Source organism: Theropithecus gelada, chromosome X, assembly GCF_003255815.1.
Source record: "Theropithecus gelada isolate Dixy chromosome X, Tgel_1.0, whole genome shotgun sequence".
Taxonomy (NCBI): domain Eukaryota; kingdom Metazoa; phylum Chordata; class Mammalia; order Primates; family Cercopithecidae; genus Theropithecus; species Theropithecus gelada.
Window position 1 is genome coordinate 12,337,286 of NC_037689.1, and position 72,089 is coordinate 12,409,374.

Below are 72,089 nucleotides of genomic sequence, written 5' to 3' on the forward strand. Positions count from 1 at the left end.
GGCACCAGGCTGTACCACAGTCACAGAAAGAGGAACTTTCAGAAGACTAAAGAGGTAAGTGGTTGTCTCCATCTTCTGCCTGGAAGTGCCCTGTTGCTCATTTTCCCTTTCTCTCCCTTTGCAGCAGCCAGGCGTAGAGGTAGAGGCTCCCAAGCATCAATACAACCATCTTTCTTTCAATTTTCTCCTCCTCTAGCACTCATAGGCAGGGCCTTGTCCCATCAGTGGAGGAAGAGCAGAGCCTAGAATGTGTGCTTTGCAGGCTGCAGGCCGCAGGCCAATCTAGCACAGGAAAACTATTATGGGCCAGCGCGAGTCCTTTCTGTTCTACACTGGCGGTTAGGGCCAAAGCCCCAACTAATAATAAATAATCTTTGTTTTGTTTTCTACTCTGGACATAGATTTCCCGGAGATCGCCTGGAAACAGGTAGTTGGGGCAAGATTCAGGTTCTATTCGGGTTCTACTCTATTTTGGCCAAATACATCCTTAACCATATTGATCTCATCCTTTAATAGGTCCCCTCTTCCCAATTTTCAAACATGTGACCCTGAACAAATGAGGTACTTGACGTAAGTGTCAATTTCTTCATCTGGCAAAATGGGACCAGTAATGCAGTCTTCATACACTTGATGTGAAGGTTAAATGACTTAATATATGCAAAATAGTGAGCACAGTGCCTGGCTATTAAAGCAGGTGCTCAGTAAATGTTTGCTATTATTTTTATTGCTAAGCAGTATAGTGTAGTGGTTAAGAGCATGGCTTTCGGAGTTAAACTGCTCTCTCTGGCCTTGGATCCAGACTCTGAGCTTAGCACCTGTTTGACCAAGGGAAATTAGCTCTCTAAGCTTCAATTTCCTCAATAATAATAATAATAAAGGAATAGTAATAGTACCTCTCTTAGGGTTGCTGAGAAGATTAAATGAGATTCTATATGTAAAGTACTTAATACAGAAACACAGAGCCTGATATATAAGTAGCTGCTATATCTTAATAGCATTTAAAAACTCACACCCAACTATACTTAAATGATTTATGTCCCTTCAGATACAGTGAGAGGAACCTCTTTACATATACTTGAGCTGGGGAAGAAAGTATCATTTATCCATATAAATGCACTCATAGTCTATATTTGTATACTTAAATTTTTGTTATGACATAGACTTCATCTCTACAAAAAAATTTAATAAATTAGCAAGGCATGGTGGCATGCACCTATAGTCCCAGCTACTTAAGGGGCTGAGGTGGGAGGATCCCTTGAGCCCGGGAGGTCACAGCTGCAGTGAGCCATGATTGCGCCACTGCACTCCAGACTGGGTGACAGAGCAAGACCCTCTCTCAAAAATTTTTTTTGTTTGTTAAGGGAGTAGATCTTGTGTTACCTTTTATTCAATTTTTTTTTTTTTTAAAGCACTCATACAAACAAGTTTTAAGACCAGGCATAGTGGCTCACATCTATAATCCCAGCACTTTGGGAGGCTGAGGCAGGAGGATTACTTGAGCCTAGGAGTTCAAGAACAGCCTGGGCAACATAGCAAGACCCCATCTCTATGAACAATTTAAAAATTAGTTGGGCATTGTGACATGTGCCTGTAGTCCCAGCTACTTGGGGGACTCAGGTAGGAAGCTCACTTGAGCCCAGGAGTTCGAGGTTGCAGTGAGCTGTGATCACACCATTGCACTCCAGCCTGGGTGACAGAGCAAGATCCTGTTTCTAAAAAACAAAGAAAAAAAATTAAGCAAGTTTTATAAGGGTGAAGGGAGGACACTGTGAGATTCTGAACATTTACTGTGTGTCCTATGGTTTACATCTTTCCTTATACTTGTGCTAATATAAAAATATAAAATATAGATTATATATATAGCATAAAATAATATAAAAATAATTGGAACATTTTTGGAGTGTTATTTTGTAGTGCTGTTAGATTCAGTATGAACAGCACCATAAAGGTCTCAAATGCTGCCCTATCTATTGCTCTAACCTTTGATTATTTCCTTGACAAATACTAACACAAAAGGATTTGTAATATTATACACCTGATCAAAGTTGTGTAAAGAACGTCTGCATTTGTTTTTATTTCAAGCCGCTGAGCCCTGGCTCGTCAGAAACGTCTGACTCTTCAAATCTAAGCACCACATTTATGCACTTGTTTTCCTTTTTTTGTGTGTTATGCTACCTTTAAAACAGTAATTAGAAGGGGATAATCATCTGCCACCTGAATCCTGGTCTACTGCAACCATTGAATAAATGCAAAAACAACCCAAAACCTTTCTTTTCAAAAACATTCACTAGAGATGGTATCTCGCTATGTCGCCCAGGCTGGTCTCAAATTCCTGGCTTCAAGCTATCTTGCCGCCTTGGCCTCCCAAAGTGCTGGGATTATAGGCATGAGCCCTGTGCCTGGCCACAAAAATAAAATAAAATAAAAAACTTTCTAAATAAGAAATTACAATTAAGACTCATATGAAGGCATCAATGTATTTATGCTAAAGAAACAAAAAATAATCAAAGTAAATAAAGGTAGAGTATGCATTTAGAATTTTACTTTTCTTCCAAATTTTAGATTTACAACTAAGCCTTTAATTCCAGGAAAGAAAGAAGAGCCACTGTTAACTACCATATTCTCCCCCAAAAGTTACAGCAACACTGAACACTTTCCTGGACAGTCCTGTGTATGTTTTATTGATGATGCCCAGGCTTATCCCTGAACACTAGAAAAAGTGGGAAGACGTCAAGAGATAGAGGATGACAGATCTGAGAGGGATTGAGTGACTAACTTTCCTCCGCAAGCTCAAAGCAAGAAGTTGACTGCTTTTTCATTTTAACTCTGCCCCAGCATCAACAAATCACCACTCTGGGTTTATGCAACTTGTTTCCTAACTGAATAAAATAAGCCTGAATATGAAAACATATCAGAAGAAAATTTAAGTCAGAAACTGCTGTGCTCTTACCTGTTTCCAATGAATACTACTGATGTTCTTAAAGCTTCCTAGGAGCCTCAATGGGCAGAAACCATAGTTACTATTTCAGTACAAAACAGAAAAAATAGATATTGTAGAAGGATTGTTACTCCAAAGTCAATCAAGGAGAGTACCTGGAAGGAGGAATTACAGAAGAGACTAAAGTCTGATAGAGTAGAATGAAATACTGGATTGTGAATATTTAATTAAAAAATATTAAACATAGATCACATTACTGGACTCTAAGCTACTCTCTAGGAATAGAACGATTTCTAAGCCTTGATTCTAGAGCCAATAGTCTAGGTCAAGGCTTCTTAAACTTTAATGTGCATATGAATTCCCTGAAAATCTTGTTAAAAAGTAGAGGCTTGGCTGGTCGTGGTAGCTCACGCCTGTAATCCCAGAACTTTGGGAGGCTGAGGTGGGCAGATCACTGGAGGGCAAGAGTTCGAGACCAGCCTGGCCAACATAGCGAAACAACTCTCTACTGAAAATTAAAAAAAAAAATTAGCTGGGTGTGGTGGCACACACCTGTAATCCCAGCTACTCTGGAGGCCGAGGCACAAGAATTGCTTGAACCCAGGAGGTGGAGGTTGCGGTGAGCTGAGATTGTACCACTGCACTCCAGCCTGGGTAACAGAGCATCTCAAAAAAAAAAAAAAAAAAAAAAAGTCGAGGCTTATTCAAGAGATCTGGAGTGGAGTCTTAAATTCTAACAAATTCCTAGGTGATACTGATGCCGCTGGCCCACGGACTACTCTTTGAGTAGCAGGAAACGCATGGATAAAGAAATAGAGTGAAATGTTGCAGGTACTTGGAAATCTATACAGAGTACTATGTGAGCACCATGGAGGGCCTTTCTACCGCAGAGTATTAGAAAAGGCTTCATACAGAAGGGGATGGATGGGCTGAGTCTTCTCCTGGTAATCACAGGGAGAAAGTCAAGAGGTCAACATTAAAGTTCAGTGACTATGGTATGAGTTGGACAGGCCGTCTAAACTTTCTGGCCCTCAATTTTCTTTTTTTTTTTTTTTTTTTTGAAATGGAGTCTCACTCTATCACCCAGGCTGGAGTGCAGTGGCGCAATCTCAGCTCAGTGCAACCTCCACCTCCCGTCAAGCCATTCTCCTAGCTCAGCCTCCCAAGTAGCTGGGATTAGAGGGGCGTGTGACCACACCCAGCTAATTTTTGTATTTTTAGTAGAAACGGGGTTTTACCACGTTGGCCAGGCTGGTCTTGAACTCCTCACCTCAGGTGATCCACCTGCGTTGGCCTCCCAAAGTGCTGGGATTACAGGCATGAGCCACTGTGCCCAGCCTCAATTTTCTTCCTCATCAGAAAAATGAGGGATTAAAAATGTCCAAACCCTACATGATCCTAAAACCAGATTACTGTGAGACAAATTTTAAAATATTTAACATAAGATCTGTTTAGAAGTTAGGGTGAAATAGTATAAAAGGTTCTAAGCTGGGTGCGGTGGCTCATGCCTGTAATCCTAGCACTTTGGGAGGCCAAGCCGGGTGGATCACCTGAGGTCAAGAATTCGAGGCCAGGCTGGCCAACATGGTGAAACCTCATCTCTACTAAAAGCACAAAAATTAGCTGGGTTTGGTGTTGAGTGCCTGTAATCCCAGCTACTTGGGAGGCTGAAGCAGGAGAATTCCTTGAACTGAGGCGGAGGTTGCAGTGAGCCAAGATCGTACCATTGTACTCCAGCCTGGGCAACGAGCAAAAACTCCATCTCAAAAAATAAATAAATAAATAAAAAGTATAAAAGGTCCTGTCAGTTCACCTAATAAACCAACATACATCTGACAAATGAAAGTACATCAATCAATAGGAAAACCACAGTAAGTCTTGTATTTTTAGTAGAGATAAGGTTTCACCTTGTTGTCCAGGCCGGTCTTGAACTCCTGACCTCAAGTGATCCTCCAACCTCGGCCTCCGAAAGTGCTGGGATTACAAGCGTGAGCCTCTGTGCCTGGCCCAAACTGCAGGAAGTCTTAGCAGCATCTTGCACTTGTTTTTTCCTATTCAGTTGCCTATTTGTGGCCGGGTGTATGGCTTCACAGCTGAACTACTTTAAAAGAATACCATATAGAAGTCTCTCTTTATTGGCAGCAATACATTCCAAGACCCCTAGTGGATGCCGGAAACCATGGATAGTACCAGACCCTATATAAACTATGATTTTTCCTTATATACCTACATAAATACATACATATAACATTTATAAATTAAGTACAGTAAGAGATTAATAAAACAGAACAATTATAACAATATACTGTAATAAAAGTTATGTGAAGGTGGTATCTTTTAAAATATCTTCTTATACTGTACTCACAGTATTTTGAGACTGTTGGTTGACCACAGGTAACTGAAACCACAGAAAGTGAAACAGCAGATAAGCGGGGAGTCCTACTCTACTCATTTTGCTCAGCACAATAATGCTTAATATTTATAAAGTACCTTTCATTTTCAAGGCACTTTACAAACATCAGTTAATTACTTGTCACACAATTTGCAATTTAATTTTCATTAGTCCAATTAGGAGTGGACCAGATAAAACTGAAAGAGTAAAGGCAGGCCCCAGAGGGAGGATCCAAGCCAAGGTGAGAATGGTGGGGCTGTGTATGACTTATGCTCACAGTTTTTATAGGTGAGAAACAGCCCTCACCAGGAAAGCACTAAAACACTAGAAAAGGAAGAAATGGCCATTTCTGAACATCTTGCTGGAGCTTGCCACTAAGAACCAAAATATATAAGGAAAGTAGTGAAGTATTTTAAAGGCTTATTACCCTACCCCATCTACCAAAAAAGAAGTCAACAGTGAATGACTCCATTTTCACAAAAAAGATTTCTATTATGAAAATTCAAATGAAGTTTAGCTTTCTTCGTGTTGTAGTTTTGAAGGATAAAATATTTTCTAGAATGAGTTTTGAAGGAGTGATCATACCCTAATTATAATACTTTCTCTTCCTATAGAGAATGGTTAAGTATGGCTAGGTGTGGTGGCTCACTCCTGTAATCCCAGCACTTTGGGAGGCCAAGGCAGGCAGATCAGTTGAGGTGAGGAGTTTGAGACCAGCCTGGCCAATATGGTAAAACCCTATCTCTACTAAAAATACAAAAAATAGCTGGATTAGCCGGGCATGGTGGTGGGCACCTGTAATCCTGGCTACTCAGGAGGCTGAGCCAGGACAGTTGCTTGAACTGAGGAGGCAGAGGTTGCAGTGAGCTGAGACTGCATCATTGCACTCCATAGTGAAACTCCATCTCCAAAACAACAGCAATAACAACAACAAACAGCTAAGTATGTCCCTTTTAAATGAGAAAAACAAATTTTAAACATCAAGAATTATCCAATAATCTGGCTGGGGGCAGTGGCTCATGCCTGTAATCCCAGCACTTTGGGAGGCCAAGTTGGGCAGATCACCTCAGGTCAGGAGTTTGAGACCAGCCTGGCCAACATGGTGAAACCCTGTCTCTACTAAAAACACAAAAATTAGCTGGGCATGGTGGCACACGCCTATAATCGCAGCTACTCAGGAGGCTGAGGCAAGAGAATCACTTGAACCCAAGAGGCGGAGGTTGCAGTGAGCGAAGATCATGCCATTGCACTCCAGCGTGGGCAACAAGGGTGAAACTCCATCTCAGAAAAAAAAAAAAAATTATCCAATAATCCAGGCTGTCACTACTTAAAGAGTTATCCAATAAAAAAATTTTTTTGTTATTGTTTTATGCATGTTTTTTCTTAGTGCTCCAAATGCTGCAAGTGTACATACAGAACCTTTATAAAAATGATAAATGTTATTTTAAAAACTAATCAATCTGCAGTTGTTTCAGTCCTTCTGATTTATGGGCTAGGAGAGGGAGAAGTTGGGTACAAAAGACTGGAAAATTTGTAATTTTAAAATAAGGTCCATTTGTATAAACCTGAAAGTGTATCCCTATTTTTGTTAAATATGGAAGAGAAAGATACCTAATCTTACTATCCATTCATAATAAAATTCAAAGTAAAATTCCTTTAAACAAAAGAAGCATTATATTGGAAATTCCTCAGATTAAAATAGGTTTTCTACTTCCTTCACATTGCTCCAGCGTCTTACACACACACACACACACACACACACACACACACACAGAGCTCACAGCTCATATCTCATTAACATAAAATGTAGATTAGAGCATTTTACATTTAATATTTAAAAAATTACGTCAAGTTTTGGCACATGTATGAGTAAATGCATGTTATAGAGTGCTCTTAGTGGTAAGTCATTTTATCAGTCCATTTCAGGTTGCTATAAAAGAATGTCTGAGACTGGGTAATTTATAAAGAAAAGAGGTTCTGGGCCGGGCAAGGTGGCTCATGCCTGTAATCCCAGCACTTTGGGAGGCCAAGGCGGGTGGATCACTGGAGGTCAGGAGTTCGGGACCAGCCTGGCCAACATGGCGAAACCCCGTCTCTACTAAAAATTCAAAAATTAGTCGGGCATGGTGGCATGTGCCTGTGGAGGCATGTGCCTGTGGAGGCTGAGGAAGAAGAATCGTTTGAACCTGGGAGGCGGAGGTTGCAGTGAGCCGAGATCACGCCACTGCACTCCAGCCTAGGTGACAGAGGGAGACTCGGTCTCAAAAAAATAAATAAAAGAAAAAAAGAGGTTCTGTAGGCTCTCTTAAAGAAAAGAGGTTCTTTGTAAAGAAAAGGGGTTCTGTAGGCTGAGAGGTTCAAGGGCATGGCTCTGGCTTCTGGTGAAGGCTTTTGTGCTACATCACAACATTGTGGAGAAGGTTAATGGGGAAGTGGACATTAGCAAACAGAAGGAAACCCTGAGGGCTTTATAACCCTGCTTTATAACAACTCACTCTCATGGGAGCTAATCCAGTCTCTCTAGAGACAGGACCAAGCCATTCAGGAGGGATTGGGCTGCATAATTCAAACACCTCCCACTAGGCCCCATCTCCCAACACTGCCACACTGGGGATCAAATTTCAACATGAGCTTTGGTGGGGACAAACAGACCATATCCAAACCATTGCAGTCATTTTCATTTTAACATTTATTACAAATCACATTTTATAAACTAGATAAATTACATATAAAAGCTAGACATAAATATAAAGAAGCAAAACAAAAACAGCAGTACTATTAATGCAAGAGAAATAAGCTAATATAATATTTAAACATAAAATTACCAATTTTTCATTGTTAATAATTTTTAATAAATTCAAAAGCTATTCAGAAATGAAATGTAATACATTCTGATTACTATCGAAGGTTAGAATTATAACCACCATAGCACTACTTATTTTTTAAAATTGTTTCAAACATTCAGAAGCCAAATGACTGTCCTTAAAGACAAATTAAATGGGTAAAAGGTCTTATCTAACTGAAGAATACAAAATTTTAAGCTTTGGTTAATAGATAGTAAGTTTAGTGGAAAATTTTAAATTAACATCTCCCTTATATGTTATATTCCTGAGTTGTTGTTGCTCAAATATCATAAAGAACTCAGTTTATAGCTTTATATAACATTGCATTTTATTTTTGAAAAACAAAAAGTATTGTTATTATTTTAAATGTGAATAATGGTGTTTAATAAATATCATCATGGCCAGGCGCAGCAGCTCACACCTGTAATCCCAGCACTTTGTGAGGCTGAGGTGGGCGGATCACCTGAGGTCAGGAGTTCGAGACCAGCCTGACCAACATGGAGAAACCCCATCTCAACTAAAAATACAAAAATTAGCCAGGCATAGTGGCACATGCCTGTATTCCCAGCTACTCAGGAGGCTGAGGCAGGAGAATAGCTTGAACCCAGGAGGCAGATGTTGTGGTGAACCGAGATCACGCCATTGCACTCCAGCCTGGGCAACAAGAGTGAAACTCCATCTCAAAATAATAATAATAATAATCATAACAGGATGGAGTCCCTTTAATTTAGCTTAACTAAGGGAAAAACTAATGCCCTCTGACCACTATTTGCAAAGATCATTTGTAAATTGTGATCAAAATTATATTAAATCTGTCACCAACTTTTATTTGCACCTTATGAAATCATATTGATTTTGTAGTATTGAATGCCCTTATAAAAGAATTGAAATGATGCAGTGCTAATGGTTAGCACAAGGCCACGCACAGGGTGAGCGCTCAATATTACTAATTAATTTAAAGTGAAAATCTTTTAATGTATTATTTTTGCACCTTAACATGCAATTCAATGTAGTAGTTATTAACCCAAAAATATCCAAAAACATTTTAAACATGAAAATACATTTTAGTAACAATCATAGGAATGTTTATAAGTGGTTATTTGCAGTCTTTGTTTTATCAAAATAGAATTAAATTTCAGATTCCTTTTAAAAATAGGCCTATGAAAGCTGATTTCATAATAGCTGCTATATGTGATGCGGATGGCAGATTCAGCGCCTTCTCACAAGTTCAACCTATTGACACCTCCTGAACCAATTACTTTAGATTACAACATACCGCTTAAAACAGTTTCCCCTGAAGACTGAATCCGTGCATCTGAGGACTGGGTCCAGGAATGTGGATTTTTAAACAAGTAGCTCTCCTCTGCTTCCTAGTAAATTATTATGATCAGGTAGATTTGGGAAACAGTGCTTTAAAGCAACCAAAATAATTTTATCATACTTGAACATTACCTGATATGAATGGCATATCTAATGAAAAACTAAATGTATCAAGCTTTTTAATAATCTGCATAGCTTATCATCATGCCTATTTCTTACCTAAAAGTCACAAGGTTTTGTTCTAATTCTCTTGATAGCCCGCAAGAGCTAATACAAGTTATCACCTTTTTAAAAACTGCTGGTGATTGGGCTTCTATAGTTTTAGTATTGCATATACCTTTTCTTACCAGGAAGCAGAAGAGTCATATAGCAGTTGCGTTAAAAAACTAAACAATGTGGAATTTATTCAAATAATCATACTACGTACAAAGTAGTCTTTAAATAGCTATACCAACATCTGTTAGTAGAGTTACTTGCCAAGCTGGTTATCAAATGCCTATTTCTTTAAAAAATTCAATTTACAAAGTCTCATGTCAACTCTATGTACAAAATCTCATTTGCCATATAATGCAACTAGGAAGCAATTATATAACTGGATATGTGTACATAAAAATGTGCATAGGTTCATTCTAATTCATCAACTAGTAACAAATCCCTCTAAATTGAAAAAGGTAAAATAAGCAATGAAATGTAGTCTTAAAAAAAAAGTATCATGGAGCACTGAGGAAAGTTTACATTATTAGAGATTTGAAAGAACATTTAAATAGGATTAAAATAATAAACTGTTAGCTACTTCTATTTTCTAATAAGAATATCATATGTGGAGAAGCAAAACTGCAAGCTTATTAAAGTGGGTTAAATAGCTTTTAAGCTGATTAAAACTACTTAATTTAAAATGAATTATTTTTGAATCTCAAGTAAATGATGTAATAGTCAACAATTTATTAAAAAATAAACTTTAACAGTTTTAGCATTAGTAAAAACCATTGCTAATACACAAAAGTATATTATCAAATTCTATATTCACAAGTTGGGAAAGGCTTAATACCAAGTCCTGGTTCCACATTGCACTTCATATTCCGATCTGTATATCAGCAAAGTTGTAGAAGCTGTCTACATCTCCAGATGCCGTCTCCTTGCTTTCTGATACAAACATCTATTTTAAATAGAAAATTAAAAAAAAAAAATAAGTACCAAGTACTTCAGAATGCCAAAGCCCATGTTCTCCACGGAACAAAGTCCCAAGCTAATTATTCAAAAGAAGTTCAAGTACATCATTTATAATGACAATATTTAATCTGTAGATTTTCTTTAGAATTCATGTAATACGGTTTGAATAGCTATAATGTAAATTAAGCTCTTTTGGAAGCACTTATATAATTAAGGTCTCTGCTTTCATAATACTTGAGTTGTATTTTATTACATCTGGACTTTTACAACACTCAATATTATGAAAGCTACTGAATAAGAGTCACTTAAAAAAATCCTTGTTTCTTCTGTTTTCTAATAATAATCTCAGTAGTCTGAGCAGCAAAACTTGAGATTATCCCTTTCAAAGCTGCTAAAGATATATTACTATTTTTTATTTTATTTTAATTTAATTTAATTTTATTTTTGAGACAGAGTTTTGCTCTGTTGCCCAGGCTGGAGTGCAGTGGCTCACTGCAGCTAGACTTCTGGACTCAAGTGATTCTCCTGCCTCAGCCTCCCAAGTAACTGGGACTACAGGTGTGCACCACCACACCTAGTTAGTTGTTTTGTTTGTTTGTTTGTTTGTTTGTTTTACTTTTTGTAGAGTCTCACTATGTTGCCCAGACTGGTCTTGAACTCCTGGGCTCAAGCAGTCTTCCTGCTTCAGCCTCCCAAAGTGCTGGGATTACAGGTGTGAGCCACCACACCCAGCCTACTATTTTGAAATAAGCTATTTGCTAAACATCAATGAAGCAATACTCAATAAAACCCTTCTAAAGTAGCTTTTACAAATGTCAGCAAGGAATTAGAGCAGATGGGGGTTCTATTCTAGCTTTATCATAAACTAGCGTATGATGCTGACAATTTAATAAACCTCTGTGGGCTCAGTAACTACACCTGTAAAATGAGAAAGCTGGATTAGATAATCTCTAAATCATTCAGCTCTAAAAGTCCAAATTATAACCATTTTATCTCTCAGTTTCCTTTTCTATTCAATCTGGTATTTTCCCTCTCCCTTAGTACTACTGTGAGGATAAAATGAGATCAAAGACAAAGTACTTTAATTTTTGTAAATGCAAGGAATCATAAGCCAAATCAGATGGCAAAACCAAAATGTCCTCCAAGGTATTTATCAAAAAGTAGTCAATTATGGATTTGCTAATGTAATCTATGTTTGGTTTTAAATTTATTTATGTCTGAAATTCTTAGATACAGCAACTTCATCAATATATTTAGAAAATGCCTACATGTGATGATTTCTATATATACCTGAAGTTCAATTTTTGGTGAAGCATTACTGAATCAAGTAAAAATGAACCCTGGGCAACAGGATCATCCATCTAAAGACTATAATCTTAGAAATAAAATATTTTCAACGAATCAGTATTTTTAAAAATGCAAAGACTTGAAAAGACATTTGATGAGACTTTTTACTTTAGAAACTTATATACTATAGAAGGTTTTTAATAAATAGATTCTTATTTTTAAATTATTTTAGACAATTAAAGTTTTAGTTTGGCAAGAAAAAAAATCACAGCTTAGTTCCCAATTATTTATGAAAGGTTCTAAAAATCATGATCTGTTTTTTAAAAAAATACACACACAAAACAAAAATTCCAAGCAACATTAGGGACAAAAGTATTAAAGTATTATTTGACTGTAAGGAACAGGAGATGAAATGAAAGGTTAGATTGAAATACAGTCAATAAAATCTTGTACCTTGGTCCCATTGAATATCTCGTTTACAATAAGTTGACATCCTTCTACAGCACCATCTCCATTAAACTCCAAGGCAATAACAGGACCTATAAGCAAACCCAAGAAACATTTTCTTAACATAAATACAAATAAATTCTAAATTTAACCTTTTTATCCTTCCCTGAAGAATCTCCAGCATCTTCTTTGAGGGTGAAAGGGAAGGAAGATGAAAGCAGACAGATGGGACATATCACCTCAGCTGCTTCTTCCTACGCTAATCATAAAACAAATTAACACAGTCTCATAACAAGTAGCTTCAGTACTATTATAGGACTAGTGTCACATTTTTAAAGTGTTGTAAATAGTCTGGCTTTTCTGGTTCTCATTCTTCTATAAAAACCACAGAAATTCTACTCATTTAGGAGTATAAAAATAGTTGATAAAATAGCAAATAAGATCAAAAGCAATCCAAGTCAACATAAGTAGGTTTTGCCAGGCAGCCAGCCTTGCTTCCAACTCTCCTACTTACCAGCCAAGTTCTAGGCCACCAATAATGAAGCTAAACCAAATAAGAATTGAGGTCAGGCACCAAAAAGTAATGACTATCTGAAAGTATTTTCCTTGAGTGTGTGTCTTCAAAGCTACATTCTAGAAACATAGACAAAGTTTTTATTTTTTAATCCTTTTAATATAATATTTGTGCCTCCTTTCTCATACATTAATTTGAAAACATTAAAAACCTCCTACAGTGATGGAAAAGTCTTGATCTCCAGGAAATTACAAATGTATTGAAAGAAGACATAAACCCATTAAGCAAATACAAACCAACATAGAACAAAGTACTAAGTAATGAAATACTAGAGTGAATGAATATGAAACATTAAATTGAATGTAACTGTGTGCTGCAGTACAAGGTACAAGAATGAGAAAGAAAAGATTACACTACATTGGGCATCAAGATAACTGAAGGCTTGTAATTTTTTTTTTCCTTGAAGGCTTGTGATATAATACAGGCAACAAATACACATAAGGCAGGATATAGTGGTCCCTAGGTATCTGCATAGGATTGGTTCCACTGGTTGCTCAAATCCCTTATATATTAATAAAATGGTATAGTATTTGCATATAATTTATGCACATCCTCCTGTATACTTCATTACAAATTTATTAAAAATTTTTTTAGAGAGATAGTCTCACGGCTGGGCACGGTGGTTCATGCCTGTAATCCTAGCATTTTGGGAAGCCAAGGCAGGAGGATCACAAGCCCTGGAGTTCAAGACCAGCCTAGGCAACAAAGCAAGACCCCATCTCTACAAAAAATAAAAAAATTAGCTGGGTGCAGGGTTGCAGGCCTGTAGTCCCAGCTACTCGAGAGACTGAGATGGAAAGATACTTGAGCCCAGGAGTTTGAGGTTACAGCAAGCCATGATCACACCACTGCACTCTAGCCTGGACAACAGAGTGAGACCATGTCTCCAAAACAAACAAACAAACAAAAAGATATGGGGTCTCACTATGTTGCTCAGTCTGGTCTCAAACTCCTGGCCTCAAGCAATCCTCTTGCCTTCACCCCTGGCCAGGAGTTCAAGAACATATTGTAATAAAACATCTAACCTTGCAAAAGAAAAGCTTAAAATCTTAATTTTTAATTTAGAAATATCAATGTAAACTCATGATCTTTTCCTTTTTAAAAATACATAGTTTCCAGCTATGTCCACTGAAAAAGCTTAAAAGAAATGACAACCCCGTAATACACAGCACCTAACATGTATTTCTAAATATCATTCCCCACTAAAAATAACTAATCTTAGAAAAATAGATGATTCCATGTCTAGGGCAAGAAATGGATTAAGATCAATGTGGAATATTTTCTTCAGCCAAAAAGTAAAGAAGCTATCAAAGGCCAGTGGGGTTATATCAAAAGGAGACAGAAGCCAGCCTGAAGGAGCTCCCAATGGCCAAAGATGAGACATAGTGAGACAGAAGGAATAATGACTTTAATTTATTAAAATGTATTAATATATAAAAAGTCATGAGTTCATAATGATACTTAGAGAGATCCTCCTTACTACCAGATGTTTTTAAGGAAAATAAAAAAAGAAGAGAGAAACAAAATTCACTGTATACCAATGGCGGTTGCTAGGGCACCAATTCACTACTCTGAAAATTGATGCTTATTTTTCTCTTTATTTATTCTGCTTTTCTGACATAAAGCATATTTCAAGTTAACCAAACAGCTCTGATATACAAGGAGTTGTTAACATCTGTTAATAAATGCAGAGGTAGTGACAAGATTAGAAAGTAAGTTTGCCAAAAGAAAAGAAAAGAAAAGAAAATACAGAAAACAGTCATTTTGCAACACCTATTAAAATAATTGGTTCAGGCAACAATCATCAATGGTTTTAGCATCCCACAGAGAAGACTGCAGGAAACTCTACAATAAAAAGATAACGTCGTCACCGTGTAAACCCAACCATTAAATCTTAGTATCCCTAAAAGTACAACAATCAAACATTATGTGCCTTCTCAATTAATGCAATAGGAAACGGTGCCATCTATGTGTTCCTGGCAAAAAAAAAAAAAAAAAAAAAAATTAAAATTAAAACATAGCTAAACCTGAATGTAAACAAGGCTTTGATCTAACTTCTAATCTACAAGAAATATGGAGGAACGAATTAAACAACCTCATGAATACTATAAGATAATTGACTAAGCTTCTTTCCCAAGACAAAGGCAAGAAATAAGTAGAGGGGGAGCACCTGTTTTTGATTAAGAGTGATAGACGATAAAAAAAAAAAAAACAAATACAGTAAGTGGGTCTATTTTAGATCTGGATCACAACCGTAAAAACACAAAGAATTATTTTAGTAAGTAGGTAAATTTGCATATGGACTGAGCATTAGAGGATATTAAGGAATTACTGTTAATTCTGTTAGATGTGATAATGCACTGTAGTTAAAAAAACATTTTTAAGATAATGAAATATTTAGGGATGAAATGACAGGATGAATCAATTTGATTAAAATGTTTTAGCAAACAATGAGTTTTTTTTAAGTATGGCAAGAAGTTGATGAAACTGGGTGATGGGTACACATGGGGGTCACTGTACTCTCTACTTTTAGTACATTCAGAAATTTGCAAAGAGAGTTTAAAAAGTACTTTAAACCTAATAAATATTGAACTAAAAAGAAAAAGTTGATAATAAATGTAGGGTTTCCAGTTTTGCAAGGTAGAAAGTTGAATTAAGGTAGAATATGGTTTCATCACTACAAGGAAATACTGTGTGTGTGTGTATTTCAGTTAGACATTTATTATTAAAAGTTACAGTCTTTCTATAAAGAACATGTAATCTAGAATTTAGAAATAAAATCTTGGTAGAATTACTCAGGTATATAACTTGATTGATATTCTTTGACTAGAATATGATAAATTCCAATAAATGACCTAATAATTTTCCAACAAAAAAGTGGACAAATGCATTCGTTTTGATTAACGTGTGGATAATCTTAAATTTAAAAAGACTAAATGTTTGTCTTATATGCTTGACATAGATTTGCAACTCAGTAGTATATGGTGTTCCTGGAACACAACTGAAGACCTGGTATGTAGAGGAAATATGAGGGGTGGTGCTAGAAGACAGACATCTGTGGAATGATTCACATCCTCTCAAGTTAGGAGGATGGAGGCCTGCTTCATTAAGAAGCTCAGGGTCGGGTGGGGGTGGGGAAAAGAACAACATGGGGAACTGTCAGGGGAATCCCCTTATTTCTGTTTTGCATATGAAGAATCCTAGAGCAGCCAGGTGAGGCTCTCTAGTTTAATAAAAATCATGGGAAGAGTCTGAAGACTATTCATAAGTGTTAATAGGGATTTTTATCAGCTTATTTTGGTTGCAGTTTCCAATTTTTAAAAATGTTTAGGCAATCTTTTCCACCTTTCCAAATCCTAATTATTGTAGCTTCATTAGTGTTGAACCAATGCTTTCTCATGTCTCAATTCTTTGTTTATGCATTCTTTTCATATGTATTAAACGAACAAAAACCCTTAAAAACCTACAATGTTGACAATGCACTTACTAAGCACTACTAAATTTTTTATTTTATTTTATTTTTTTGAGACGGAGTCTCGCACTGTCGCCCAGGCTGGAGTGCAGTGGCCGGATCTCAGCTCACTGCAAGCTCCGCCTCCCGGGTTTGCGCCATTCTCCTGCTTCAGCCTCCCAAGTAGCTGGGACTACAGGCGCCCGCCACTTCGCCCGGCTATTTTTTGTATTTTTTAGTAGAGACGGGGTTTCACTGTGTTAGCCAGGATGGTCTCGATCTCCTGACCTCGTGATCCGCCCATCTCAGCCTCCCAAAGTAAATTTTTTAAAAATTAAAATGTTGACAATGCACTTGTTAAACACTACTATTTGTCCCTCTATCTAATGATGATGCCAATTACTGTGATTATTTCTAACTGAACTATGAGGTCATCAAGGATTACTGGTCATGTTTTTAGTGTTTTAATATGAACATCTTATTCAGATAGTTCGTGGTAGCTTTAGATCTAAATATTTCAGCTGTCATGAAAAATTGTGAGACTCTGAAGCAGACAAAAAGGATTTCTGGATGTCTTATCTAGTGAACCCTTCTGAGTTATCTAACATGACCTTGGAACAAGCCACTATGTCTCAATTAGATTACTGCAGCAGCCTCCTAGCTGGTCTCTTTGCTTCCCCATTAAAGCAACCAGTGACAGGATTTACATTTTAAAAGGACCATGACATTCCTCTGCTCTAAAACTGCCTATAAAGTATGATCTATATTTTTATTTTTAATTGCTCTAAAAATAAGTGACAGTTCAGGCCAGGCACAGTGGCTCACCCCTGTATTCCTAGCACTTTGAGAGGCTGAGGCAGGCAGATTGCTTTAGCCCAGGAGTTCAAGACCAGCCTAGGCAACATGGCAAAGCCCCATCTCTACAAAAAAATACAAAAATTAGCCAGGCGTAGTAGCGCATGTCTGTAGTCCCAGCTACTCGGGAGACTGAGGTAGGAGAATCATGTTAGCTGTGGAGGTTGAGGCTGCAGTGAGCCGAGATCAAGCCACTGCACTCCAGCCTGGGCATCAAAGTGAGATCCTGTCTCAAAAACAAACAAACACACACACAAACAAAAAAACAGTTCAAAGCAATAACATTAACAATGTATTAGGTGTTTATAGCATATACAACAGTAATATATTACAATAATGACACAGGGATGAGAAAGAAGAATTAAGAATATAATGTTATCAGGTCCTTAGATGACAGGTGAAGTTGTGTAATATTAGAAGGTAGACTCAAATTATTTAAAAATATTTTGCTGTAAAACCCAACATAACCATTAAGTAAGTTTTTGAAGAAGAGGTATAAGTCATTAAAGGAAATTAAGTGGAATTATAAAATTGCTAAAAAGAAAAAGAGGTAATAAGAAAAAAAGAACAAATGAAGTAGAAATCAGCTAGCAAGATGAGAGATTTTGATCCAACTGTATCAATAATCCCTTTCAATGTGAATGGTCTAAATATGGCAGTTAAAAGAGACTGACAGACTGGATTAAAAAGCAAAAACCAACTACATGCTGTCTACAAAAACTCATTTTAAATATACAGCCTTGATAAGCTAAAAGAAAAGAGATAAATCTTTACAATGAAACACTAACCAAATGAAAGCTAGAGTAGCTATATTAATTTGAGATGAAGTAGATTTCAGAACAAGGAAAACTATTAGAGATAAAGGAAGACATCGGAGTCGGACATGGTGACTTGTGTCTGTAATCCCAGCTACTCAGGGGGCCTAGGTGGGAGGATTACTTGGGCCCTAGGAGTTTGAGGCTGCAGTGAGCTATGACTGCACCACTGTACCCCAGACTGCGTGACAGAGCAAGAACCCCTCTCTTAAAAAAAAATGAGGGACATCACATAATAATGAAAGATTCTCCAAGAAGATATAACAATCCTAAATGTGTATGCACATAATAACAGAGCTTCAAAATACATGAGACAAAACCTGATAGGATCTGAAAAGAGAACAGACAAATCCACAATTACAGTTGGAGACTTCAACACTCCTCTCTCATTGATTTATGGAACAAGTAGGCAGAAAATCAGCAAGGATACAAATAACCTGAATAGCACTATCAACCAACTTGACCTAGTGGACATTTATAGAAAATTCAACCAAGCAACAGCAGATTACACATTCTTCTCAGATGCACATAGACTATTCACCAAGATAAGCCATATTGTGCCATAAAACACATTTTAATAAAGAAAACAGAAATCATAGAAATGCGCATTCTTGGACCATAACAGGATTTAGAAATCAATAATAGAAATATACCTGGACAGTCCCCAAATGTTTGGAAATTAAACAATTATACTTCTAAATAATCTGTGGATCACTAAAAAATATTTTTTTTTTTTTTTTTTTTTTTTTTTTTTTTGAGACGGAGTCTTGCTCTGTCGCCCGGGCTGGAGTGCAGTGGCCGGATCTCAGCTCACTGCAAGCTCCGCCTCCCGGGTTCACGCCATTCTCCTGCCTCAGCCTCCCGAGTAGCTGGGACTACAGGCGCCCGCCACCTCGCCCGGCTAGTTTTTTGTATTTTTTAGTAGAGACAGGGTTTCACCGTGTTAGCCAGGATGGTCTCGATCTCCTGACCTTGTGATCCGCCCGTCTCGGCCTCCCAAAGTGCTGGGATTACAGGCTTGAGCCACCGCGCCCGGCTAAAAAATATTTTTAACTAAATCAGGGGTCAACATACTTTTTCTGTAAAGGGCCAGACAGGAAATATTTCAGGCTTTGTGTATCATAACATAATAGATAAAAGGATGAGTGGCCAGGTGCAGTGGCTTATGCCTGTAATCCCAGCACTTCGGGAGGCTGAGCGGGCAGATCACCTGATGTCAGGAGTTTGAGACTAGCCTGGCCAACATGGTGAAACCCCATCTCTACTGAAAATACAAAACTTAGCCGGGCGTTGTGGCAGGCACCTGTAATCCCAGCTACTCGGGAGACTGAGGCAGGAGAATCGCTTGAACCCGGGAGGCGGAGGTTGCAGTATGCCACTGCACTCCAGCGTCGGTGACAAGAGCAAAACTCCATCTCAAAAAAAAAGAAAGAAAAAAAAAGAATGAGTGTGGCTGTGCTCCAATAAGACTTCATTTATTAAAGCGCGCAGTGGGCCATATTTTGCCAAACTCTGAATTAAATAAAAATGAAAATACAACATATCAAAATTTGTGAGATGCACCTAAAGCAGTGCTTAAAGGAAAAATTGTAACATTGAATAACAAATATAGTCAATCCTCATTATATGCAGATCCCTTCATTTCAAATTTACCTACTTGCTAAAATTCATTTGTAACTCCCCAAATCAATGCTTGCAGTGCTTTCATGGTTATTTGTGGACATGCACAGTGGCAAAAAATTTGCATTGCCTGACGTGTGTGCTCCCAGCTGAGGTTGAACAAGGTGACACTCCGCCTTTTTGTTTCAGCTATTGTACTATAAGAAAGTGTCCTTTGTGAAGTCTAGGTAGTGCCATATTTTTCACATTTTTGTGCTTTTTGTTGGTGATTTTGCCTGTTTAAAATATCCCCTAGGTCAGGCACAGTGGCTCATGCCTGTAATCCCAGCACTTTGGGAGGTTGAGGAGGGAGGATTGCTTGAGGCCAGGTGTTCGAGATCAGCCTGGGTAACACGGCAAGACCCCAACTCTACAATATTGTTTAAAGAAAAATAGCTGGGGGCTGGGTGTGGTGGCACATGCCTGTAATCCCAGCACTTTGGGAGTCTGAGTTGGGTGGATCACCAGAGCCCAGGAGTTCAAGACCAGCCTGGGCAACAAAGCAAGACCTTGTCTCCTTTATGTTAAAAAAAAAAAAAAAAATAGCTGGGCATGGTAGAGTGCACCTGTAGTCCTAGCTCCTTGGGAGTCTGAGGTGGGAGGATCACCTGAGCCCATGAGTTTGAGGTTACAGCGAGCTACGGTCACACCACTGCACTCTAGCCTGGGTGACAGAGCAAGACCCTGTCTCCAATAAAATAAAACAGCCCCCAAACGCAGTGCTGAAGTGCTATCTAATGGCTCCTAAACTGAGGAAGGCTGTGCTGTGCCTCGGGAGACAATGTGTTAGATAAGCTTTTCTCCAGCATGAGTTCTAGTGCTGTTGGCTGTGAGTTCAATGTTAATGAATCAACAGTATATACTAAATAATGTATCTTTAAACAGAAACACACATTAAACAAAGTTATGTCCTGGGCCAGGCACGGTGGCTCACACCTATAATCCCAGCACTTTGGGAGGCCGAGGCGGGCGGATCACCTGAGGTCAGGAGTTCGAGACCAGCCTGACCAACATGGAGAAACCCCGTCTCTACTAAAAATACAAAATTAGCCGGGCAAGGTGGTGCATGCCTGTAATCTCAGCTACTCGGGAGGCTGAGGCAGGAGAATCACCTGAACCCAGGAGGCCGGGGTTGCGGTGAGCCGAGATCATGCCATTGCACTCCAGCCTGGGCAATAAGAGCAAAACTCCGCCTTAAAAAAAAAAAAAAAAAAAGTATGTATGAAAACCTACAACTGACGGCTGGGCGTGGTGGCTCACGCCTGTAATTCTAGCACTTTGGGGGGCTGAGGCGGGCGGATCACCTGAGGTCAGGAGTTTGAGAACAGCCTGACCAACATCAGGAAACCCTGTCTCCACTAAAAATACAAAATTAGCTGGGCATGGTGGTGCATGCCTGTAATCCCAGTTACTCGGGAGGCTGAGGCAGGAGAATCACCGCCTCAGCCTCCCAAAGTGCTGGGACTACAGGAGGGAGGGAGGGAGGGAGAGAGACAGACAGAGAGAAAGAGAGAACTTACAACTGACATAAATCCTTTTAAAATTTTAATTTAATTTTTTTTTAAGAGATGGGGGTCTCATTTTGTACAGACTGGTCTTGAACTCTTGGCTTCAAGCAATCTTCCTGCCTTGGCCTCCCAAATTGCTGGGATAACAGGCATGAGCAACTGTGCCTAGACCTGCAATCATTTTTTTTTTGTTGTTGTTGTTGTTGTTGTTTTGAGACAGGATCTCCTTAGGTCACTCCCCACCAGGCTGGAGTGCAGTGGTGTGATCTCAGCTAACTGCAACCTCTGCCTCCCAGGCTCAAGTGATCCTCCCACCTCAGTCTCCCAAGTAGCTGGGACCACAGGCACACACCATCATACACCCAGCTAATTTTTGTACTTTTTTGTAGAGATGAGGCTTTGCCTTGTTGCCCACGCTGGTCTCGAATTCCTGGACTCAAGTGATCCACCTGCCTCGGCCTCCCAAAGTGCTGGGACTACAGGCATGAGCCACTGCACCCAGCCACTGACATCATTCTTTTTTTTTTTTTTTTTTTGAGATGGAGTATTGCCCTGTCTCCTAGGCTGGAGTGCAGTGGCGCGATCTTGGCTCACTGCAACCTCCACCTCCTGGGCTCAAGTGATTCTCCTGCCTCAGCCTCCCGAGTAGCTGGGATTACAGGCAAGTGCCACCACGCCCAGCTAATTTTTTGTATTTTTAGTAGAGATGGGGTTTCACCATGTTGGCCAGGCTGGTCTCAAACTCCTGGCCTCAAGTGATCCACCCACCTCAGCCTCCCAAAGTGCTGGGATTACAGGCATGAGCCACCGCGCCCAGCCTCCTTACATCATTCCTAATGGTGAGACTGAACACTTACAGAATAGTGATGGAGGGCATCTTTGCCTCGCTCCTGAGATCAGCCTCCAGAGTAGCTGGGGCAACAGGCACGTGACACCATGCTCGGCTCATTTTTTTTTTCCTTTTTGTAGAGACAAAGTCTCATTATGTTGCCTAGGTGAACTCCTGGGCTCAAGCAATCCTCCTGCCTCGGCCTCCCAAAGTGTTGGGATTACAGGCATGAGCCACCACGCCTGGCCTATCTTGACAACTTTCCTGTGAATCTAAAATTATTCCAAAATTAAAAGTTGATTTAAAAAACACAATGAGATACCATGACACACCTATTAGAAAACTGACAATACTAAATGCTAGCACATTACCCAAGTGATTTTAAAAGTTATGTACACTCCAAAACCTAAACACAATGCAGGTTCCTCAAAAAACTAAAAATAGAACTACAACATGATCCAGCAATTCCACAACTAGGTACAGATCCAAAAGAAAGGAAATTAATATGTCAAAGAGATATTTGCACTCATGATCACTGCAGCACTATTCACAACTGTCAAAATATGAAACTGGCCCATCAACAGATAAATAGATAAAGAAAATGTGTTACATTTATACAATGGAATATTATTAAGTCATAAAAAGAATGAAATCCTGTCATTTGCAACAACATGGGTGGAACTAGGGACCATTAGGTTAAGTGAAATAAGCCAAGCACAGAAAGACAAATATCACATGCTCTCACTCATATGTGGGGGCTAAAAAAGTGGATCACGTGAAGATAGAGAGTAGATCGGTGGTTATCAGAGGCTGGAAAAGGGGACGGTGGGGTGAGAGGGAATGTGGAGAAAAAAAGAGAATGTAAATGTATTTATTACCACTGAACTGTATACTTATAAATGGCAAAGATGGTAAATTATGTATGTATATTTTACCTCAATAAAAAAAACACACAAATGTTTATAGTGTCTTTATTCATAATTGGCAAAAACTGGAAACAAGCAAGATGTCCAATAATTGAATGGAAAAACAAACTGGTACATCAATACAAGGAATACTATTCAGCAATAAAAAGGAACAAGTTAGCTGGGAGCGGTGGCTCATGCCCGTAATCCCAACACTTTGGGAGGCTGAGGCGGGTGGATCGCCTGAGGTCAGGACTTCGAGACCAGCCTGGCCAGCATGGTGAAACTCCATCTCTACTAAAAATACAAAAATTAGTTCGGTGTGGTGGCAGGCACCTGTAATCCCAGCTACTTGGGAAGCTGAGGCAGGAGACTCGCTTGAACCCAGGAGGCGGAGGTTGCAGTGAGCCAAGATCGCACCATTGCACTCCAGCCTGGGCAACAGAGCGAGACACTTTGTCAGAAAAAAGAAAAAAAAAAAGGAACAAGTTATCGAGTCACCTAGCAAGAAGGCTGAATCACAAATGCATTTTAATAAATGAAGCCAGACTCAAAAGGCTACATATTGTATGATTCCATTTATGGGACACTCTGGAAAAGACAAAATCATAAGGATAGGAGACAAATCAGTTGCCAGGAGTTGTGGTTGACTGACTAAAGGGGCCACACAAGGGAAATTTTTAGGGAGAACTGTTTTCTATGGTACTGGGGTGATAAACGGGGTGGTGGACTTAATGCACTCATCAAAACTCATGCCAAATGAATGTTACTGTATGCAAATTTTAAAAAATTAACCAAGATGTCATGGTATCCAAGGATGGAATGCAGCTTGTGACAAATGAATCTAACAGTATTATAAATGTGTGCCAATACTTCAATGAAGGGGATAAGGGAAAAAGGAGCTGACCTCAGGACTTTGGAAAACTGTTTTGAGTGGCTACTGTAAGGCTAAAGACAAGACTATACAATACCAACTGCACTCTAGTTGGTAAATAAGTTTCTCACAGGGGTATGGGTTAGTAATTCTAAAACTATATTATATTTATACTAGGGTTAAACAAATAAGTGAATAAAATGTACATAATGAAAGCCAGGTTTCTCACTTTCAGAGTAAGAAGTCGCAAAAAAGCAAGGGAAGGGATGCTAGAATGAACCCTGTGGTGCCGGATTAGGGTCAGAGGTATTTTAATAGATAGATAGATACAGGATTATAGATGTGTGTGTATATACAGGTTAATAGTCATACATGTACTTTTTACCTTTGTCTGTTGAAAAGGCCTAGAACCAGTGGTATTCCATTAGCAAAGGACACACCTAGCACCCAGATCTTGGCTTCTAACTATCATTCTAGAATAAAAGAAACCAGGGTTCCTTAGAGAAATGGTTGATACTAGTTCTGGAGCAAGGAAAAATACAGGATGAGCCTGGAGCATCTTGTAGGGCCAGAAAGTAAGGAAGTGTTCAAAATTCAAAAGGATGGGGCATGTCAAAGGGACAAAAAAGCCAACCTAAAAGAGCTCCAGATGGTTAAAACCAGAACAATTTGATAGTATTGGATTATAACTTAAAGAATAAAATACACACCCATGAGAAATAAATGACTGAATAAATGGGAAGAAGGGACAAATTTTTCTTTTTTTTTTCTCTTTCTTTTTTTTTGAGACAGAGTCTCACTCTGTCACCCAGGCTGGAGTGCAGTGGCATCTCAGCTCGCTGCAACCTCCACCTCCCAGGTTCAAATGATTCTCCTGCCTCAGCCTCCCGAGTAGCTGGGACTATGGGTGTGTGCCACCATGTCCAGCTAATTTATCTATTTTTAGTAGAGATGGGATCTCACCATGTTGGCCAGGATGGTCTTGACCTCTTGACCTCGTGATCCTCCTGCCTCGGCCTCCCAAAGTGCTGGGATTATAGGCGTGAGCCACCACGCCCAGTCAGGACAAATCTTTCTTACAGAATTCCAAATAATGTATGTGGATATTCCTGTCTCCCGATGTTAGAGCTTAATTCTCCTCTCCTTGATTGTGTGTTGATCTTAGTGACTCATTTTCAAGTGGAAAGGGAAACATGGAAACTTTACAGCAGAGAAATCTGGCAGATACCACCTCATATTGACATCATGTGCCCTGTGATGTCATGGATGAGAAGGGCACTTCCTCTTCCTAAAAACCTATAACCCTAGTCTAACCAGAGGAAAATGTCAGATAAACATAAATTGAGGAACATTCTACAAAATAATTGACCGCTACTATTCAAAAGTTTCAAGATTATGAGAAACAAGGAAAAACTGAAGAAATGTCACATCTGTCACAGGAAATTAAGGAGACATGGCAACAAAAAGCAATGTGGGATCTTGGACTGAATTCTGGAACTGAAAAAGGACATAAGTTGAAAAACTGGTAAAATTTGAATAAAGTCTGTAGTTTAAGTTAGCATTTTACCAATGTAAATTTCTTAGCTTTGACAAATGTACTATGGTTATGTTAACATTTAGGGAAGCTGGGTAAGGGATATACAGAAACTTTCTGTACTATCTTTGCAATTTTTCTGTAAACCTAAAATCATTCCAATATAAAAAGTTTATTTCAAAAAAGCCCACAAATGTCCAGTAGCATCTCATCTCACTCAGACTACTATAGAAGCCAAAGTCTCTACAGTGGCCTACAAGGCCCTACATTATCTGACTCTCTCTCTACTACTTCTCGGACCTCATCTACTATGTTTGTTGAATAACTGAATGAATTATTCCCTAAAACAAAATAACCCAAGTCTGACTAATCTGGAGAACTATCAAAAAAGGAATATTCCAAGGGTACATCTCAAAGATTTCTGAATTAGGCTTTCTGGGGAGGGAGTAGAAAATTTGTTTATTGGCTGGTCTCGGTGGCTTATGCCTGTAATCTCAGCACTTTGGGAGGCTGAGGTGGATGAATTGCATGAGCCCAGGAGTTCGAGACTAGCCTGGGCAACATGGCAAAATGCTGTCTCTACAAAAAATGCAAAAATTAACTGGGTATGGTGGCGCACGACTGTAGTTCCAGCTACCTGGGAGGCTGAGGTGAATGGATTGCTTGAGCCCAGGAGTCAGAGGCAGGAGGATTGTTTGAGCCCGGGAGACAGAGGTTGCAGTGAGCCAAGACTGCATCACTGCACTCTAGCCTGGGCAACAGAGTGAGACCCTGTCAAAAAAAAGAGAGGAGAGGAGAGGGGAGGGGAGGGGAGGGGAAATTTGTTTATGTATTTATGTATTTGAGACAAGGTCTCACTCTGCTGCCCAAGCTGGAGTGCAGTGGAGCGATCATGGGTCACTGCAGCCTTAACCTCCCTGGGCTCAGGTGATCCTCCCACCTCAGCCTCCAAGTAGCTAGGACTACAGGTGCACACCATCACATGCAGCTAATTTTTGTAGAGACAGGGTTTTGCCATGTTGCCCAGGCTGGTCTTGAACTCCTAGGCTCAAGCGATCCGCCTGCCTCAGCCTCCCAAAGTGCTGGAATTACAGGTGTGAGCCACCGTGCCTGGCTGAAAATGTACATTTTTAAAAGCACCCTGGATGATTCTGAGAATTATTCAGATTTGGAGATCCTCATGATGGGAAACAATGAATTCTCTTATTAAGCAGTCAAATAGCTTTATTAAATATTAAAAATAAATGTGACTATTGCAACTAAAGAGGAAAATTGAGAGACTCTGAGGTGCAAATTATTTAAGATACATGGGAATTCTCAAAAAAATATATAATAAATAAGACCACCCTTAGTTCAGTACAGTGGTTCTCAACTGGGAGCAATTTTGCCTCCTTCCCACACCCCTGGGGACATCTGGCAACATCTGGAAACATTTTTGGTTACCACAACTGGGGTGGTGTTTTATTGGCATCTAATGGGTACAGGCCAGAGATGCTGCCAAACATCTTGTAAGGTATAGGACAGCCTCTCATAACAAAGAATTACCTGGCCTAAAATGTCTGTACTGCCACAGTTGAGAAACTCTGCCTTAGGATGACTGATGGCCGCTTTTAGATAAGGGCCCAGTCCATCCAACTCCTGCTAGAATATCACCACTGCCAGCCTACTCACTATTCCACAAGAATCAATGCATTGCTGAGCAGCTTAAAAGTTTTCCCCAACTTTTTATTTTGAAAATTTCTATACATTATAGAAGAGTTGAAAGAATAGCATAAATATGCATTTGCCCTTCACCTACACCCACCAAAAGTTAACATTTGTCCCCATTTGCTTTATTACAAAATAAACACCATCTATCTGCACATATATGCTTTGTTTTGCTGAGTCATTTGAAAGTAGCAGACATAAGAACACTTCAGCATGTATCTCCTGCATAACCACACCACCATTATCATACCAAAGGATATTAACGATAATTCTATCTCATCTTCAAACTTCCCCACTTGTCCCAAATATGCCTTTTACAGCTCACTCCAACCCAATCTAAGATCCAATCAAGGTTCACTCATTGCATTTAGTTATGTCTCTTTAGTTTCTTAATCCAGAATAATTCCCCCATCTTTTTTGTTTTCCATTATACTGTGTGAAGAGACCTAGCCAGTTGTCTTGTAGAAGGTCTTCTATTTTGGATTTGTCTTATTTCCTTATGGTGTCATTTAACATATTTATTTTCTTCCTACAAACTAGAAGTCTTGGTTCAATTAGATTCAGGCTACTTTGGCAAGAACACTCTACATGTGATGTTGTGTATTTTTTTCACTGCATCACATCACAAATAACACACGTCAGGCTGTCCATCAAAGATGCTGTTTGATCACCGGGTTAACATGGTGATCACCAAATCTCTGCTGTAAAGGTTTCCCCCTTTGAATTAGGATGTATAAATATCCTCTTTTTTTGAGACAGAGTCTTGCTCTTTCACACAGGCTGGAGTGCAGTGGCGCGATCTTGGCTCATTGCAACCTCTGCCTCCCAGGTTCAAGTAATTATCTGCCTCAGCCTCCCGAGTAGCTGGGATTACAGGCACCTGCCATCACACCGGGCTAATTTTCATATTTTTAGTAGAGACGGGGTTTCACCATGTTGGCCAGGCTGGTCTCAAACTCCTGACCTCGTGATCCACCCGCCTTGGCCTCCCAAAGTGTTGGGATTACAGGCATAAGCCACCACACCCAGCCAAATATCCTACTTCTTAGCAACTTTTACCCCAATAGTTTCAGCACCCACTGATAATCTTTGTCTGAAATAATTATTACATTGGGGTTGGAAATGGTGATTTCCAAAGTCCATCATTCCTTCTGCATCTTTTAGCTCACAATATTCTGTAAACAGCAGATGAACATTCTTTTCTTCCCTCCCCTTTTTGTTTAACAATATGGATGCATAGATTTCTGTTGCTAAATCATTACCTTCATTCTTCTTCTCTTTTTTGGGGACAAGGTCTTGCTCTGTTGCCCAGGCTGCAGTGCAGTGGCGTGAGCATAACTCACTGCAGCCTCAAGCTCCTGGGCTCCAGCGACCTCCCACCTCAGCTCCTGAGTAGCTGGGACTACAGGTGTGCATCATCCCTAGCTAATTTTTGTATTTTTTGTAGAGACAGGGTCTTGCTACGTTGCCCAGGTGGGTTTCAAACTCCTGGCTTTAAGCAATCCTTCCACCTCACCCTCCCAAAATGCTGGGATTACAGGGGTTAAGCACTACATCTAGTCCCAGTATTCTTTTTAATTGTTAAATTGTCCCGAATTTGGCCCATGGAAACTCCTTCAGGCTGGCTCCTAAGATCTTTTGATATGAACTCATCAGTCTTTGAATACCTCCTATAGGCATCTCTGGTTTTTAAGACTTGTTTGTATGATATTTATTTGCTGAAATTCCTGCAACATCTGCTTACTGTTTTTAGTTCTACTTTTTGCAGCAATAGAACATTTTACTTCTTCCATGTGGAATTTTCTGTTACTTAAATGCAGATACTATATTTGGGTTGGAACAATTCTGTAATACTACTTCACTAACATCACACAAGTACATAAATCATTAATTTAGCCCTACCGATAGGCTCACTTTATTCCTAACTCTCACACTTTAGTATGTCCAATACACTTATTACCTGATTCAATTTCCAAAAGCTGCTAAGAGGTTCAAGGTTCACTTTCAAGCTTCCAAATGTTCCCACATCAAAATGGTTGCATTAAAGGGGCCAGGTCAGAATTTCCTACATATATTCTGGGGTAGAGTCATGCAGGGGTCACAGCAAGTCCTTGCTACCACTACAGTAACCACAAAAGTATTATCAAATACTGCATTAATACTTACCAGCTGAGTTACACCCAGCATTACTTATTATCCTAACAATCCTCTAACATTTGCATACAGATTTTTGCAGTTTATTATAATGTTTTTATACATAAAGAGCACATAAAATGCAGATGGGCCCTCTCTCTAGGGTATACCCAATCAACACTGCATATTACTATACATATTTGCTCAGGCCAGTCAAGGAAAGCCTGATGAGCCTTGAGCAAACAATGTACCCACTCTGAACAGGTAAAGAGTACTCTGTCCTCTAGAATCAATACACCTTCAAATACAGGTAGGCAGACAGTAACCCTTCAGGTGGGCACACATACTCAAGTTCCTCTCTTTGAAGACCTATATCCAGTATCTGAAATTTATTGGTGGCATTTACCCATTAGGGAAAACAATTCTAATTATACACAGGAAGTTAATCAATCATATTAAATACATAAAATAGTATACCACTTTATATTTCTTATTTCTTTTCTGGTATGATTAAAGCACACTGAAGATAGAAAGAATCTTTATCAAGTGCTTTGCAACTCTGAGTAGGGAGTATGAAATATTTACTCACACTATAAAGGTACAACGATAATACAATAATTAAAATAATAAGATACATAATAAAATGTGACTTTCAGTACTAAGAACAGAGGATAGGGGAAAAAAAAGGATAGGAAAAAAAAGGGAAAAAAATTAGTTAACTAATTTCTAGTTAGTTATCTAGGGCTCCTTGAGTGATGTGAAATTTTGACATTTCTGAACAATAACAGAAAAAAAAGAACAAATGAGAAAGAGAAGGCAATGTAAAAGAAATGTTAAAGGCAAAAGTAAATCAAATTGGTATGTAAAGAAAATATCCACAAAAGTATACCAATCATCCAGAAGGTACCTTTGTTCAGAAGAGGAAGGAAGTCAGGTGCTTTTTCCCGAAAAACCCTTTGAGCATCCTCAGCTTTCATGGACACTTCCTTTGTCTGAACTAGGAAAAAGCCTTTACCAACCATCTGTGAAAATAAAATTTCATTGAGATTTTAAAATGAACTTCTGAGACTAAAACAATGATTTCCTATTCTAGTATTTCTCTGTATAAAATGCAACAACAGCACACTGATTTTTGTTTTAATTATAAGTCTAATTCAGGGTGTTTGCTATAATAAGTTCTCACTATATATATGAGATTCTTTCTTACAGATGGGTGGTTCTGGTTTAGTACTGCAGTTAAGAGTAAGGGTCAAATAAATGTGAATTATCTCTCAAGTTTAAAACATGATTAAAATTTTTCTACGACCAGATGGAAGTTTTAGTTTGGTGATACTGCGAATGTCCAATAAGAAGAGAATGGTTAAGTAAACTATGGTACAGTCACATGACGAAATGCCATAGTTCATTACATTTATCATAGTTCATTAAATACAACAAAGATGTTATAATAAAATGAGGAAAAGCTTATGTAATAATGTTAATTTTACTTTTATTTCTTTATTTTTCTTTTCTTTTCTTTTCTTTTTTTTTTTTTGAGACAGGGTGTCACTCTGTTGCCCAGGCTGGAATGTAGTGGTGCAATCATAGCTCACTGCAGCCTCAAACTCCTGGGCTCAAACGATTCTCCCACCTCGGCCTCCCAAGCAGCTAGGACTACAGGCCTGTGCCACCATGCCCGGCTAATTTTTAAAATTTTTTTGTAGAGACAGGTTCTGGCCACGTTGCCAGGCTGATCCTGAACTCCTGGGCTCAAGCCATCCTCCTGCCTCAGCCACCCAAGATGCTGGAATTATAAGCATGAGCCACTGTACCTGGCCAATAATGTTAATTTTAAAAGGCATGATACAAATTTATATAGTATAGCACAATAATGGTAGATCACACTTATGGAGCACTTACTATGTGGCAGGCAGTTTTATGTACTTTACATATATATATTTAACCCTGTCATGAAGTAGGTATCATTACCCTCATTGTACAGATGTGAAAACTAAGGCGCACAGTGATTAAGGAACTTGCCCAAGGACATTTAACAATTAAGTGACAGAGCTGTGATTCAAACCTAGTTAATCCGATTACAGACTAAATAAATTTAAAAATTATTCCTAAAAAGATTATTCAAGGTATGGCACAATTATGTATTGATTTTAAACTTATTTTACTCTTTCTTATTTCTATAATTCTCCACAATGAGGACATATTAATTTTTAAAGTAATTATGAAAGTAGTTTTTAAAAATGCAAAGTCAGCCCAGCATCATGGCTCACACCTGCATTCCGAGCACTCTGAGAGGCCAAGTTGGGAGGATTGCTTGAGACTAGGAGTTTGAGACCAGCCTGGGAAACACAGCAAGACCCCATTTTTATAAAAAATTTTTAAAAATTAGCCAGGTGTGGTGGTATGTGCCGGTAGTCCTAGCTACTCAGGAGGCTGAGATGGGAGGATCCCTTAAGCCCAGGAGTTAGAGGCTACACTGAGCTATGATCTCACCACTGCACTCCAGCCTGGACAACAGAGCAAAACCTTGTCTCTAAAAAAAAAAAAGTAGTTATTCCAACCACTTAATTTTTAGCAAAGCTTGTTAGGTTTTTAATAATTAAAAGTAACATATATTCTCAACACAGAACATTTGAAAAATAAAAAATAGAAATGAAGAAATATCAACCAGGGTGCTACAACTAAAAGATGCTACTACTGCCATACAGGCATACCCTCCCAGTTTTCTTTTTCTCCCATTACAGAAATAATATATGCTCATTGTTAAATCCACAGAACTACAAAAAAAAAAAAAAAAAAAAAAACTCTTAATAAAATGACTGTTAACATTTAAGTATCTATAACTTTCCAGATTTACCTACTTAAAAGAATCAGTTACTTACATAATATTCTACAGATTTTCACTTACTTGATTGTGACATTTTCTACATAAAATCAGTTTTAATGGCTGATAGTATTTCATCCTATGGCTACATTATTCCATACTATTCCATCAAATTTTATCAAACTCAAATCCTATTTCAGAATCTTGAAATACCCTCATTCAATGCTGCCTCCAAAAAAAGAAACATACATTTAAAAATTGTAGAGAATTACATGGACATCACTGCCAGATGACTGTAAAATAAAAATATCAGAAACAATTCTACCTCTCTTATTTTCTAGAGTGCTTATCATATCTCATTTTATAAACACAAACTGATATGATTATGATGATTACTTCAAAATAATGTTACCTAAATAATAAACTATACTTTAATATTTCCCCACAGATATTTGGAGAGACTCCTTTTCATGAAAATTCTTCTACTTTTAAAGACTTAAAAATAGTGGTAACTACCCAACTTCAATTTCAGATGATGAAATACTCCCAAACAATTCAAACTATTTTATTCTACTTTATCCTGTACATATCTGTGATGTAGGTAAGAAAAGTCGAGGAATGTGATTTTTATTGTTTGTTTGTTTTTGAGACAGAGTCTTGCTCTCTCGCCCAGGCTGGAGTGCAGTGGTGTGATCTTGGCTTACTGCAACCTCTGCCTCGTGGGTTCAAGCAATTCCCTGCCACAGCCTCCCGAGTAGCTGGGATTACAAGTGTCCACCACCACGCCTGGATAATTTTTGTATTTTTAGTAGAGACGGGGTTTCGCCATCTTGGCCAGGCTGGTCTTGAACTCCTGATCTCATGATCCACCTGCCTCGGCCTCCCAAAGTGCTGGGATTACAGGCGTGAGCCACCACGCCTGGCTGGAATCTGATTTTTACGTGAGAAAACCAAAGTCTAGTAACTTCTCTTGGCTTCCTATGGAGTGTACTTTCTGCTTTACCCAGCCTTTTTAGACTTCCTACCCTCTCTCAAATTGTATACTTCCTATTGCGCAAAAAAAAAAAAAAAAAAAAAGTATTTAATGCATTAAAACAATGTGAAACAAAATTCTGTGATCCTCCTGGGCCTCCTGGGGTTTAACAAATATAGAGTTAGCAATCATAGTTTCAGTCTAAGCTGTCCTAAGACACTTGTGTTATGACATGAGAAAGACTCAAGTTTTATTTTTTTCATCTCAAGATTCACTAGCTTCTATACATATTTCCCTGTGAACTCATTTCATTTTTTAAAAATGTAATCTCTCAATATAATATGTAAGTCTTTTGTCTTTCAGCATGTTTTGATACCCTCTTCACATGTACTTGGTATTTTATTTTTTGTTTGTTCTCTTCATTCCTTAATTCTGTACTTTCAGAATAAGATAGGATAACTATAGCCAAATAGTCCCTAGACTGGAAGGCCCTAGAGTCCACATGCTTTCAGTCACATTCCTGCTCCACCAGGCATTCAGCAACTTGCCTTTACCACTGAGGCAGCATAACAGCATCATGTTTAAGGGTTAAGGTGTGGCCTACACAGCTAGACTGCCTGGACTGGAATCATGGCTCTGCTGTTTACCAGCTGAATGACCTTTTGCAAGGTACTTACCCTCTTTTGGTCTATTTTTCATATCTGTAAAATGGGGAATAATAGCACTTATTTCATAGAGTTGTTTTGAGTATTGAGTTAATTCATTTAAATTCCTTTCCATAGTGTCTGGCATATAGTAAACACTATGTAAGTGTTAGTTATTATTATCGCTGTGGGATTATTGTTTATATTGTATTCCAGGGGATATCTAAAGAACATCATTCTTCCTGGTCATATTCTTTTCAAGGGCACACAACACTCCCATTTGACATACCAGATACCAAAGGTTAAAAGGTTTAAGAACATTTGATGACTCATGAAGAAACACTGTTTTGATGGCTTTTCTCTTTAAGCATGCTAAATATTCTTTATGTCCACTCCTCATTACCTACGAAAAAGGAGTTTAACCTAAATAATTACATATTTTTTTTTAAAAAAATCACCATACAGCATAATGAAAGCATTTACCTCTCAGATGTTGGATTAACATGTGATCAGATAGCTCAAAAGCCAGAAGCACATTTTTCTATATCTTACCAGATTCATAGAATGTTTTTATCACATAGGCATAAGCAAAAAAGAAAATCTAGAAGTTTTAAAATTATACTTTGACTTCTGTTGGTTTAAAAACTATACCTCAGATATACTTTGTAGATTTCAGACATTTCTACATGGGTTTTCTACATTGTGGAATGTATAGCTATTGAGAGGTATTCATTTTTAATATTTTCCTAAAATCATTCCTTTTGATATGTTCCAACTTTAAAAAAAAATCCATTCAAAAAGAGACTTGATGAGTTTTCCAGCCAAGCATGGTGGCTCTCACCTATAATCCCAGCACTTTGGGAGGCCGAGGTGAGTAGATTGCTTGAGGTCAGGAATTAGAGACCAGCCTAACCAACATGGCAAAACTCTGTCTCTACTAAAAATACAAAAATTAGCAGGCATGGTGGCGGGCATCTGTAATCCCAGCTACTCGGGAGGCTGAGGCAGGAGAATCGCTTAAACCCGGGGAGGCAGAGGTTGCAGTGAGCTGATATGGCACCACTATACTCCAGTCTGGGAGACAAAGTGAGAATCCGTCTTAAAAAAAAAAAGAGACTTGATGAGTTTTCCATTCACTTCTCCATTTCTGTAAGTTTGGTTTTTAAATTCAAACAGATTCCTCCTGAAGGTACCTGATTAATGCATAATCAATACATCCTACTGCTGTCTTCCCACTGGAGCACCCATCAACTAAGGAACTGCTGCTTCTGGAGCCCCTAACCTCTGTATCTCCAATTATTTTTCAAGCAGAAGCTGCAACCCCAAAAACCCTTCTCTACTCATGAGCTCACCAAGACCCACTGTTCATAAGCCTATGAGTTTTGCCAACCTAGCTTCCATCTCACTCTTCTGCATCAAGCTCCCTTCTATGGCAATAAAGGAAAATAAGGAACATAATGTGGAGGTTGCTGTCACAGTCACAACAGGGTCCAAAAGTTGTATTCCTAAATGTATTTTTGGCTGGGCGTGGTGGCTCATGCCTGTAATCCCAGCACTTTGGAAGGCTGAGGCAGGCAGATCATGAGGTCAAGAAATCGAGATCATCCTGGCCAACATGGTGAAACCCTGTCTCTACTAACAATACAAAAAAAATTAGCTGGGCGTGGTGGCGCACACCTGTAGTCCCAGCTACTTGGGAGGCTGAGGCAGGAGAACTGCTTGAACTCGGGAGGCAGAGGTTGCAGTGAGCCGAGATCGCACCACTGCACTCCAGCCTGGTGACAGAGCGAGACCCCGTCTCTCTCTCTCTCTCTCTCTCTCTCACACACACACACACACACACAAATTGCATTTTCTTACCCCCTAACCAATTAGAACTCCAAAGAAATTTCCCCACTAAATAATTATAAAATGTCATGCTTTACTAAGCAGTACTACTTTTGTGAGCTTCTCTGGAAATCATCTAGTATAATGAAAACTCTTTAAGGGCAGAGAATTTTGTCTATGTATCTTCATCTCCAGCATATACTGTAGTTCATCATTTCTGAGTTGCTATCAATTATAAGATGCATTCCAGATAAGCAAAACCATGGAAAACAAATAGACATCCTATCATCAGTGAAATATAACAGTAACTAGCACATAATAGGTGCTTAATGCTTACTGAATTGAATTTTTTTTTTTAAAGTTTCTTTGGGAAAGTATTTTGAGGCCCAAGCAGTCTACTTACAAACAAATGCTTAATGCTTACTGAATTGAATTACATATATATTTTTAAAGTTTCTTTGAGAAAGTATTTTGAGGCCCCAGCAATCTACTTACAGACGAATCTATTGGGGGAGGGGGTGGTGGCAAAGGATTATAACTTGAGGGTTGCCTGTATTTCCAATAGCCAATTTGAAAAGAATGGAAGTACTCCATAGTGGTCCATTTTTAAATCTAGGTGTATGACTATTTCTCTTCTCTTTGTCCTTACCTCATCAATTAGCTTCCTGGCATTTGCAATAGTATAATCACCAGCAAATAAAACCACTAAGCATGATTCATCGCTGCTCTTCTGTCTCTGACCCCGGGATATTGGAACAATGCTTCTATTGGCTTCTGTGGAAACACGAACAGCTTTGAGCTCTTCAGTAGTAGGTATAGGAACATAGTCCTGAACCACAGCATCTTCTGGAAGAAGGTTCCAGTTGAGTTCTCCTGACACAGGTGTAAAGTCATGAATGTTACTCCATGTATTGTTGAAGATACTTAGCCCTGCATCTTTGAACTGGAAAGCTAATTCAGGATAGTACCATTGAAAACAGCCAAATTTGATATTTGAGGAAGACTCAATGATGGGTTGAGTGGCACAACACAAAAAGACTTCCAGCTTTCTACAATCTCGCACACGAAATTGTTGGCAGGCTAATGTGCACTTGCAATCTCTGCAATTCCGGAAAAACACGCTGCCTTTCACGGGTCCCAGAAAAATTATGCAGTTAGTACAGTCATCAATGGTAATTGTAGCACAGTGATCAAAAATATAGATGTTACAGTTCTCACAGTCTTGAATGAGAAACTGTTGTCCTGCTACTGTCCCAGGTAAGCGACCTACTGTTTCATCCTTCAGTCCACTGAACATGTAGTCTTTTGGATCAACCTGCAGGAACAAAACACAGACCTTGAGTATTATTAACATTATTCAACAAATATCAACTAAATGCCTATTGGCTGCCAGGCACAGTTCTTAGTGCTGAAATAGAAATTCTTAATCTCAATGACTTTGAAACACAATAAGAAAATGAACAGGACAAATGTTTCTCTCAATAATAATACAAAACTTGTGATCTTAGTCAATATACACAACCTCCCAGAAGACAGATCCATTCTCTTTGCTATTAAATTGTGTTCTGGGCATGAAAGCTAAAGGGTAGCCTCTGTGACACTATGGTTTGAGTTTTCCCGTGACTTAACCCAAGTGACACCTACTTCTTCATTGCTACTGTCAATATTGTCAGTAGGCTTTTAGCCTATTTGGAATTTATATAAGTGAAAAATGTACTAAGCTTTGTAGAGTACCAGGGTCAAAAATATATTTTTAAATGATTGTTTTAATAAAAGGGACTATGAAAAATTCAACTCATATCCTATGTATCTAATGATCTTAACCACAACCTTGCTATTTCAGCTTTCTGATACCTTTTCTTTTTTGATGCTTCATTTTTAAAACTTCTACTTCTCTAAAAAATTCTGAGGCTGGGTGCAGTGGCTCTTGCTTTTAATCCCAGCACTTTGGGAGGCCGAGGTGGGAGGATCAGATGAGACCAGGAGTTCGAGACCAGCCTGGCCAACATGGCGAAACCCCATCTCTATTAAAAATACAAAAACTACCCAGTATCTTGAGCTTATATACTATTGATGATTCGAGAAACTGAAGTACTACATTTATATTAGCTTACCATGTTGTGAAATATATAACAACAAAATAGAATTATGAAATTTTAGGATTGAAAAGATTCCCCATATCATCTAATCTAATCTGAATCTATTTTTACATCCTATCACATTCCCTTTGTTCATCCAGATTTGCCTGGATGTTTCTAGCAATGCTTACCTCCCGTCATGACCTGCTCAAAGAATTCGAGAACTGGAAGGGATCTTAGGAAACTGAGGGCTAAAAGCTAAATTACTTTACCAGTGAGGTGTAGTTAGGTTCAGAATACAAATTAAAATTTCAGCCCCATATACTTTTCGCTCTCTATGCTTTTTACCTTTATCAAAATTTTATATGGGTGAAGAAACTGAACACTCACACATTGCTGGTGGAAATATAAATGGTGCAGGCACTCTAAAAAACAGTTTAGCAGTTCCTCAAAAAGTTAAACATAGGCCGGGCACAGTGGCTCACACCTGTAATCCCAGCACTTTGGGAGGCCGAGGCGGGCAGATCACAAGGTCAGGAGATCGAGACCATCCTGGCTAACATGGTGAAACCCCATCTCTACTAAAAATACAAAAAATTAGCCGGGTGTGGCGGCATGCGCCTGTAGTCCCAGGTGCTGGGGAGGCTGAGGCAGGAGAATGGTGTGAACCGGGAAGGCGGAGCTTGCAGTGCGCCGAGATCATGCCACTGCACTCCAGCCTGGGCAACAGAGAGAGACTCCACCTCAAAAAAAAAAAAAAAAAGAAAAAAAAGTTAAACATAGAGTCACCATATGACCCAGCAATTCCAAACCTAGATGTGTACACAAGAGAAATGAAAACATGTCCAGACAAAAACTTGTATACAAATGTTCATAACACCATTATCCATAATAGACAAAAAGTAGAAACAACCCAAATGTCCATCAGCTGATGAATAGATAAATAAAATGTGGTATATCAATACAATAGAATAAAGTCTTGATACATGTTACAATATGGACAAACTTCAAAAACATGCTAAGTGAAAGATGCCAGTCACAAAAGGCTAAATATTGTGGCTCCACTGAAGTGAAATGTCCAAAATAGGAACACCTATAGAGACAGAAAATAAGTTTGTGGTTTCCAGGGGCTGGGGGAGACGAGAATGGGCAACGACTACTAATGGGTACAGGGTTTCTTTTTCCAGGGATGAAAATGTTCTAAAATTAGACCATGGTGATAAGCCTGTGAACTTACTAAAAAATACTGAATTATATACTTTATTTTTAAACTAAATTTATTTTAAATTTTTATGGATATATAATAATAGTAGTATGCATTTATGGGGTACATGTGATATTTTCATACAAGCATACAACAATGTAATGATCAAATATGGGTAACTAAAATATCCATTACCTCAAACAGTTATCATGTCTTTGTGTTGGGAACATTCCACATTTTCTTTTCTAGCTATTTTGAAATATACAATAAATTATTATCAACAATAGTTGGCTGTGGTGGGTAGTGAGGAGGAGAGGATGAAGAGTGGTGGGTTAATGAGTACAAAAACACAGACAGTCAGGCACGGTGGCTCATGCCTGTAATCCCAGCACTTTGGGAGGTCGAGGCGGGCAGATTGCCTACAGCCAAGAGTTCGAGACCAGCCTGGCCAACATGGTGACAGCCCATCTCTACTAAAAAATACAAAAACTAGCTGCGTGTGGTGGCGGGCACCTGTAATCCCAGCTACTTAGGAGGCTGAGGCAGGAGCCTCTTGAACCCAGGACGGGGAGATTGCAGTGAGCAGAGATCATACTACTGCATTCCAGCCTGGGCAACAGAGCGAGACTCCATCTCAATATATATACAGTTAGACAGAATGAATTATATACTTTAAATGGGTGAATTGTATGGCATATGAATTATATCTCTAAAAAGCTATTTTTAAAATTAATAAAGAACTAGTTATATCCTTTAAACAACTTTTATGTAGAGGATTTAAGACCTACTGGCAAATTCTTTGACACTCCTCCCATTAAGAGGTCACCTCCTGTTGGAACTGGGTGGGCATTTGTGACTGCCTCAGCATTACTTCTGCCACATCCAAATTAAGTCAAATTAAGTGACTTAAGAATTCACTTAAGAAGCTAGTTAGAAAAAACCATGCAGCTTCTGCCAGTCTCTCTTAGGATACTTGCCCTTGGAACCCTGCCATCACGCTGTGAGGAAGCCAGGGATACGTGGAGAGCCCCCAGCTGGGCTCCCAGCCCAAAGCCAGCATCAACTTGCCAGCCAGCTATGTGGTCAAGCCATCTTGAAAGTTGTCACGGTTGATGCCACATTGAGCAGAGTCAACCCTGCTTAACCTTATGCAAATTAAAGAGTTGTGAACAAAATATCTGCCATTATTTTAAACCATTAAGTTTTAGGGTGGTTTGGTACACAGTAATGGGTAACTAGAATACTTTTCATACTTAAAAGAAGGCTAAAAACAGTATCTAGCCTCCTCCTACTTAGTGCAGACACTTCTTTCTAGCAGATTACCACCCTAACTGTCCAACAGTTTTGACAAACATGGAGATCAGGTCCTCAACAAAGCCACCCCTTCCACTGATGACCAACTCTGGGAATTATGATCTGCCTTATGTTAAAACCAGTTCTGTCATGCCCAAGCTCTGGTTTAAGTTCTTTCCTCAGAGGTGACCATTACTCTCTAAATCTCTTCTTCAGGACAGGCCTTTACCTTACTAAACAGTAGAGAAATCTTTAGCATTGTCCTACTATATAGCTGAGGAACCTGAAGTGCACAAGTTGGCTGCTTTACCCAAAGTTACAAAATAGATATTTGAATTTCTGATATAAGATTTTTGTTTAGTATTATTTCTGTTGAGTATGAGAGAAACATAACAGACACAACATGTGCTGTCCTTACTCAAATCGCAATTTTCATACTTAAGCCATCATTGTTTAGAGAGTTAATCCTCATTTCTATTATCTAGGAGGAAGAGTATGGGCATGAATAACTGGAAGATGAAAACTACTTTTCCGTATCACTCTTCCTCACCTCATGTGTACTTAAATGTTTCCTGTTTTAACTCCAGAAAGCCAGTAAACTCTTGCAGGGCAGGGATAAATCTTATAATTTTGAGTCTTACTTGGTGTTTGAGTACATATATACTGAATAATTTGCCTATCTATGGGTGGCAGCATACAGATAAGGATAAAAACATCCCTTCTGAAATAATTTAAACACAAGTCTTACAATCCAAAAATATTTCTCATCACATCAGTGTAAGAATTGTAAACTTTTTTCTTTTTCAAAGTCAGCAGCAATAGAAAATGAGCTTCTTACACTGTTGACTACAGTATGTCAGTTGCTATGACAATGCTTAGTCCCCAGACATTCCTTCTAATTGAGACAATTTCTCCCAGCTTCAGTCCCCTAAGACTGACCCAATTACACAACTCAAACCCCAAAACCCAAGGGGTGCCCTTCAATAAAGATACTCTGGGCTGGGAGCGGTGGCTCACGCCTATAATCCCAGTACTTTGGGAGGCTGAGGCAGGCGGATCACCTGAGATCAGGAGTTCAAGACTAGCCTGGCCAACGTGGTGAAACCCTGTCTCTACTAAAAATATACAAAAATTAGCCAGGTGTGGTGGTGTGCACCCGTAATTCCAGCTACTTGGGAGGCTGAGGCTGGAGAATCGCTTGAACCCAGGAGGCGGAGGTTACAGTGAGCTGAGATCGTGCCATTGCATTCCAGCCCGGGTGATGACAGAGCCAGACTCTGTCTCAAAAAGAAAAAATTAAAAAAAGATACTATGATTACACAACCTAAGGAAAAATGTAAATACCCTTTGCCAAGTTGCAAGGAAAATTTTCAGGCAACCCATTTTGTTTTTACATGTAAAAGTCTTACAAGTTGAATGGTAATTGTCTGATATAACTTTAAAACTGTATATGCTATAATCCATAACCACATTCCAGAAGCCTTAACTTTTAATATAAACCATGTCTATTAATATGCATGCATCATATCTCATTTATGTTCTCTGGGCTGTATTTGCATTCTGTTCCTTTTAAGGTACAACTGAAATCTTCTAGGAGCAAGCAAGGCCATGCTCAGTAAATGTATCATTGGACTAATACAGAACATTTGCACCCTAGCCCAAATTAACCTCATGGGAGGCAAGGAACTAGGAAAAAATATTTTATTTATTTATTTATTTTTGGAAACAGGGTCTCACTCTGTTGCCCAGGCTGGAGGGCAGTGGCCTGATCATGGCTCACTGCAGCCCCTAAGTCTCGGGCTCAGGTGATCCTCCCACCTCAGCCTCCTGAGTAGCTGGGACTACAGGTGTGTGTCACTATGCCCTACTAATTTTTGTACTTTTAGTAGGAATGAGGTTTCGCCATATTGCCCAGGCTGGTCTGGAACTCCTGGGCTCAAGAGAGCCACCAGCCTCGGCCTCCCAAAGTCCTGGGATTACAGGCATGAGTCACCATGCCTGGCCCTAGAAAAAAATATTTTAAATTGTATAAAATTTAACAAGCTATCATAAATGAGGCACCTTAGAAAGAATTCTTAGTAATTTCAAAAGAAAAAAAATGCAAAAAGATAAAGCTATGTTGGGAAATGTGGTATCTGCATTGTCTCAAAATGTAAGCTGGTAATTCTCTTTAACAGTCCAAAAGATTTTAAAACAGGGTTTTGTTTTGTTTTGTTTTTTTCAGAATATAATGCTCATTTGGTTAGAAATTCTCATTTTGATTGGCTGAGTTGATCAAGATTTTAACTTTTATTATACACTCAGAAGCATGAGCTTATTTTATATATCCAATAACATCTCTTACATCTCTGCAACTACAGAACTTAGTAGTGTTCTCAAAAAAAAAATGTTCTCTGTAAGCTCAAAACAGTTTCTATAATTGAAAGTTTACTACACACTCATTTGTGGGGAAAAAGCTTAGACGTTGGTGTCCAATATTGTATTTCTCAATGCATTTACTTAGCCAATGGGCAAAAGAAGAAAAAAAACCACAAGACACACACACTTATTTAAAAGAAGGATTAACATGAGAAATCCCAACTAACCTGAATATTATGTTAATAAACGCTAACTGTAAAACAATTTATTGTGAAACAATGAGTCATAGGCAGCCAAGACTACTATAAATAAAACATAAAGGCATTTTATTTAGTTTAGATTTAGCCTGAGTTCAAAAGAAAAAACTAAAATAAAAATGAAATACACAACCTTCTCTATGGCAGACAGTTCAAGCTAAGAGAACATTGTTAGAAATCCAAAGGCTGAGGAAAATGTTATCTTTTAAAAATCGCCCATCAAATAACTTTAAATGGCAGGTGCAATCTTCTTGTGAAATAGAAAGCATAGTACATTCTTCCCCTACATTATAAAATGCTACTATCGAGTATGACTAAGAGAGAATAAATGTACCATGTGACCCAAGAAGGGTGTGTATGAGAAGTAGGGGCAGAAAGACGGGGCTAAGAAAAGCTGCAAAAAGCTTTCAATTTCTTAACTCTGACTCTTAGAGACCAGCGCTTACCTGAATACGTTCTGCTGGGGTTTGGAAATCACGCAGAAAGGTCTGTGATTCCAAAACGTTAATACACTTATTATAAAGTATTCTTGGGTAAAGACATGTTGCCTTAAGCAAGGAGTTAACTGTTTATAATACTCATTTGAAAAATCTCTCATTTTGTTTGGGAGAAATAATTGATAAGTCCATCAAAGTAGTTCAGTAAGCACAAATAGAGAACTATGTAGAAAGAGGAACTATTATGAAATGTATGACCGAGTGTGTTTTGTGTAAGACTAATGGAGGTTTTCAAAGTTTTTTGGTTTCTGGCTATATACAAAAATAAAAATAAGGGAGTTTTCATTCATTTAAACCAGCAGTAAAATACTGCCCGGTTTATGCCGCTTATTTTCACCTTACAGTCTTAATACACATTCCAAGACTGATGCGATATTCATTATTTCTTTCGGATAACTGGAAGAGGAGGGACAGTAAAGCTGTACATTAAACAGTCCACTTGGTAATTGAGAAAATTCAGCAGTGAAATATATCATGAGGCACCAAAGAGATTTGCCGGGGAGGGCAGACAAAAGAGAAAACAGCCACAGAACATTAAGCCCCGGAAGAGATGAGAATCAGTCCCATACACGTAACTCGACGACTGGACAAAACCCCGCTTGACGCTGCCGGTGGGTGAAACGAGGTGATTTGAGATTCAGGGCGTTCTCGGTTCTTTCCCTCTCTCGAATCGATCATCTCCGACAGGAAGTCAGAGCAAGGCAGGGTTTGGAGCCAGAGAAAGCTCCCGGGGGAGTCTGTCTACCAGGACAACAAACTCCTAAGGCTCCTTCCGGAGCTCCACAGCCCTCTGGGCGCCCTCTCTAGCGCTGTACTTCACGCCCCCGCTCCCCCAAAAAAGTCGTGCACCCCGACTTCAGCTATTCACGTTCAAGACAGTGCGGCAGCTGTTGGGTCGGCCCACTCAGCGGTCCCGGGTCGTAAGAGACCCCGGCGGAGCGGCTCAGGGAGGCTGAGACAGCGGCTACATGACTTTCATTACCTTCTCGCGCTGATCCCAGCTGTACTGCTTTGGCCGCTCCTCCTCGTTCTCGGGCCGCGACTCCTTGTCAGCCTTCCGTCTCTTGGAGAAGAAGCAGCCCATGGTCCCAGCCCGCGGAGTTCGCTGGCCAGCTCACTCGCTCAGGCACCTCCTAGAGTGTGGCGTGAACCCTGGGCACCCCGGCCCCGCAGCTCTCCGGACTACGCCCCGCGGAACCGCCCAAGAGTCCGCAGCCTTAGTTTGCCCGCCAGGCCCAGCACCCCTTCCCCTTTTTCGTCGCCCTGACGACCCAGCGCAACCAATTAACGCTCAACGCCTGTTGAGCCAATCAAAGTCTCTCGAGCAATCCTGCGCGGCCTATGAAGAGAGGCCTACGTACTCACACACCAATCCACGCCTGGCTCCTGAGACAGCCCCTAGCGGCGGGGCGGGCCGGCTCTGGCGCAAGCACGGGCAACCCCGCCCACAGCCTTACCCGGCCCGCCCTCGGCCCCGCCCCTCCTGGGACTTGGTGGACTCTCTAGCTGGTGGGAGGCCGAGCTCGGCATTCGGGTTTTTTTGCCTCTGATTCATAAATTTGCAAATTCAAGGCGCAGGAGAGGTCTCCAGTTGAACATTAGATTTATCGTGTGAGGAAAGTTGTGAGGGAACAGAAATTCCCGCTGACACAAGAAGACCCTGAAATTTGTATTACTAAATCCTCTTCTCCCCTCATCACCCTTCCTACCGCCCTCTCATCGCCTGGCCAGGGTCACCCCCTCAAGAATTGTACCCCATAACCTCACAATCCTCTTCTGTGCTCGCTCGCTCTTTCTTTCTTTCTCTTTCTTTCTTTCTTTCTTTCTTTCTTTCTTTCTTTCTTTCTTTCTTTCATTCACAGGGTCTCATTATGTCACTCAGGCTGCGGTGGCACAATCATAACTCACTGCAACCTTGCAACCTTGTCTTCCTGGGCTCAAGCGATCCTCCTGCCTCAGCCTCCCTCCTGAGTATCTAGAACTGTAAGTAAGCACCACCATGCCCACCTGTTTTTTTGTTTCTTTTTTTTACTTTTGTAGAAATGGGGTCTTGCTATGTCGCCCAGGCTGGTCTTGAACTCCTGGGCCCAAGCGATCATCCTGCCTCAGCCTCTCAAAGTGCTGGGATTACAGGCAGGAGCCACCGCACCCAGGCTTCTTCTGTGTTTTCTTAAGGCTTTCACATATGACTCTAAAATTGCACAAGTACATAGTAAAATAGTTAATTGTGTATTGTTTCCCTATTTGAACTGTGACTTTCCTGAGATCAAAAAGGTATGTCTTTTTTTTTTTTTTTTTTAACGGAGTTTTTGCTCTTGTCGCCCAGGCTGGAGTGTAGCGGCGCCATCTCGGCTCACTGCAACCTCCACCTCCCTGGTTCAAGTGATTCTCCTGCCTCAGCCTTCCGAGTAGATGAAACTACAGGCGCCCGCCACCACGCCTGGCTAATTTTTGTATTTTTAGTAGCGACGGGGTTTCACCATGTTGTCCAGGCTGGTCTTGAACTTCTGATCTCAGGTGATCTGCCCGCCTCGGCCTCCCAAAGTGCTGGAATTACAGGCGTGAGCCACCGCACCTGGCCTAAAAGGTGTGTCATAAAGGGGATGTAGGGCCGGGCGTGGTGGCTCACGGCTGTAATCCCAGCACTTTGGGAGGCCAAGGCGGTAGGATCACGAGGTCAGGAGACCTAGACCATCCTGCCCAACATGGTGAAACCCCATCTGGTGAAACCCCGTCTCTACCAAAAATACAAAAATCAGCCGGGCATGGTGGTGCGCGCCTGTAGACCCAGCTACTCCGGGAGACTGAGGCAGGAGAATTGCTTGAACCCAGAGGTGGAGGTTGCAGTGAGTCAAAATGGCGCCGCTGCACTCCAGCCTGGGTGACAGAGGGAGACTCTGTCTCAAAAAAAAAAAAAAAAAAAAAATCAGGTTAGGGGCCGGGCACGGTGGCTCACGCCTGTAATCCCAGCACTTTGGGAGGCCGAGGCAGGCGGATCACAAGGTCAAGAGTTCGAAACCAACCTGGCCAATATGGTGAAACCCCATCTCTACTAAAAATACAAAAATTAGCCAGGCGTGGTGGCAGGCGCCTGTAGTCCCATCTACTCGGAAGGCTGAGGCAGGAGAATAGCTTGAACCCAGGAGGCGGAGGTTGCAGGGAGCCGAGATCATGCCACTGCACTCCAGCCTGGGCTACAGAGCAAGACTCCATCTCAAACAAAACAAAACAAAACAAACAAACAAAAACAGGGGTGAGGAAAACTGGGGGGAGGGATGTACCTTTGAATCCCCTGCACCTGGCCCAAGTCCATACTAGGTGCTCAATACAAAGTTTGTCAAATGAATGAATGAATGCATGCATGGGTGTTACTGAAGGAAGCATTTATAAACTTTCCCCCATCCCTTCCCAAAGAAAGTGACCGAACTGTGGGGGTGGGAGGCATGTGGATTTATGGTAAAGGGGTTCTCCTCATGGAGTTTATAGCCTCATTGAGGACATAAGCATTGCATATGAACAATCAGATCTGTTCTAAGCAAATAGCATAGGGTTTGTCAGAATATATTTAAAAATATATACACTAAATATTAACATTTGCTATACTTGGATCAAATTTTACTGCAATACACATGCATTGCCTATGTAATAGAAAAGAAAGGTAAGTCAGTTTCTCTGAGAAACAGTATTTTGACATCTCAGTAGGACATCAAATGCTTATCACTTCAGGTTCAAATTTGGTTATCATTTAAATTTCCCATACTTATTCACATCTAGTTTGTATCCTAAATGAGCCTTTGACTTTTTTTTTTTTTTTTTTTTTTTTTGAGATGGAGTCTGGCTCTGTCACCCAGGTTGGAGTGCAATGGCGTGATCTCCGCTCACTGCAACTCCACCTCCCAGGTGCAAGCAAGTCTCCTGCCTCAGCCTCCCGAGTAGCTGGGGCTACAGGCACACGCAACCACACCCGGCTAATTTTTGTATTTTTAGTAGAGACGGGGTTTCACCCTGTTGGTCAGGCTGGTCTCAATCTCCTGACCTCAGGTGATCCACCCACCTCAGCCTCCCAAAGTGTTGGGATTACAGGCTTGAGCCACTGTGCCCGTCCGACTTAATTTAAACATAAAGAATGTTCCCCTTTTTACTTCCCGTCCTTTATTGCACAATCGGGAAGAAAAGTACATGTGATTAAGTATTAGAAATTACTGCAAATTTAAGTTTCAGATCTTAGGCAATAGAGTCTTTACCCAGTGCACACATTTTCTCCTTCAGAGTGAGATGAAAGTTTTATGTGAATATGTTTTTGGATAAGACCCTCATTTGATATTTTATAATCTATGATTATATTTATAATCTAAGGTCTATGATTATAAAATATCTGTGACCAGATATAAATATATAACTATGACCACCACGTAGTGTAGCAGAGGAAGCAGAGATCCAGAGAGGTGAAGGGATGAATCTATGGTCACGATGAGAGTGGCTGAGCAGGGATTGGAAAAACCCAGAGCCTGTGTTTTCCAGTGCCTCCTCCTGCCTTAAGTTTGTTCCTCTCTAATTCATCTGAAATAAAGAAGTATCTGCCTTGGCCTTCTGAGGCCTATGGGAGCTCTGTCTCACAGTGATGCTATTCCTCTTAATGAACAAACAATATAACAAAACTAACTTTAGAGAAACAACCTCTGAAACTCTCACTGTTTTGAAGTATTCATTAATGAGAAAAACTCAAACCTACAATAAAACCTATATCCAACAGTGATCTTTTCAGGGACCCTTAAAAGTGAAGATTAAGTCCCTTTTCTGTTCATTCCCATCCTACCATCACTCTTGACCAAAAACAAAATTACGAAAAGAAAATTAAATTAAATATTAAGAACTGGGGACTAGAAAGCTAATGAACAGAGCTAGTACTAGTGCTATCTCATCCTTTTTTTCTCTCTCTCTTATTCTTTCTTTCTTTTCTGTCCCCTCTCTTTTTCACCTGCCCCCATAAATTCTCATCACTACTTATTTTTGCAAACCAGCTCTCTACTTACTCATCAGCATTTACATGGCTGACGACAGCTATCCCACCCTGATTCCTCATGGCCTTTCTGTATAAGGGCATTCTACAGTCTCAGACTCTCAAGGGAGATAATCATATACATCGCTGGCCAGTCAATAACAGATTGACTCTAGGTTGGTGTGCACCCCTGGTCCCACTGCTGCAGCTGCAGGGATGAATTCCAAACACGGGTGTTACAAATATGGGTGGGAAGCAGGTCCTGAAAAGGGAACACCAACTCTGCAGAGTTCAGGCAGAAGTTGGTTGCTTCTTCTGCCGGTACTCCTCCTGCTATTTATATTCTTGTGATTTCTTTTCTATAGAAGGCTGCCCTTCATGTTCAGCTTAATGTATATATTCATCTATATTAAAATGTTGAGTTGTGGGTATACACCTGGCCACAAGCTCCAGAGATGGCTCTGGGTCCCCTGAGTCTTGACCACAGAAGTGATACAGTTACTTCTCAGAAGACAGTCCAAGCCGGGTGCGGTGGCTCACACCTGTAATCCCAGCACCTTGGGAGGCCAAGGCAGGTGGATCACCTGAGGTCAGGAGTTCGAGACCAGCCTGGCCAACATGGTGAAACCCCATCTCTACTAAAACTACAAAAATTAGCCAGGCGTGGTGGCACACCCCTGTGATCCCAGCTACTCGGGAGGCTGAGGTGGGAGAATTGCTTGAACCCGGGAGGCAGAGGATGTAATGAGCCGAGATCGCGCCACTGCACTCCAGCCTGGGTGACAGAGTGAGACCCCATCTCAAAAACGACAACAACAACAAAAAGACAGTCCTGAAGCAGTGTATCTCTACAGCATGAATAAAGTCAATTACCCCAGCAATGATGGCTGGAAAATTCACTACGTTTGAGTTGACCTGACATACCATTGCTCACTCTGCACTCACCTAAGGAAATACTTCACATCAAATGAAGGAGGACTGTTTCAGTCGTCTATTGCTGCATAACAAACCACCTGAAACGTGAACGCTTAAAGCACCAATTACTTAATGTTTCTTTTACTCATGAACCTGCATTTTAGGCAGGGCTTGGTGGGGACAACTCAGTTCTGTTCCATAGTACATCTGGAGCCTCAGCTGGGATGACTCAAATGGCTGGGGTGCTGGTCAAGAATTATTCTACATGAAATCTCAGAGGCTCTCCACCCAGTCTCTCCTGCAAGGTGGCTTTAGGGTAGTTGAACTCCATATATTATGCTCAGGGCTCCAAGAGTGAGTGTTCCATGAGACCAACGTGGAAGCCGTAAGGCTTCTTATGGTGTAGCCTCAGAAGCCATACAACATCACTTCGCTGGATTCCACTGGTCACACAGGGCTGGCCCTGACTCCCTAACGGAGGAGACAAAACAAGGGACATGGATATTGGAAGGTGCAGATCTTTGAGGTGTCATCTCTGTGGCTAGTCTCCATGGCAAGAGTCAAATCTGTTCAATTCATATACTGATGAAGAGGATTGGAAGGTTTAAAAAAATATGTAGGCAGATCACTTTTTCCCCCTTTTCATAAGTTTTTTATTTTTTATTTTTATTTTTTTTAAACAGGGTCTCACTCTGTCACCCAGGCTAAAGTGCAGTGGTGCAATCATGGCTTACTGCAGCCTCGACCTCCTGGGCTTAAGCGATCCTCCCATCTCAGCCTCCTGAGTAGCTAAAACCATAAGTGCCTGCCACCCCACCTGGCTAATTTTTTTTTCTTTTTTGAGATAGGGTCTCACTTTGTTGCCCAGGCTAGAGTGCAGTGGCACAATCTTGGCTAGCTGCAACCTCTGTCTCCTGGACTCAAATGATCCTCCAACCTCAGCCTCCCAAGTAGTTGGGACTACAGGCACGTGCCACCACGCCAGACTAATTTTTGTACTTTTTGTAGAGATGGGGTTTCGCCATATTGCCCAGGCTGGTCTCGAACTCCTGGACTCAAGCAATCCACCCACCTTGGCCTCCCAAAGTGCTGGGATTACAGCATGAGCCACAGTGCCTGGCTACACCTGGCTAATTTTTCAAATTTTTCGTGGAGACGGGGGGCACACTATGTTGCCCAGGGTGGTCTCAAACTCCTGGGCTCAGCAATCCTGTCTCAGCCTCTCAAAGTGCTGGGATTACAGGCGTGATCCACCACGCTTGGCCCCCTTTTCTTAAGTTTTTGAGTCAACATTTCTTCTCCCTCTTTATTTTTTTTCCTTACTTTTTGTTTGTTTGTTTGTGTTTTTTTGGAGATGGGGTCTTGAGATCACTGCACTTTCTTAACTCCTGGACTCAAACGATCTTCCCAACTCAACCTCCCAAGTAACTGAAACTACATGTGTGCAACACTATGCCCAGCTAATTATTCGTTAAATTTTTTAGAAACGGGGCTAATTATTTTTAATATTTTTTTTTTCTAGAGACAGGGTCTCCCTGTGTTGCCCAGGTTGGTCTCAAACTCCTGGTCTCAAGTGATCCTCTCATACTTAACTTTTAAATAATTCTTATCAATTTTCTTTCACTATCTTATTGACCAGTTCCAATTATTTTTAAAAGCATTGAAAATTGTGTATAATCCATTTATAAAGACTATATATTTTTTTCTTACCATGAGGTATCTTATTCACTGTTGTTGGTAAAAGTCTTAATTTAGGCAAAGTAAAAATACTTGTCTGTCAATGATCTGACTTCCTAGTCAGCTTTCTGAGTACGTGACTGTAACATTTATTGAATTCTGTGTGTTTTTTCCTTCTTCTTTCTATTACTAATCAGTGACTCTACCCTCTTGTGTACATGTCAACTCATAAACTGTGATATCATACTGGGCTGTCTGACAACACTATCATTCATTCTTATTTAAAAAGTTCATGAATATCCCAGTGTGCTAGGCACTGTGCTAGGTAATGAAATGAAAAAGCATCAAACTGTCAGTTTAGTGGAAAATATAGTCCAGAAAGTAAATGATCACAGTACAATTTTATAGTAAAGATGTAACAGAGAGTTGGAAGTTAGTACAAAAGAGGAAAACCAGGGGAAACAGACTTCTAACTCAAACAGGGGTGGGGAGGATAGAAGAGTCAAGAAAGGATTCTCAGAAGTAAATGGTCTTAGCAGCAGAAAATTATAAATTCTAGTAACTAGTAACTTTTTACATCAAAGCAGTTCCAATGGAGACTTTTTTTTTTTTTTTTTGAGACAGAGCCTCACTGTCACCAGGCTGGAGTGCAGTGGCCCGATCTCGCCTCACTGCAATCTCTGTCTCCCAGGTTCAAGTGATTCTCCTGTCTCAGTTTCCCTGGTAGCTGAGACTACAGGCACCCGCCATCACGCCCAGCTAATTTCTGTATTTTTAGTAGAGACGGGGTTTCACCATGTTGGCCAGGATGGTCTCGATCTCTTGACCTCGTGATCCGCCCGCTTCGGCATCCCAAAATGCTGGAATTACAGACGTGACCCACCGCACCTGGATTTTTTTTTTTTTTTGTAAGACAGAGTCCCACCCAGGCTGGAGTGCAGTGGAATCATCTCAGTTCACTGCAGCCTCTGATTCCTGGGTTCAAGCAATTCTTGTGCCTCAGTCTCCCAAGTAGGTGGTATTACAGGCGTGCGTCACCACGCCTGGCTAATTTTTTATTTTTAGTAGAGACAGTTTTTCACCGTGTTGCCCAGGTTGGTCTCAAACTCCTGAGCTCAAGCAAGATCCACCTGCCTCAGCCTCCCAAAGTGCTGGGATAACAGGCATGAGCCACCGCATCTGGCCTACCCAATGGAGACTATTTTTAAAAGATAGTTTCAGCCGGATGCGGTGGCTCACGCCTGCAATCCCAGCACTTTGGGAGGCCGAGGCAGGCGGTTCACGAGGTCAGGAGATCGACACCATCCTGGCCAACATGGTGAAACCTCTTCTCTACTAAAAATACAAAAATTAGCTGGGCATGGTGGCACGTGCCTGTAGTTCCAACTACTCGGGAGGCTGAGGCAGGAGAATCGCTTGAACCCAGGAGGCAGAGGTTACACTGGGCTGAGATCGCATCACAGCACTCCAGACCGGATGACAGAACGAGGCTCCATCTCAGAAAAAAAAAAAAAAAAAAAAAAAAAAAAAAAAAAAAGATAGTTTCTGGACTTACAAATATCTTTTTTTTTCTTGTCCTAGCAGAATTCCCATTTTCTTTTCTTCCTTTCTTTCTCTCTTTCTTTCTTTCCTTCTTTCTTTCTTTCTCTCCTTCCTTTCTTTCCTCCTTCTCTCTCTCTCTCTCTTCCTTCCTTCCTCCCTCCCTCCCTCCCTCTCTCTTTCTTTCTTTTTTTTTTCTGAGATAGGGTCTCACTCTTTTGCCCAGGCTGGAGTACAGTGGTGCAATCTCAGCTCACTGCAACCTCCACCTCCTGGGTTCAAGCGATTCTTCCTCCTCAGCCTCCCGAATATCTAGGATTACAGGCGCCCACCACGACGCCTGGCTAATTTTCTTTTGTATTTTTAGTAGAGGCAGAGTTTCACCACGTTGGCCAGGCTGGTCTTGAACTCCTGATCTCAAGTGATCTGCCTGCCTTGGCCTTCCAAAGTGCTGGGATTACAGGTGTGAGCCACTGTGCCCAGCCCAGTTTTCCCATGTTCTAAGCATTCCTTTTAATGCTTTTCAGGAAAGGGACAAACTCTGAGCAAATTAAAACTACAGAGTTAGAGTATGTTAGAAAATCTGTTTTCATCCTTGGGATTTTATTAGAACTACTTCCCATTTCATCCAAGCTAAATAAGAGATATGGCACTAGCGCTGGTTTCCTCCTCCTCCTCCTCCTCCTCCTCCTCCTCCTCCTCCTCCTCCTCCTTCTTTTTTAACGGAGTCTGGCTCTGTCACCCAGACTGGAGTGCAGTGGTGCAATCTCAGCTCACTACAACCTCCGCTTCCCGAGTTCAAGCCATTCTCCTGCCTCAGCCTCCTGAGTAGCTGGAATTGTGGGCGCCCACCACCATGCCTGGCTAATTTTTGTCTTTTTAGTAGCGATGGGGTTTTGCCATGTTGGCCAGGCTAGTCTCCAACTTCCGACCTCAGGTGATCAATCCGCCTCGGCCTCCCAAAGTGCTGGGATTACAGGCGTGAGCCACCACGCCCAGCCTAGTTTCCTCTTCTTATGTTTGCCAGACTGTCAGTCTCACATTTAGAAGATCCCAACTCACATAATTGCTACTCATCAACATTTATATATTTTAAAAATAATTTTGAAGTAGTGAAAAAAGATTTGGGCAAGATAAACTGATGCCACAAGAAAAAAGTGTCAGTGAAAGAATAACATTTCCTAAATCTTACAGAAGAAAATGGTTAATATCATATAGATGGCCAATACCTAAGCAGTCCCAACAGTCCCTGGATTTATAAGAGTAGGATCTCTTTCCTACTTTTCACTCTTCCTCTCCCCTGGTTTTGAACAAAGTGAAGAAAAGTTAGGGGTAATTCTAGATAAAATCTTCCTTCAGAGATGCTCTGCTAGGCTTGGTATAATTTCCACTTCCTCACCTCCCCCACCACATACACCCAGCTGCACAGTATGTTCTTAGATTTCTTACATTCAGGATAAGAAAGTGAATTAGGAGGGAAGACATCTCTTTATCTCTTTCTTTCTTTTCTTTCTTTCTTTCTTTCTTTCTTTCTTTCTTTCTTTCTTTCTTTCTTTCTTTCTTTCTTTCTTTCTTTCCTTTCTTTCTTCCTTTTCTTTTTTTTTTTTTCTTTTTAGACTGAGTTTCACTCTTGTTGCCCAGGCTGGAGTACAATGGCTTGATCTCAGCTCACCGCAACCTCCGCCTCCCAGGTTCAAGCAATTCTCCTGCCTCAGCCTCCCGAGTAACTGGGATTACAGGCATGCGCCACCACGCCTGGCTAATTTTGTATTTTTAGTAGAGATGGGGTTTCTCCATGTTGGTCAGGCTGGTCTCGAACTCCTGACCTCAGGTGATCCACCCGCCTCGGCCTCCAAAAGTGCTGGGATTACAGGCATGAGCCACCATGCCCAGCCTTTATTACTTCTTTCATACATTCCCTAATTATCACAATGCTCAGAATGGCACCTAATAAATAATAATTCACTCTAAGCCAGGGAGAATTTCAGGATTTGTAGGCTCTAAAGTCTATACAATGTGGATTGGCTCCTCTGAAGAAAAATAACACTGATTACTAATGTAAAATTTCCAGGGCCTTTCCTGGGGTATGTATAGGACCCATACAAGCAAAGGGCTCTCAAGTTTACATTTCAAAAACTATGTTATAAAATTACCTGTCCAGAGGTATACAGAATATTATCTCTTGAAGAGTCAGGATCTAAATTCACAAAGGCTACCTGTTTTTCATATGCCGATTGGCTTCAAATGTCTACATGACAGCACATTATACAGACAAAGGACTAAGAAGACCATATTCTCCTAGCAGTGCTGCCAATCTGCCACAACTTATTAAAAACCTCAATGGGAACAGAGAAACCAATAGGTGCAAGCTCATGAAAACCAATAAAAAATTAGCTATTAATACTACTCTGGGCACACTGCCTATGGGGTAGCCCTGCTCCACAAGGAGCAGCATCAAAAAATTAACTAATGGGGCCAGATGTACATAAAACATAATTCCTAATGTAACCTGTACTGACTTGTTAGTAATAAGCAGAGACAACTACACAATCAGGCATTCAGATGACCAGAGGCACAAATTTGGTCAAACCCTTAAAAAGTTTGGCAAGAGAAAGAAATAAAGGGAATTCAAATTGGAAAAAGGAAAATCATATTGTCCCTCTTTGCAGATGACATGATCTTATATACAGAAAAACCTAAAGACTCCACCAAAAAAAAAGCTTGGAACTGATTCTTAGAACAAATTCAAGGTCACGTGCAGTGGCTGATGCTTGTAATCCCAGCACTTTGGGAGGCTGAGACGCCTGGATCACTTGAGTCCAGGAGTTCAAGACCAGCCTGGGCAACATGGCAAAACCGTGTCTCTACAAAAAAAAATGCAAAAATTAGCCAGACATGGTGGCACATGCCTGTAGTCCCAGCTACTTGGGAGGGTAAGGAAGGAGGATCATTTGAGCCCAGGATGCAGAGGTTGCAGTGAGCCGAGAAGATGGCGCCATTGCATTCCAGCCTGAGTGACAGAGCGAGACCCTGTCTCAAAAAAAAAAAAAAAAAAAAAAAAAAAAAACAAAAAACCAGTGAGCAAATTCAGTAAAGTTGCAGGATATGAAATCAACATACAAAATCAGTAGCATTTTTATACACCAATAATGAACTATTTGAAAAAGAGCTAAGAAAGCAATCTCATTTACCATAGCTACAAAAAAATAATGCCTAGGAATAAATTTAACCAAAGCAGAGAAAGATCTATACAATGAAAACTACAAAACACTGATGAAAGAAATTGAAGAGGACACCAAAACATGGAAAAACATCCCATATTCATGGATTGAAAGAATTAATTTGTGAAATGATCGTACTACCCAAAACAATCTACAGATTCAGTGCAATCCCTATGAAAATACCAATGACATTTTTCACAAAAATAGGAAAAAAATCCCCAAATTTGTATGAAGCCACAAAAGATCCAAAATAACCAAAGTGACATTAAGCAAAAAGAACAAAGCTGGAGATATCACACTACCTGACATCCAAATTTCCTACAAAGCTATAGAAACCAAAACAGTATGGCACTGGCATAAAAACAGACACATAGACCAATAGAACAGAATAGAGAACCCAGAGATAAATCTATGCATTTACAGCCAAGTCATCTTTGACAAAGGTGTCAAAAACATACATTGGGGAAAGGACAGCCTCTTCAATAAATGGTGCTGGGAAAATTGGATATGCATATGCAGAAGAATGAAACTAGACCCTTATCTCTCACCATATTAAAAAAATCAGGCCGGGCATGGGGATTCACGCCTGTAATTGCAGCACTTTGGGAAGCCGAGGCAGGCAGATCACCTGAGCTCAGGATTTTGAGACCAGCCTGGCCAACATGGTGAAACCCCGTCTCTAATAAAAAATAAAGTACAGACCGGGCATGGTAGCTCACACCTGTAATCCTAGCACTTTGGGAGTCCGAGGCGGGTGCATCACTTGAGGTCAGGAGTTCAAAATCTGGCTGGACAACATGGTGAAAACCCGTCTCTACTAAAAATACAAACATTAGCTGGGCATGGTGGTGGGTGCCTGTAATCCCAGCTACTCAGAAGGCTGAGGTAGGAGAATTGCTTGAGCCTGGGAGGCAGAGGTTGCAGTGAGCCAAGATAGAGCCATTGCACTCCAGCCTGGGTGACAGAGCGAAACTCCATCTCAAAACTAACAAACAAACAAAACAGAGATTAGCCTGGTATGGTGGTGTACACCTGTAATCCCAGCTATTCTGGAGGCTGAGGTAGAAGAATGGCTTGAACCCAGGAGGCAGAGACTGCAGTGAGCCAAGATCGTGCCACTGCACTCCAGCATGGGCAACAGAGAGAGACCCTGTCTCAAGAAAAAGAAAAAATGAAAGAAAGAAATGAAGTTTTCTCAAAACTCCCTAAATTGAAAAAAGGTCCAAACAGAATTCCAGGCTGGGCACAGTGGTTCACGCCTGTAATCCCAGCACTTTGGGAGGCTGAGGCCAAAGGATCACCTGAACCCAGGAGTTTAAGATCAGTCTGGGCAACATAGGGAGCCCTTGTCTCTACAAATAATAAAAAAATGAATTAGCCAGGCATGGTGGTGTGCACCTGTGGTCCCAGTTACTCAGGAAGCTGAGGTGGGAGGATTGCTTGAGCACAGGAAGTCGAGGCTGCAGTGAGCAGTGATCACATCACTGCACTCCAGCCTGAGTGACAGAGTGATACCCTGTCTCAAAATAAAATAACAGAATTCCAAGACTCTTTACCCGCATCGTATGCAGCAGTGGCTCCACCACGGTGTTCTGATAACCTTGCATGTATCCACGTAGGACACAGCTGAATCAAAGTCTTGGCAGAACACCTTGTGATCTTTCTGGAACACTAGGAGACGGGAGGCTTGTGAGGAGCTACAACAAAGCCATTTCCCACTTACCTCCCTATCTTCCCTGGAAGATATCAGCCTGGAAGGCTGTCATCAGGTAGTTTCTTTTTTTGTTTGAGTTTTTTTCATTTTTTTTTTTTGTTGTTGTTGTTTTTTGAGACAGAGTCTCACTCTGTCGCCCAGGCTGGAGCACAGTGGTGAGATCTTGGCTCACTGCAGCCTCTGCCTCCTGGGTTCAAGTGATTCTCGTGCCTCAGTCTCCTGAGTAGCTGGGATCATAGGCACCCGCCACTATGCCTGGCGAATTTTTTAATTTTTACTAGAGACAGGGTTTTGCCATGTTGGCCAGGCTGGTCTTGAACTCCTGGCCTCAAGTGATCCACCTGCCTTGGCCTCCCAAAGTGCTGTGATTACAGGCATGAGCCACTGTGCCTGACCAACATAGTTTCTTATAGCCTTCTGGATTTTGATGAAGAAGCTTTCTGCCTCACCCGCTTAGGGCACAGCTACAGGTCATAAAATCACTTCACTGCAGTCTGGAATGGGCCCCTCAGTGACAGGGTGTCATATCACTTGTGTTGTAGTCATTTGGCCCTTTGTTTTAGTGTTGCCCTGCTCCAAGGCCATGGGGAGCTGGCACCCTTGGCTACCCTTCCTTTCACTGTCTTTGTAAGTAATAAACTGTCTGAATCTAAAAAGTGCTTGTTGTTTCTTTGCTGGTAGAGTCTGTCAGGCCTAGACTTGCCTTGTGCTTGACATACATTTCCCCTGCTCTCCAGGTGGGTAGAAAGGCCAAGAACTTGCGGGAAGAGAGAGTGTGGAAAAGTTTTCCTGGGGCAAATCAGAGTGTGTCCTCCAATTTTCAGAACCAGAGCACCCTTATTTTCTTCCCCCAAACCTACCTCCACTCACAGTCCTTTAATGTTTTTATATTGGTGGGATTTGATTAAAAAGAGCAGCAAATAAATAGGCAAATGACATGAACAAGCAATTGACAATCATGGAAATGCAAAGAACTATTAAATACTTAAAATATTTAATATATGTAATCGCACTAGTAATGAAAATGTGAAGACTAAAATTAACAAAGTGTTGGCAAGAGTCAGGGAGAAAGTAGGTACCACCTTTCAGGAAAGCAAATTGGCAATATGTAGAAAGAGCTTTAAAAATGTTTATTCCTGGCTAGGCGCAGTGGCTCATGCCTGTAATCCCAGCACTTTGGGAGGCTGAGGCAGGTGGATCACCTGAAGTCAGGAGCTCGAGACCAGCCTGACCAATATGGTGAAACCCTGTCTCTACTAAAAATACAAAAGTTAGCCGGGTGTGGTGGTGTGTGCCTGTAATCCCAGCTACTTGGGAAGCTGATGCAGGAGAATTGCTTGAACCTGGGAGGTGGAGGTTGCAGTGAGCTGAGATCACGCCATTGCACTCCAGCCTGAGCAACAAGAGCGACTCCATCTCAAAAAACAAAAAAATGATTTTTTTACTATAGTCACCCTGTTGTGCTAGCAAATGCTAGGTCTTATTCTAACGATTTTTTGTTGGATGCATATATATTTAAAATTGTTATATCCTCTTGCTGAATTGGCCCCTTTATCATTATATAGTGATCTTTTTCTCTTCTTATAAGTTTTGTCTTGATATGTATTTTGTCTGATAGAAGTACAGCAACTCCTGCTCTTTTTTTGTTTCCATTGGCATGGCGTATATTTTCCCATTCCTTTATTTTTAGTCTATGTGTGTCTTTATAGGTGAAGCATGTTTCTTGTAGGCAACAGATCATTGAGTCTTGTTTTTTAATCCATTCAGCCACTCTATGTCCTTTGATTGGATAGTTTTGTCCTTTACATTCAATGTTATTATTGATAAGTAAGGATTTACTCCTGCCATTTTGTTATTTGTTTTCTAGCTGTTTTGTGTCCTTCTCTTTCCTTCCTTCCTTCCTTTCTTCTTTTTAGTGAAAGTGAGTTTCTTTGGTGGTATGATTCAGTTTCCTGCTTTTTATTTTTTATGTATTCATTGCATGTTTTTTGGTTTGAGGTTACCATGAGGGTTGTAAATACTATCTTATGACCCATGATTTTAACCTGATAACAGCAACACTGTTTGCATAAACAAACAAGCAAAAAGAAAACTAACAAAAACTCTACAGTTCAACTTTATCCCCTCATTTTTAAACTTTTTGTTGTTTCTATTTATGTCTTATTATACTGTCTATGTCTTGAAAAGTTATTGTAGTTATTATTTTTGATTGGTTCATCATTTAGTCTTTCTACTTAGGATAAGAGTAGTTTACATACCACAGTTACAGTGTTATAGTGTTTTTCTGTGTACTTACTATTAAATATTACCAGTGATTTTTACCTTAAGATGAGCTCTTATTGCTCACTAATCTCCTTTTGTTCTTGATCAAAACACTCCCTTTAGCTTTTCTCGTAGGACAGGTCTGGCATTGATAAAAATCCCTTAGCTTTTGTTTGTCTGGGAAAGTTTTTATTTCTCCTTCATGTTTGAAGAATATTTTCACCAGATATACTACTCTAGAGTAAAAGTTTTTTTTCCCTCAGCACTTTAAATATATCATGTCACTCTCTCCTGGCCTGTAAGGTTTCCACTGAAAAGTCTGCTTCCAGATGTATTGGAGCTCCATTGTATGTTGTTTCTTTTTTCCTGTTGCCTTTATGGTCCTTTATCCTTGACCTTTGGGAGTCTGATTATTAAATGCCTTGGTGTAGTCTTCTTTGGGTTAAATCTGCTTGGTGTTCTATAACCTTCTTGTATTTGGATATTGATATCTTTCTCTAGGTTTGGGATGTTATCTGTTATTATCCCTTTGGGTAAATTCTCTACCCCTATCTCTTTCTCTACCTCCTCTTTAAGGCCAGTAGCTCTTAGATTTGCCCTTTTGAGGCTATTTTCTAGATCTTGTAGGTGTGAATCTTTGTTTTTCATTCTTTTTTCTTTTGTCTCCTCTGACTGTGTGTTTTCATACTGCCTATCTTCAAGTTCACTAATTCTTTCTTCTGTTTGATCAATTCTGCTATTAAAAGACTCTGATGCATTCTTCAATATGCCAATTGCATTTTTCAGCTCCAGAATTTCTACTTGATTCTTTTATATTATTTCAATATCTTTGTTAAACTTATCTGGTAGAATTCTGAATTCCTACTCTGTGTTACCTTGATTCTCTGAGTTTCCTTAGAATTGGTCCCTGGTTTCTTATTTCATTCATTTGGTGAGGTCATGTTTTCCTGGATGGTCCTGATGTTTGTGGATGTTTGTCTGTATCTGGGCATTGAAACATTAGGTGTTTATTACAGTCTTTGCAGTCTGGGCTTGTTTCTACCTGTCCTTCTTGGGAAGGCTGTCCAGGTATTTGAAAGGACTTGGGTGTTGTGATCTAAGCCGTGTCTGCATTAGGAGATATGCCCTCAGCCCAAAAATGCTGTGGTTCTTGCAGACTCATAGAGGTACTCCCTTGATGTTCTTAGATAAGATCTGGAAGATTTATCTGGATTTCCAGGCAGAGACTTTTATCTTTTCACAAATAGAGTCTCTCTCTCTCTCTCTGTTCTGAGCTGCTTGGAGCTGGGGGTGGGGCGACACAAGCACCCCTGTGGCCACCATCACTGGGATTGTTCTGGGTCAGACCTGAAGCTGGCACAGCACTGGATCTTGCCCAAGGCCCTCTGTAACCACCACCTGGTTACCATCTATGTTCACTCAAGGCCCTGAGGCTCTACAATCAGCAGGTGGCAAAGCCAGCCAGGCGTGTGTCCTTTCCTTCTGGGCAGTAAGTTCCCCCAGGCCCTGGGTAGGTCCATAGGTGCTATCTGGGAGCCAGGGACTGGAGTCAAAAACCTTAGAAATCTACCTGGTGTTTTAGTGTACTGTGGCTGAGCTGGCACTCAAACTGCAAGACAAAGTCCTTCCCACTCTTTTCTCCCCTTTCCACAGGCAGAGGAGGCTCACCTCATGGCCACCATCATCACAAGCCCAGAGGGAGTGCTGCCAAGCTACACTGATGCTTCCTTAAGGCCCAAGGGCTCTTCAGTCAACTCTTGGTGAGTGCTGTCTGGACTGGGACTCACCCTTCAGGGTAGTGGGCTCTCCTCTGGCCCAGGCCATGTCCAGAAATGCCATCTAAGAGCCAAGGCCTGAAATTGGGGACCCTAAGAGCCCACTTTGTGCTCTACCCCCTGTAGCCAAGATGGTACATAAGGTGCAAGACAAAGTCCTCTTTCCTTTACCCTCCACTTTTCTCAAGTAGGCGTCTCTCCCTATAGCTACCATAGCTGGGAATGTACTGAGTCTCACCTAAAACCAGCAGGTCTCAGAGTCTCACCCAAGGCTCATGGTGTACAACCTGGGCATTGCTGCTTATTATGCAGGGCCCAGGGGCTCTTTAGTCAGCAGGTGACAGGTCCTGCCAGGACTGGGTCCTTCCTTCAAGGCAGCAGGTTCCCCTCTGGCCCAAGATGTGTCTAGAAATGTTGTCTGGGAGGTAGGGCCTGGAAAGGGGTCCTTGTGACCCTGACCAGTGCCCTATCCTACTGTGGCTGAACTGGTATCCAAGACGCACGACAAAGTACAAAGTCCTCTTTTCTCTCTCCTCTCCTCAAGCAGATGGAAGGGGTCTCTTTTGGAGCTGTGAGCTGTGCAGCCTGGGGTAGGAGCAGGGGTGGCACAAGCACTCCCTTGGCCACCCTGGCTATTGTCTCAGTAGGTTGTGGGCCCCACCCCTCCCCGGCTCTGAGCCCAGTTCAGCACTAAGACTTGCTTAGGAGTTGCAGTCCTTGTGGCCTAGACTGCCTTTCCAGTTTATTTAGGGCCCCAGAGTACTCTAGTCCACAGTGGTGAGGCTTGAAAGAATTCAAGTTCCAACTGCTGGGATGGGCATTTCCCCTCTGGCTAGAGCTGGTTTAAATATTCTTTCTGTTAGTGGGCGTCAGCTGATTTCAGCCTGTTTTGGCTATCTGCTGTGATAGGGTACCACTGAGTTCAATGCAATGTCTCGCAATTGCTGTGGTCTCTCTCTCCCAAGCACACAGATTCTCTCTTTATGCTGCATGGCCACTGCCAGGGGATGGGGAAGGGGTGGCATTGGCAGTGCAAAACTGTCTCCTACCTTCTTCAGTGCCTCTTTCAATGAAATGAAGTTAATACCAAGTAGTGTGAGTGCTCACCTGATTTTTGTTTTTTATGAACGTGCTTTTCCTGTGTGTTCATAGTTGTTAAATTAGTTTCCTTGTGGCAGGAGGAGGGGGAGACAATTGGTGGAGCCATCTGTTCTGCAATCTTACTCTGTCCCTCTCCCTAATAACAATTTTGAAACCAAGCACAAGAATAATAAGAAAAACTACTATTTATTGACCTCTTGATGTGGCAAACACAATTCCAAGTTATCAAATCATTTAGTTCTCCTAAACACTCAATGAGGAGGGACTCTTATTATCCCAGTTTTGCAGATGAGGAAATTGAAACCCAGAGAATAACTTGCCCAAGGTTACATAGTAAGTGGGTAAGCTGGGCTCTGATCCCTGGCAGACGGCTCTGAGCTTGTTCTAAACCACTACATAGGCTGCCTCCAGCAAGAACTAGAAAGTGGAGTAAAGTCCCTACTGCTCTTGTTTCCAACAGTCCTCAGAGCGGCGTTTGAAGCCTGGTCTCGGCCAGTCATATGGACATTTGTCCTCTCAGCAAGGATGCTCATGTTCAGATGGGTCCCCCTACAGACCTAGATGATGTCACTCCCATAGCCTCAAAGGTTATGGCTCTGTGGTTCACATTCGCATGCTGAGCAACTCCCCTCTCCTGGAACACCACACCAGGATGGCTTTGTCTTGGGAGGCCTCTAGTGTCAGCCTTATCAACCCTTACCCCCTAGTGCTGGGCCGGAGTTTCCCATCCCAATTTCTCCTTTCCTCCCAGTAAGTTCCTTTTTGGGATCATTGACATCGTTTCCGTCCAGCAAATCTTAATTGGAGCCACCCAGATCCAGAGTGACAAGGTTCTCTAACCATCCATCTCAGGGAGCTGCACACCAAGGAGTATTAAGAGAGTTCTAACTTTGACAAGCCACAAAAAGGTTTCTCACATCCTTGCCTCAGAATAATGGAAAGCTGTTATGACTTTCCCAACATTGCCATAATGTTGGGCGGCTACTGGTATGAAGTCAAGAAGGCGTGACAGGAAGCTTCTGACATCCTCTTGCATAAAATCAACACACTGGCTGGGTGCAGTGGCTCATGCTTGTAGTCCCAGCACTTTGGGAGGCTGAGGTGGGGGAATCACTTAAGCCCTGGATTTTGAGACCAGCCTGGGCAACATAGCAAGACCTTGTCTCTACCAAAAGTGAAAAATTAGCTGGGCATGGTAGCACATGCCTGTAGACCCAGCTACTTGGGAGACTGAGGTAGGAGGATTGCTTGAGCCCAGGAATTTGAGGTGGCAGTGAGCTGTGATGATGCTACTGCACTCCAAACTGGGTGACAAAGTACAATCCTGTCTCTAAAAAATAATTACAATGAAGTAAAATAAATAAAATAAACACTCTTGCAAGTTGGTATATATAGGCTGAATTGTGCCCCCCCCATTCATATTTGAAAGTCCTAACTCCAATTGCCTTGGAATATGACTGTTATTTGGAGATAGGGCATTTAAAATGAGGTAAAATGAGGTCACATGGGTGGACCCCGATCCAGTCTGACCAGTGTCCTTATAAGAAGATGAAGGTAACACACAGACATGCATACACACAAAGGAAAGACCATGAGGACGCAGTGAGAAGGTGGCCATCTTCAAGCCAAGGAGAGAGGGCTTAGAAGCACCCAAACCTGCTGGCACCTTGATCTTGGACTTTCCAGCCTCTGGAACCATAAGAAAATAAATTTCCGTTGTTTAAGCCACTCAAGTCTATGGTATTCTGTTATGGCAGCCCTAGCAAACTAATGAACAAGGGAAAATAATAGATGATGATACTACAGGTACAAGCCAACGACATGCACTCCTGAGGGCCAGTGTATATAGAAGTAGGGAGAGGGGAGCAGCCCATGCCTATATTGCCTCCAAAACCTCCTTTTCCCCACCTTCCTACCTTTCTGCCCACAGTCTCAGAAGGGGAAGGGGCAATGGGAGGCCTGTGATTATTGCCTCAACCACCCAGATACTTTTCTCTCACAGTGGATTGATGGGGTTTGTGTGTGTGTCTATACTCACTGACAGTACTATCTTATTCCACTTCTGCCTTTTCAAGTTCAGAAAATCCTGAACTTCTGTTATATGTTGGTCAATTAGCTATTTCTGCTTCATCTTATTAAAGCACTCTCTAGTAGATGTAAAATGGAGATTTTTGGCTTACTCAGTTTTCTAAACTGAGGTCTGAAAAATGTTATTGAACTTTTGAATCCTGGTAGATTTATTTTGAACAACAGCAAAAGGCAGAATATGTCATTATTTGGACTGGCAAGACTCAGAAGTTTTGGGTGGACCAGCCCCAGGACTCATCGTTTATTTATTTTTATTTTTATTTTTTTTGAGATGGAGTCTCACTCTGTCTCCCAGCAGGCTGGAGTGCAGTGGCATGATCTCAGCTCACTGCAGCCACTACCTCCCAGGTTCAAGTGATTCTCCTGCCTCAGCCTCCCAAGTAGCTGGGATTATAGGCTCCCACCACCATGCCTGGCTAACTTTTGTATTTTTAACAGAGATGGGGTTTTGCTATGTTGGCCAGGCAGGTCTTGAACTCCTGACCTCAAGTAATCTGCCCACCTTGGCCTCCCAAAGTTCTGGGATTACAGGCATGAGCTACCATGCCCGGCCCGTCATTGATTGTTAATAGCCAAATCTGTCCCAGCCTCTCTGAAGTATCTGCAGAAGGAGGAAGATTTTAGGGAAAAGGAGCCAAGTCAGCATACCCTGGTTTAGAGCCAGCTCTTCTGTGAATCAATATTCTATGTACAAAAGTGTTTCTATTTGGCTTCCATTCAGTTGGCATTGCAGTTATGATAGTAGCCAGATTCCTTTCCTGGGTGACCAGAAAAACCCCCTTTATAGAATCTAGAAAAGAAGTATTTAACATATTTTCTCCCTTTGTAGTTTTGTTGGTGTATTGTCACCTTGAGTCAGAAAAAGAGAAGAATTGAGCAAACTTAATATGATTGTCTATAATCAAAATAATCTAAGTTTAATTTTTACCCCATATTTCTCTTTGTTGATTTGAAGTGTAGGGGATCTAATTTGACTCATCTTCTAAATGTGTAATACAATAGTACCGTTCATTTCCTATTCCCTGGAATTCTACCAAGAGGATAAGTTTTTTTTCTTCTTTTATGGTTCTTATCAGTGTTAGAAAATAAGCAGAAAATATTATTGGATTAAATATTATAATCACAATAACAAAAAAGTCCCTTCATGCATTGTTTATGAGCATAGGGAAAGCTCCTTCCAAATACATTATTGAAGCATTTGCCTTGGGCTTCTATTGGGGGTTAGGGTGGGAGGAATCTAAGATGACAGGAGAGACAGCAGGCGTTTGTGGCTCTTCATCCTAGTGCTCCACTGTTATTATGCTTAAGCTACTCTCCACATGTCTGCTTGTTTCTATCTGACTACCATTTACCTTCTCACTCTATATCTTTTCAGTACCTCATAGCTTTTTTTTTTTTTTGAGATGGAGTTTCACTCTTGTCGCCCAGTCTGGAGTGCAATGGTGCAATCTCAGTTCACTGCAACCTCCGCCTCCTAGATTCAAGCAATTCTCCTGCCTCAGCCTCCTGAGTGGCTGGGATTACAGGCACCCACCATCACTCCTGGCTAATTTTTTTTTTTTTTTTGTATTTTTAGTAAAGACCAGGTGTTACCATGTTGACCAGGCCGATCTCGAACTCCTGACCTCAGGTGATCCGCCTGCCTCGGCCTCCCAAAGTGCTGGGATTGTAGGCATGAGCCACTGTACCCGTCCTCATAGCTTCTTTTATTCCTACTTTCTGTTCTCTCATAATTTCTCCTTACACATGGCCCGTCATAGACACCAATCATCCAACTATTTTGGTATTTCCCAATGAAATTCCTGAGCATGGATTGTGACTCAGCTAATCTCTTCTTTGCAGGTGAAATCAGATTGCATGCATGTCTATGGATTTGTTGCTTTTGGGCCAGACTTTCAGTTTAGAGTGACATGTGTGGCTAGTAAGACATCTTGGGGAAATGGTACAGGCCTAATGGCTCTCTCTTGAGTAGGATCTGTGGGTGGGGCCTACAGTACACTTCACTTGTGGATACAAAGTCCTCTGCCTCCCTGTACTCAATTAACTGACTGATTTCGCTGCTGGTTATTACATATATCTTCTTTGCTTGCCTTCAATAAAGTGTCTCAGAAATTTGGGGGCCACTTGAAAGGTTAAGAATGAGTAGGGAAGCCGGGCGCGGTGGCTCAAGCCTGTAATCCCAGCACTTTGGGAGGCCGAGACGGGCGGATCACGAGGTCAGGAGATCAAGACCATCCTGGCTAACACGGTGAAACCCCGTCTCTACTAAAAATACAAAAAAAAACTAGCCGGGCGAGGTGGCGGGCGCTTGTAGTCCCAGCTACTCGGGAGGCTGAGGCAGGAGAATGGCGTAAACCCAGGAGGCGGAGCTTGCAGTGAGCTGAGATCTGGCCACTGCACTCCAGCCTGGGCGACAGAGCGAGACTCCGCCTCAAAAAAAAAAAAAAAAAAAAAAAAAAAAAAAAAAAAAAAAAAAAAAAAGAATGAGTAGGGACTGTGACTGGCAACAAGAAAATTTCCCTTTAACTCTGGATATGACTTTTCTGAAGAGGAGGCTTATGTAATAACCACATAATATCCTTAAGCTTTGGTATAGACAGAAGTGTGCCTCTTTCCAGGTCCACAAACCCCTGAGGACTTCACCTCTATTCTTCTATGGTGCATGTTTTCACCATAGGTAAAATCTGTAAACTTCTCTTTGTTTGTAAGATGATGATGATGATGATGATTATTATTATTATTATTTGAGGCAGAGTCTCACTCTGTTACCCAAGCTGGAGTGCAGTGGCGCAATCATGGCTCACTGAAGCCTCTACTTCCTGGGTTCAAGGAATCCTCCCACCTCAGCCTCCTGAGTAGCTGGGACCACAGGTGTGCCCATCATGCCTGGCTAATTTTTTAAAAAACAATTTTTGTAGAAATGGGATCTCCCTATGTTGCCTATACTGGTCTGGGCTCAAGCAATCCCCCTGCCTTGGCCTCCCAAAGTGCTGCAATTACAGATGTGAGCCATCATGCCCAACCCATAAAATTGTAATTAAAGATATATAGTAAAATGTTGGACCAGATGTCAGCAGAGCTTAACAATTGTAGGAACAGTAATTCAGTTGTTTTTTGGTGGGGTGTGTGTGTGTGTGTGTGTGTGTGTGTGTGTATGTTTAGTAAGGAATCACCAAAGTTTACCTCTTGAATTTATTAACAAAATAATTGATGACCTACTACGTGCCAAGTATTGTTCTGGGCACTGGGGGTATAATAGGCCAAGCTCTCATATTGCAGTGGCTCACCCCTGCAATCCCAGCACTTTGGGAGGCCAAGACCAGTAGATCACTTGAGTTCAGGAGTTTGAGACCAGGCTGGGCAGCAGAGCAAAACCCCATCTCTACACTAAATACAAAAATTAGCCAGGCATGGTGGCATGCACCTGTAGTCCCCGCTACTCGGGAGGCTGAGGTGTGAGGATCACTTGAGCCTGGGAGACGGAAGTTGCAGTGAGCTGAGATCCTGCCATTGCACTCCAGCATGGGCAACAGAGAGAGACTCTATCTCAACAACAACAACAACCTAATATGAATAGCGTCAGGTGGTAAATTCTGTGGTATTATAAATAATCTCCAAAGATAGCCATGGTTATCATCAGTTCTTTCCCTTCCTGCACATGCATGCTGTTCCTTCTGCCAAGTGGTAGAATATATTTTCTCTCTTCTTCTATGGGCTGGCCTTGTTTCTTTCCTTGACCAAGAGCATGTTGCAGAAGTGTTGCTATATCAGTTCTGGGCCCAACTCTGTAAAAGCCTGGCAATTACCACTTCATCTAGGAGAGAAGCCAGCCACCATGTAAGATATCCAACTACTCTGAGACCACCTCTCTGTGAGGAATGAGGAATTCCAAGCTAGCTACATGGAGAGTCCATTATGGAGGAGACGTGAGGAGCTTAGATACAGCAAAAGTGAGGCCCAATGCATGTGAGGCTCACTCTCAGCCATTAAATCCATCCCAATCGAGGTCCCAGGATGCCTGAACTTTTTTTTTTTTTTTTTTTTTTTTGAGACAGAGTCTTACTCTGTTGCCCAGGCTGGAGTGCAGTGGCCTGATCTTGGCTCACTGCAACCTCCACCTCCCAGGTTCAAGTGATTCTCTCGCCATAGCCTCCCTAGTGGCTGGGATTACAAGTGCCCGCCACCACTCCTGGCTAATTTTTGTATTTTTAGTAGAGACAGGGTTTTGCCATGTTAGCCAGGCTGGTCTCAAACTCCTGACCTCAGGTGATCCGCTGCCTCAGCCTCCCAAAGTGCTAGGATTACAGGCGTGAGCCACCGCTCCCAGCCTCAAGATGCCTGAACATCTGTCCCACAAAATTGTGAGTAAAATGGTTGTTGTTTAAAACCACTAAGTTTTGAGATGGCTTGTTAGGCAACAGTAGCTAACTGGGACAAATGCTAAGGAGAAAAATAAATGAGGGCAAAGAAAGAGAGACAGATAAGGGTACTATTTTAGAGGGAATGATCAGGGATGGCCTCTCTGATAAGGAGTCATTTGAGCAGAAACCTAAGGGCAATGAGTGACCAGGCTATCTGGCTATCTGGAACAAGTGCATTCCAGGAAGAAGAGACAGCAAATATTAAGGTTGAAAGGCAGGAAATGTTTGGCATAGTCTAAGAACAGCACAAAAGCCAGTGTGGATAGAGAACAGTGGGCAAAAAGTAAACTGGTAGGAGATCAAGGCAGAGGAGTAGCAGCACCAGATCAGGGAGGAGAATGATAAGGACTCTGAGTTTGACTCAGGAATTTTTTAGCAGAGGTGTGACATGATCTGATTTGCACGTAAAAGACTTGCTTTGATGCGAAGACCAGCATATAGGGAAGGCAAGAAAGAAAGCAGGGCAACCAGTTAGCATGCTATTCCACTAATTCAAGTAAGAGTTGATGTTAGGTTGAACCAGGAAGGTAGCCGTGGAAATGATGAGAAGCGGTTGGATTTCGGTTTTATTTTGAAGGTAGTACCAACAAGAAGTCCTGATGGATTACATTGGGGTATGAGAAAAAGAGAGGAATCAAAGATAATCTAAGCACCTAGCAGAATAAGGTTTCTATTTACTGAGATGAGTAAGAATAAAGAAGGAGCAAGTTTGAACAGAAAAGTTGAATTTGGTACTGTAAGTGATTAGTTTGAGGTGTCTACTAGACAACTAAGGTGGTTGAATATGTGAGTCTGGGGTTCGGGAGAATGGTCATAATAGTTGAAAATATTTATTTGACAGCTACTTATGATGGCAATTAAAGTCACAGCGTTTGATGAGACTAGATAGAGATGAACACAGCTACAGAAAAAAAAAAGAGTTCTCAAGGGGGAGCCATGGGGAATATGAAGAAAGACCAAAACCAGAAACCTAGACTGGCTGTCTGGGTTTTTTTCAAATTGATGGGAGTGATAGGGTGGAACATTCCATCACTGGAATGGGAGTATCTCACACCTGTAATCTCAGCTCTTTGGGAGGCTGAGGCAGGCAGATCACTTGAACTCAGGAGTTTGAGAGCAGCCTGGGCAACATAGCAAAACCCCACCTCTACAAAAAAAATACAAAAAATAGCCAGGCGTGATGGCACATGCCTGTAGTCCCAGCTATTCAGGAGGCTGAGGTAGGAGAATCTCTTGAGCCCAGGAGGTGGAGTTTGCAGTGAGCCAAGATCGTGCCACTGCACTCCAGCCTGGGTGACAGAGTGAGACCCTATCTCAAAACACAAAAACGAAAACAAAACAAACATAGAAAAAGCCTATACAAATTTGATAAAGCACACATCAGAAGACTCTGAAATGTGAAGGAAAAAAAGTGGAATCATTGGGAACCTTGAGAATTAAGAAACAATCTAGTGGTGACTTTCCTGTTTATTTGTTTTGTTTTGTCTCCTATATACAATAGCCTGCTTCCTGGAGAAGCCCACATTCCAGAAATGTCAGTAAGCACAGACCAAAAAAAATGCCCCAAGAAAAGTCCAAAAAAATCAGGAAAAGGGTGGCTCAGCAGGAGAGAAACATTTTGATTATACCTGCCTTATTCCAGGTGAACATCACAAGTAAAGCCGCACTCCCCTCTCTCCCAACTAGAAAGTGGAAAGAGGATTACTGAGAAAAGGGAGCTAAAGAAAGTGATTTTTAAACTCTGTGTATGAAATCCTGGGCAGACCCCTGAACAACTCATCTGTGAAACTGACTAGAAATAACACAACAAAAAGCTTCAGGACTGAACAATGGTCTGGAACATCACTTAGGTTTCAGATTGGCCTGTGGGTAGCACACACATGAGCAGACCAAAATAGTACTCCAAAGCCTTTGAAAACTAAATGTGTATTTGGACCACAGCCCACAAAAGTAGGCTGATATGCTTTGGCTGTGTCCCCACCCAAATCTCATCTTGAATTGTAGCTACCATAATTCCCATGTGTTGTAGGAGGGGCCCGGTGGGAGATAATTGAATCATGGGGGCAGTTTCCCCCATACTGTTCTTGTGGTAGTGAATAAGTCTCACAAGATCTGACGGTTTTATAAAGAGTTTCCCCTTTTGCGTGGCTCTCATTCTCTCTTCCCCACTGCCATGTAAGACGTGCCTTTTGCCTTCTGCCGTGATTATGAGGCCTCCCATGCCATGTGGAACTGTGAGTCCATTAAACCTCCTTTTCTTTATAAATTACCCAGTCTTGGGTATGTCTTTATCAGCAGTGTGAAAATGGACTAATGCATAGACCAAGATACGTGTTCTTAACCTAAGGTTAACTGCCTGCTATAATAGATTTGAATAAGAACCAGAGTCTCATAAAATAATACTCAAACTGTCTAGGATATAATAAGAATGACCCATCATATCAAGAATTATGAGAATATCAGCTTGAATGAGAAAAGACAACCAACACTAGCCAACACTGAGATGACACAGGTGTTGGAATTATTTGACAGTAATTTTGAAGCAACTATCATAAAAGTGCTCCAACAAGCAGTCATGAACATTCTTGAAACTAATGAAAAAATAGAAAGCCTCAGCAAAGAAATAAAAGACATAAAAGTGAACCAAATGGGAAGTGTAGAGCTATACAATAACTGAAATAACTCACTTGATGAGCTCAATAACAGAATGGAGATGACAGAGGAAAGAACCAGTGAATTTAAAGATAGATCAATAGGAATTACCCAATATGAATAAGAGAGAAAATAGATTGGAAAATAATGAACAGAGCCTCAGGGACCTATGGGACAATAACAAAATTTAGTAAAAGACATAAACCTAAAAATTCAAGAAGCTGAGAAAATCCTAACAGGATAGACCTAAAGGAATCCGCAATCAGACACATCATGTAATGACAAAGGAAAAAGTCTTGAAAGCAGCCAGAGAAAAACGATGCATTACCCATAAGCAATGTTCATAGTAGCTTTATTTGTAATAGCCAGAAACTCTGAACAAGCCAAATGCCCTTTGATGGGCAAATAGGTAAACTGGTACATCCATAGAGTAGACTACTGCTCAGGCAGAATAAGGAATGTATTATTGATACATGTAACAACTTGAATTATGTTTTTTCTCATGTTTTCTCATGTTATTATGCTGAGTGAA

General features: G+C 40.9%; 1 protein-coding gene across 1 annotated transcript; it reads right to left on the reverse strand.

The window, feature by feature from the left end:
- Window positions 1-8,004: 8,004 nt before the first annotated feature.
- On the reverse strand, window positions 8,005-44,471 carry RP2 (RP2, ARL3 GTPase activating protein). The gene is made up of 5 exons (XM_025372705.1): window positions 44,176-44,471; window positions 36,156-36,821; window positions 30,149-30,263; window positions 12,404-12,489; window positions 8,005-10,649 (listed from the first exon to the last, which is right to left on the reverse strand). Exons 1-5 carry the CDS (start codon window positions 44,275-44,277, stop codon window positions 10,566-10,568), a joined length of 1,053 nt encoding a protein of 350 aa, XP_025228490.1. The 5' UTR covers window positions 44,278-44,471; the 3' UTR covers window positions 8,005-10,565.
- Between the last annotated feature and the right edge of the window lie 27,618 nt (window positions 44,472-72,089).

What these genes read in the sequence shown, in the direction of transcription:
- RP2 (XM_025372705.1), bottom strand. Translation starts at nt 44,277, where the DNA reads ATGGGCTGCTTCTTCTCCAAGAGACGGAAGGCTGACAAGGAGTCGCGG. An exon ending in CCAGGAAGCTAATTGATGAG is followed by an intron (nt 30,264 to 36,155) that starts GTAAGGACAAAG and finishes TTATTTTCACAG; the next exon opens with ATGGTTGGTAAAGGCTTTTT. An exon ending in CCTTCCTCTTCTGAACAAAG is followed by an intron (nt 12,490 to 30,148) that starts GTACCTTCTGGA and finishes GTTTGCTTATAG; the next exon opens with GTCCTGTTATTGCCTTGGAG.